Source organism: Triticum aestivum, chromosome 5A (assembly GCF_018294505.1).
Source record: "Triticum aestivum cultivar Chinese Spring chromosome 5A, IWGSC CS RefSeq v2.1, whole genome shotgun sequence".
Lineage (NCBI taxonomy): Eukaryota > Viridiplantae > Streptophyta > Magnoliopsida > Poales > Poaceae > Triticum > Triticum aestivum.
Genome location: NC_057806.1, coordinates 457,595,793 through 457,666,925, shown reverse-complemented (window position 1 = coordinate 457,666,925; position 71,133 = coordinate 457,595,793). Strand labels below are relative to the sequence as shown.

The window sequence follows — 71,133 nt, the reverse complement described above, 5'->3', positions numbered from 1 at the left end:
GTGGGCCCCCTGACGCTCCACCGACCTCAACTCCAACTCCATATATTCGTGTTCGGGGAGAAAAAATCAGAGAGAAGGAATCATCGCGTTTTACGATACGAAGTCGCCGCCAAGCCCTAAACTCTCTGGGGAGGGTTGATCTAGAGTCTGTTCGGGGCTCCAGAGAGGGGAATCCGTCGCTATCGTCATCATCAACCTTCCTCCATCACCAATTTCATGATGCTCACCACCGTGCATGAGTAATTCCATCATAGGCTTGCTGGACGGTGATGGGTTGGATGAGATTTATCATGTAATCGAGTTAGTTTTGTTAGGGTTTGATCACTAGTATCCATTATGTTCGGAGATTGATGTGACTTTGCTATGCTTAATGCTTGTCACTAGGGCCCGAGTGCCATGATTTCAGATCTGAACCTATTATGTTTTTCATGAATATATGTGAGTTCTTGATCCTATCTTGCAAGTCTATAGTCACCTACTATGTGTTATGATCCGGCAACCCCGAAGTGACAATAATCGGGACCACTCCTGGTGATGACCGTAGTTTGAGGAGTTCATGTATTCACTATGTGTTAATGCTTTGGTCTGGTACTCTATGAAAAGGAGGCCTTAATATCCCTTAGTTTCCAATAGGACCCCGCTGCCACGGGAGGGTAGGACAAAAGATGTCATGCAAGTTCTTTTCCATAAGCACGTATGACTATATTCGGAATACATGCCTACATTACATTGATGAACTGGAGCTAGTTCTGTGTCACCCTATGTTATAACTGTTACATGATCGATCGCATCCGACATAATTCTCCATCATCGATCCATTGCCTACGAGCTTTCCATATATTGTTCTTCGCTTATTTACTTTTCCGTTGCTATTGTTACAATCACTATAAAAACCAAAAATATTACTTTTGCTACCGTTACCACTACTATCATATTACTTTGCTACTAAATACCTTGTTGTAGATATTAAGTTTCCAGGTGTGGTTGAATTGACAACTCAGCTGCTAATACTTGAGAATATTCTTTGGCTCCCCTTGTGTCGAATCAATAAATTTGGGTTGAATACTCTACCCTCGAAAACTGTTGCGATCCCCTATACTTGTGGGTTATCAAGACCATTTTCTAGCGCCGTTGCTAGGGAGCATAGCTATATTCTTTGAGTCACTTGGGATTTATATTTGCTTATCATTATGAAGAACTTGAAAGATCAAAGAAACAAGATTTTTTCCCTCAACTACGAGGGGAGGTAAGGAACTGCCATCTAGCTCTGCACTTGATTCACCTTCTGTTTTGAGTAAACTTGTGATACCTACACATGTTATTGATTCTGATAGGTTGCAGGTTATTGATGATGCCACTTCTGCTTTGTATGATACTTATGATGAAACTACTTCCATGCTTGATACTACTGTGCCACTTGGTGAATTTCTTGATGAACAACTTGCTAGGGCTAGAGAGAATGAAATTATTGAAACTGATAATATAGATGAAAGTGATGATGAAGATTCTCCCTCTAGATATGAATTGCCTGTTGTTCCTGAGGGTTATGTTATGGATGAAGAAACTGCTAGAGACTTTCTTTCTTGCAATGATAGATATGATCTTAAGAAACTATTAGCTAAGCTAAAAGAAAAATCTCTGAATGCTAGAATGAAATATGATCCTGCTTATGCTACTTCACCTCTCTTTATTACTAATAAGGATTGTGATTTCTCTGTCGATCCTGAGATAATTACTTTGGTTGAATCTGATCCTTTCTATGGCTATGAACCTGGAACTGTTGTGGCACATCTTACTAAATTAAATGATATAGCTACCATGTTCACTAATGATGAGAAAACTCGCTACTATTATATCCTTAAATTATTTCCATTCTCATTAAAGGGTGATGCTAAGATATGGTTTAACTCTCTTGATCCTGGTTGTGTGCGTAGTCCCCAAGATATGATTTACTACTTCTCTGCTAAATATTTCCCCGCTCATAAGAAACAAGCTGCTTTAAGGGAAATATATAATTTTGTGCAAATTGAAGAAGAGAGTCTCCCACAAGTTTGGGGAGGCTTCTTCGATTACTTAATGCTTTGTCTGATCATCCTCTCAAGAAAAATGAAATACTTGATGTCTTTTATAATGGACTAACCGATGCTTCCAGAGATTACCTGGATAGTTGTGCTGGTTGTGTTTTCAAGGAAAGAACTGTTGATCAAGCTAAAATTCTATTGAATAATATGTTGACCAATGAAAATAATTGGACACTTCCTTAACCAACTCCTAAGCCAACTTCTAAGAAAAGGGGTATTCTATTTCTCAGTCCCGAAGATATGCAAGAGGCAAAGAAGTCTATGAAAGAAAAAGGTATAAAAGCTGAAGATGTTAAGAATTTACCTCCTGTTGAAGAAATACATGGTCTTAATTCATCACCTATTGAAGAAACACATGGTCTCGATAACCCGACACAGGTAGTAAAGGTAAATTATCTCTATAGATTCGATAAATCTGAAATCCCATTTACTAAGTTTGCTAGCCCATGCTTAGATGAGTTTGATGACTTTATGGTTAAAAAAGAAAACTTCAATGCTTATGTTGGTAGACAATTGAAACACAATGCTGATATGCTTGAACACTTGGGTGATTATATGGCTAGTGTTAAAGGTGAACTTAAACTTATTAGTAAACATGCGTCTATGGTTACCACTCAAGTAGAACAAGTACTTAAAGCTCACAATGATTTGCTCAATGAATTAAATAATAAGAAAAATGATAATGTTGTTAGAGTTATGACTAGAGGCGGTAAAGTGACCCAGGAACCTTTGTATCCTGAGGTCCACCCTAAGAGAATTGAGCAAGATTCTCAGAGAACTAATATTGATGCACCTAGTCCTTCTAAAAGGAAGAAAAAGAAAAATGATAGGACTTTGCATGCTTCTAGTGAACCTGTTGTAGACACACCTGAGAATCCTTATGATATTTCTATCTCTGATGCTGAAACACAATCTGGTAATGAACATGAACCTAGTGATAATATTAATGATGATGTTCATGTTGATGCTCAACCTAGCAATAATAATGTTGTAGAAATTGAACCTACTGTTGATCTTGATAACCCACAATCAAAGAATCAGCGTTATGATAAGAGAGACTTTGTTGCTAGGAAGCACGGTAAAGAAAGAGAACCATGGGTTCAGAAACCCATGCCTTTTCCTCCTAAACCATCCAAGAAAAAGGATGATGAGGATTTTGAGCGCTTTGCTGAAATGATTAGACCTATCTTTTTGCGTATGCGTTTGACCAATATGCTTAAAATGAATCCTTATGCTAAGTATATGAAGGATATTGCTACAAATAAGAGAAAGATACCGGAAGCTGAAATTTCCACCATGCTTGCTAATTATACTTTTAAGGGTGGAATACCAAAGAAACTTGGAGATCCAGGAGTACCAACTATACCATGCTCCATTAAAAGAAACTATGTTAAAACTGCTTTATGTGATCTGGGAGCCGGTGTTAGTGTTATGCCTCTCTCTTTATATCGTAGACTTGATTTGAATAAGTTGACACCTACTAAAATATCTTTGCAAATGGCTGACAAATCAATTGCTATACCTGTCGGTATTTGTGAGGATGTGCCTGTTGTGGTTGCAAACGTTACTATTTTAACGGACTTTGTTATTCTTGATATTCCCGAGGACGATAGTATGTCTATTATTCTTGGAAGACCCTTTTTGAATACTGCAGGGGCTGTTATTGATTGCACCAAATGCAATGTCACTTTTCATGTTAATGGTAATGAGCATACGGTACACTTACCGAGGGAATAACCTCAAGTCCACTGTATCAATTCTATTGGAAAATTTTCAACAATCACTATTGGAGGTTTTGAATTTCCTCTTCCTACTGTCAATAAGAAATATGATATTCATATTGTTCGGGACATGCATATCCCCGTTGAGGTAACCTAGTGTTATTCGAAAATTCCCCGGTTTAATGTTATTCGAAATGAGTTTGTTAACAAGACCTGGTCAACCTTGTTAGTGGATTCCTTTTGATGAGCATGAGATGGATGAATTTAGAAAACACAACTCCATGTACCCTCTTTTTACTTTCTGTTATTTATATTAAATAAAGCAAAAATAGTAATTTCTGTCAGTTTTCTGTATTATCCGTGCAATAAAAAAATACCTCGAAAATAAAAGTTCTCCAAATGCCCTGAAAATTTAATATGATTTTTTCTGGAATATTTGAGAATATCTGGCATTGAGAACACATCAGGGGGAGCCAGCACCTGGCCACGAGGGGCCAGGGCGCGCCCTACCCCCTAGGTGCGCCCCCTGCCTCGTGGGCCCCTGGTGGCCCCCCTCCACTTATTCCAGCCACCACATACTCCTTCTTCCTCCCAAAAAAATCACTAGCCAGCTCAAACCCGAGTTCTTGCTCATCTTGATGCCATTTTCAATCTCCTTGCTCAAAGCTCCGTTCACAAAACTGCTTTGGGGGATTGTTCTTTGGTATGTGACTCCTCCAATGGTCCAATTAGTTTTTGTTCTAGTGCTTTATTCATTGCAAATTTTTGCTGCCTAGGTGACCCTGTTCTTGAGCTTGCATGTCAAATTTATATGGTCCCAAGTAGCTCTAATGCATGATATGGCCTCTAGGCACTTGTAGGAGTAGTTGCTATCAATTTTGTTGAGTTTGGTTCACTTTTATTTTGAAGTTACTAAAAATTTCAGAAATTTTCAGAAAAAGATGAAGAGATTTTTGAGGGGCTCATCGAGTCGAAGCTCGAAGGATAAACAAAGTGAAGAGAACAAGAAGCCCAAGTATAATCTCCCTCGTACTGCAGAGGTTCGGCCGTGTGAATGGCCTTGTGATGATTTCTTGAGAGAAGCCGAAATTCATGAAGATTTTTATTATTTGGCTGAGAATGTAGGCCTCACCGCCTTCCTCCACGACCAACGCGAACAATATCTCTTACTCACCAATATATTTGTGCAAAACTTTTCATTTCCATGCTAGGAGCTCGCCACCTTTGATGGAATTTTATTTGTATGATGAGCATAAGGAGATGTCACTTTGTGATTTTTGTCAGTTTTTTTGATACTTTTTGAGGGCAGCATAGAGGAACCACATCGTGATGATGTGGAGGGATTTATTGATAGGATTGTTGTAGGGGAAACGAGGAAAGTTTCTGATGCAAGAATCACAAGCATACATTTTCCTGTTCTACGTTACTTTTCAATATTTGCTAGTAGATGCTTAATTGGTCGCGGGAACTGTGGGAACCTTAGTGCTCATGATATTGTTATTTTGCGCCATGCCTTGTTTCAAGATACTACCTTCAGTTTAGGCGCTATTGTTGCTAAGCGGTTAAACCTGAACCGTACTAAGGGCCCTGTCTTAGGATGCATCTTTGCCTCGCGCCTTGCTGCACACTTTAACATACCTATTAGGCATTATGAGAAAGAGGAAAAGTTGTTGCCTAATATTTTTTCTAGATTATAAGATCATGATAGCGCATGATTTTATTGTTAAGAATAAGAAGAAGTTGCTTAACTATAGACTGATTTTTGGTAAGAATAACTTTGAGACTATTACCTTGCCTGCTCCCTCTTTGTTTAACATATTTTCAGGCAAGTACCTTGTATTGCCGGAGGACGTTTATGCATACTGGAGTGTGACACCAACTCCAGAGCCTGAGCCGGAACCACCCCTGGACCCTTATCGACAGTCAGTTTACCAGTGGGATCCGGAGGAGATCGCCCACCAATGGCACCCAGAGGACACTCCTCCTTACACTAGAGAGGGCCACTTTGATCCATGGGCATAGACCAACTTAGGCCAAAAGCCTAAGCTTGGGGGGTATGTATCTCTCACCGACATTACATTCATGTTCACACACTCATGCCAGTTGTCGGTGCTCATACTTTTTCACTGTATCATCTATGATAGTTTATTTCCTTTTTAGCTTTCTTCTTGTGTGCCTTAATAAACCTTAAGAAAAACCAAAAAAATAGTTGTAGATTTTATTTAGGTTACTTTCCATGCCTGTAGTAGTAGTAATTAAAAAGAAAACCCAAAAAGATTTCTCATTCTTCTTTTGCTTATTGGGAGCTTTCTCGTGTAAATAGTTTTGTTTCTTTTCTTTCCTTTGGGGGTCGAGAGGAGAAGACCATGATGAAAATGTTGAGTGGCTCTCATATGCATTATAGTTGATCTAACAAAGAGCCCATATTACCTTGTCTCCTCCCTTGAATTGATTGCTTGCAGATTCCAGCTTAGTCCAATGCACGTGCACTATTATTATTATCCACACTATTCGGTCGTGCAAGTGAAAGGCAGTAATGATGATTATATGATGAACTTATTGAGATGAGGAAAGCTGGTATGAACTTGACCTCTCTTGTTTTTGTAAATATGATTAGTTCATCGCTCTTGATTCAGCCTATTATGAAAGAAACATATTTGCAATGACAATTAGAGATTATAGTTGCTTATGCCATGCTTAATTAGCTAGGAGTTTATAATGGTTTACCTTGCGTGCCAACATGCTATTAAAATGGTTGTGATGTGGTATGATAGGGTGGTATCCTCCTTTGAACGATTCGAGTGGCTTGACTTGGCACATGTTCACGCATGTAGTTGAAACAAAATCAACATAGCCTCTATGATATTTATGTTCATGGTGCATTATATCCTACTCATGCTTGCATTCGGTGTTGATTAATTTTAATGCATGTTCATGACTGTTGTCGCTCTCTAGCTGGTCGCTTCCTAGTCTTTTTCTAGCCTTCACTTGTACTAAGCGGGAATACTGCTTGTGCATCCAATTCCATAAACCCCAAAGTTGTTCCATATGAGTCCACCATGCCTACCTATATACGGTATCTACCTGCCGTTCCAAGTAAATTTGTATGTACCAAACTCTAAAACTTCAAATAAACATTCTGTTTTGTATGCTCGAATAGCTCATGTATCAACTAGGGTTGTCTGTATCTTCCATGCTAGGCGGGTTATTCTCAAGAGGAGTGGACTCCGCTCCTCACTCACGAGAAAATGGCTGGTCACCGGGATGCCCAGTCCCATGCTTTATGCAAATCAAATCAAAATAACTGCAAACAAAACTCCCCCAGGATTGTTGTTAGTTGGAGGCACCTGTTGTTTCGGGCAAGCCATTGATTGATGCTTGTTGGTGGTGGGGGAGTATAAACTTTACCATTCTGCTTGGGAACCGCCTATAATGTGTGTAGCATGGAAGATATCGAGATCTCTCGGTTGTTATGTTGACAATGAAAGTATACCGCTCAAAATATTATTCATATCTATTTCAAAACCGAGCTTTGGCACCTCTACAAATCCCTGCTTCCCTCTGCGAAGGGCCTATCCATTTACTTTTATGTTGAGTCATCATCCTCTTATTAAAAAGCACCAGTTGGAGAGTACCGCTGTCATTTGCATCCATTACTGTTAGTTTACATTGAGTATGACTTGACTGGATCTCTTTTACCATGAATTACAATGTCTAGTAAGTCCTTGATCTTTAAAGGTGGTCTGCATTTATGTTTTGCGGTCTCAGAAAGGGCTAGCGAGATACCATCTTGTTATATCATATCATGATTGTTTTGAGGAAGTGTTGTCATCCGAGATTTGTTATTATTGCTCGCTAGTTGATTATGCGATTGATATGAGTAAACATGATACCTAAGTGTTATTGTGAATATGGTTAGTTCATAATCTTTGCTGAAAACTTGAATGCTAGCTTTACATATTTACAACAACAAGAGAAACAGAGTTTGTAAAAGTTTTTCTTTATCACTTTCAGTTTATCAACCGAATTGCTTGAGGACAAGCAAATGTTTAAGCTTGGGGGAGTTGATACGTCTCCAACGTATCTACTTTTCCAAACACTTTTGCCCTTGTTTTGGACTCTAACTTGCATGATTTGAATGGAACTAACCCGGACTGACGCTGTTTTCAGCAGAATTGTCATGGTGTTATTTTTGTGCAGAAATAAAAGTTCTCGAATGACCTAAAAATCAACGGATATTATTTTTGGAATATATAAAAAATACTGGAAGAATAATCCATGTCAGGGGGCCCACACCCTGTCCACGAGGGTGGGGGCGTGCCCCCCTGCCTCATGGGCCCCCTGACGCTCCACCGACCTCAACTCCAACTCCATATATTCGTGTTCGGGGAGAAAAAAATTAGAGAGAAGGATTCATCGCATTTTACGATATGGAGTCACCGCCAAGCCCTAAACTCTCTCAGGAGGGCTGATCTGGAGTCCGTTTGGGGCTCCGGAGAGGGGAATCCGTCGCCATCGTCATCATCAACCTTCCTCCATCACCAATTTCATGATGCTCACCGCCGTGTGTGAGTAATTCCATCGTAGGCTTGCTGTACGGTGATGTGTTGGAAGAGAGTTATCATGTAATCGAGTTAGTTTTGTTAGGGTTTGATCCCTAGTATCCATTATGTTCTGAGATTGATGTTGCTATGACTTTGCTATGCTTAATGCTTGTCAGTAGGGCCCAAGTGCCATGATTTCAGATCTGAACCTATTATGTTTTCATGAACATATGTGAGTTCTTTATTCTATGTTGCAAGTCTATAGTCACCTACTATGTTTTATGATCCGGCAACCCCGAAGTGACAATAATCAGGACCACTCCCGGTGATGACCGTAGTTTGAGGAGTTCATATATTCACTATGTGTTAATGCTTTGGTCCGGTACTCTATTAAAAGGAGGCCTTAATATCCCTTAGTTTCCAATAGGATCCCGCTGCCACGGGAGGGTAGGACAAAAGATGTCATGCAAGTTCTTTCCCATAAGCACGTATGACTATATTCGGAATACATGCCTACATTACATTTAGGAACTAGACCTAGTTCTGTGTCACCCTAGGTTATAACTGTTACATGATCGATTGCATGCGACATAATTCTCCATCACCGATCCATTGCCTACGAGCTTTCCATATATTGTTCTTCACTTATTTACTTTTCCGTTGCTATAGTTACAATCACTATAAAAACCAAAAATATTACTTTTCTACCGTTACCACTACTATCATATTACTTTGCTACAAAATACCTTGCTGTAGATATTAAGTTTCCAGGTGTGCTGGAATTGACAACTCAACTGCTAATACTTGAGAATATTCTTTGGCTCCCCTTGTGTCGAATCAATAAATTTGGTTTGAATACTCTACCCTCGAAAACTTTTGCGATCCCCTATACTTGTGGGTTATCAGTCTCGACGACAACGCTCTTTTAACTTGGTAAATTTGGGTGGCTCGGCAGCGCTTCTAGGGTTTGGATCAACTTGTGACATTGCCACACCCTCGACCCTCGACCGCTCGGCGATCCATGACCCTCTACGTACCCTATTTCCCGACCCTCGACCCCCTCATGTCACGTTTGTATAGCGTCAAAGGATTCAACAAAACCATGTCTTCATCATTAGGCAAAAGTAACAGGCGCATGATGGTATGAAGGTCTCTAAAGTTATTTTGGAACGGATTCCCAGATAGGATAATTCGCTTTTTGGTACAAAGTTCAGCAAGAGACTTCCGAATATTGCTATTTGGAAGGCCTTTGCTGAAATTCGTACAAAAAGACGAATTATTCTATTCGGGACTCCCTTCCAAAATAACTTAGGAAAACTTCGTACCATCATGCCCCGGTTACTTCCGGCTAATGATGAAGTGATACGTCTCCAACGTATCTATAATTTTTTATTGTTCCATGCTATTATATTATCAACCTTGGATGTTTTATATGCCTTTATATGCTATTTTATATGATTTTTGGGACTAACCTATTAACCTAGAGCCTGATACGTCTCCAACGTATCTATAGTTCTTGATTGCTCCATGCTATATTATCTACTGTTTTAGACATTATTGGGCTTTATTTCCCACTTTTGTATTATTTTTGGGACTAACCTATTAACCGGAGGCCCAACCCAGAATTCTTGTTTTTGCCTGTTTTAGGGTTTCGAAGAAAATGAATATCAAACGGAGTCCAAACGGAATGAAACCTTCGAAAACGTGATTTTCTCATCAGATAAGATCCAGGAGACTTGGACCCTTCGTCAAGAAAGCCATGAGGTGCTCACGAGGGTAGCCCCCCCCTAGGGCGCACCCCCTGCCTCGTGGGCCCCTTGAAGCTCCACCAACGTACTTCTTCCTCCTATATATATCCACGTACCCCCAAACGATCAGGGACGGAGCAAAAAACCTAATTCCACCGCCGCAACTTTCTGTATCCACGAGATCCCATCTTGGGGCCTGTTCCGGAGCTCCGCCGGAGGGGGCATCGATCACGGAGGGCTTCTACATCATCATCCAAGCCCCTCCGATGAAGTGTGAGTAGTTTACTTCAGACCTACGGGTCCATAGCTAGTAGCTAGATTGCTTCTTCTCTCTTTTTGGATCTCAATACAATGTTCTCCCCCTCTCTCGGGGAGATCTATTCGATGTAATCTTCTTTTTGCGGTGTGTTTGTTGAGACCGATGAATTGTGGGTTTATGATCAAGTCTATCTATGAATAATATTTGAATCTTCTCTGAATTCTTTTATGTATGATTGGTTATCTTTGCAAGTCTCTTCGAATTATCAGTTTGGTTTGGCCTACTAGATTGGTTGTTCTTGCCATGGGAGAAGTGCTTAGCTTTGGGTTCAATCTTGCGGCGTCCTTTCCTAGTGACAGAAGGGGCAGCAAGGCACGTATTGTATTGTTGCCATCGAGGATAAAAAGATGAGGTTTTTATCATATTGCATGAAATTATCCCTCTACATCATGTCATCTTGCTTAAGGCGTTACTTTGTTTTTAACTTAATACTCTAGATGCATGCTGGATAGCGGTCGATGAGTGGAGTAATAGTAGTAGATGCATCGTTTCGGTCTACTTGTCTCGGACGTGATGCCTATATACATGATCATACCTAGATATTCTCATAACTATGCTCAATTCTGTCAATTGCTCAATAGTAATTTGATCACCCACCGTAGAATACTTATGCTCTTGAGAGAAGCCACTAGTGAAACCTATGGCCCCCGGGTCTCTTTCTCATCATATCAATCTCTATCACTTTATTATTGCTTTGCTTTTACTTTGCTTTTACTTTATTTACTTTGCATCTTTATACCAAAAATACCAAAAATATTATTTATCATCTCTATTAGATCTCACTTTCGTAAGTGAAAGTGAAGGGATTGACAACCCCTAAGCGCGTTGGTTGCGTTGAGCTATTGTTTTTGTGTAGGTACGAGGGACTCGAGTGTAGCCTCCTACTGGATTGATACCTTGGTTCTCAAAAACTGAGGGAAATACTTACGCTACTTTGATGCATCATCCCTTCCTCTTCGGGGAAATCCAACGCAGTGCTCAAGAGGTAGCAAGAAGAATTTCTGGCGCCGTTGCCAGGGAGTCTGCGCAAAAGTCAACATACCAAGTACCCATCACAATCCCTATCTCCCGCATTACATTATTTGCCATTTGCCTCTCGTTTTCCTCTCCCCCCAATTCACCCTTGCCGTTTTATTCGCCCTCTCTCTCTCTCTATCCTCCCTCTCTTTCTCCGTTTGCCTTTTTGCCCTTTTGCTTTTTTGCTCGTGTGTTAGTTTGTTTGCTTGTCATTATGGCTAGTTCTTTACCTTCTGCCTCTATGTCTGAAATTGGGGATACTATTGTCGATAATAATTTTGATGCTCCTACTAAAGAACCCACTATCTCACATATAAAAAGATTTTGTGTTGGTAGCGGTAATATTATTGGAAAAGGAGTTATTCAAGATTTCTTTACTTGTGTCAGTGCTTTACCTTCTATGGGTAGTTCTATTCTTCATAGAACTAGTAGTCTTGCGGACGCTATTGCCATGCTTGTAGTTGAACTTGAGAGGTAATTCATGCACTTGCATCCTTCTATACAAAGGATTTTCCTAGAATTTTCTAATATTGAGCATTCTTCTGTTAAGCGTGCCGTTACTATCTTTTTGGCTCATGAGTTTTGATTCATAATTAACAAGACCAAAGAAATCTTTGTGCATTATAGGGTGGATGCTTGCCGTCCTCCCATAGAGACTATCCTCTTTGATCAAGAAGAAATAATGCGTTTTCAATCTCTAGACTATGTTGCTTTCAATGAAAATCTTAGAAAAAGGGTTCCTACCAATGTTTTAGTTGATAGAATTTCTGAACTTAATGATGATTTAGCTATTCTAGATAATGAATTGGGATATCCTCTTGAATATAGGCTCACAAAGTTCTGTCAAAAGAATGCTTATAATGATGAATTGGTTGTGCAATATGAAGGACCAAAGGAGGAACCTATACCTCCCAAGGTTGATCTTGGAGACTTTTGTCCCAACAAATTTAGCCCTTTTGATTACTTTTGCTTGCCTCAAAGAAAACTTGCTGCTGAACGTAGAGAATATGAAATGAGTTTTAACAATCTATCTTATTATTATGGCAATACCTAGATCTATTCTTGCTTGTTATGCCTAGCTAGGGGCGTTAAACAATAGCGCTTGTTGGGAGGCAACCCAATTTTATTTTTATTCCTTACTTTTTCCTCCTGTTTAGTAATAAATAAATTAACTAGCCTCTGTTTTGGTTGTGTTTTTTGTGTTTAATTAGTATTTGTGCCAAGTAGAACCGTTGGGAAGACTTGGGGAAAGTCTTGATTGAACTTGCTGTAAAAAACAGAAACTTTAGCGCTCACGAGAACTGCTGTCATTTTTATTTGGAAAGTTCTATTTATTTAATTATTTTTTCAGATTATTAATAGATAAATTCCTCACGTCCAGAAATTTATTTTAGAATTTTTGGGGTTCCAGATCTTGCGCTAGCTACAGATTACTACAGACTGTTCTGTTTTTGACAGATTCTGTTTTTCGTGTGTTGTTTGCTTATTTTGATGAATCTATGGCTAGTAAAATAGTTTATAATCCATAGAGAAGTTGGAATACATTAGGTATAACACCAATATAAATAAATAATGAGTTCATTACAGTACCTTGAAGTGGTCTTTTGTTTTCTTTCGCTAACGGAGCTCACGAGTTTTCTACTTTAAGTTTTGTGTTGTGAAGTTTTCAAGTTTTGGGTAAAGATTTGATGGATTATGGAACAAGGAGTGGCAAGAGCCTAAGCTTGGGGATGCCCATGGCACCCCCAAGATAATCTAAGGACACCTAAAAGCCAAAGCTTGGGGATGCCCCGGAAGGCATCCCCTTTTTCGTCTACTTCTATCGGTAACTTTACTTGGAGCTATATTTTTATTCACCACATGATATGTGTTTTGCTTGGAGCATCTTTTATGATTTGAGTATTTTCTTATTAGTTTACCACAATCATCCTTGCTCTACACACCTTTTGAGAGATCCATACATGATTTGTAATTTGATAGAATACTCTATATGCTTCACTTATATCTTTTGAGCATTATAATTTTGCTCTAGTGCTTCACTTATATCTTTTAGAGCACGGTGGTGGATTTGTTTTATAGAAACTATTGTTCTCTCATGCTTCACTTAGATTATTTTGAGAGTCTTAATAGCATGGTAATTTCCTTAAAATCCTAATATGCTTGGTATGCAAGATTAATAATAAAACTTTCTTATGAGTGTGTTGAATACTAAGAAAAGTGTGATGCTTGATGATTGTTTTGAGATATGGAGGTAATAATATCAAAGTCATGCTAGTTGAGTAGTTGTGAAATTGAGAAATACTTGTGTTGAGGTTTGCAAGTCCCGTAGCATGCACGTATGGTAAACGTTATGCAACAAATTTGAAACATGAGGTGTTATTTGATTGTCTTCCTTATGAGTGGCGGTCGGGGATGAGCGATGGTCTTTTCCTACCAATCTATCCCCCTAGGAGCATGCACGTAGTGCCGAGGTTTTTGATGACTTGTAGATTTTTGCAATAAGTATGTGAGTTCTTTATGACTAATGTTGAGTCCATGGATTATACGCACTCTCACCCTTCCATCCTTGCTAGCCTCTTCGGTACCGTGCATTGCCCTTTCTCACATTGAGAGTTGGCGCAAACTTCGCCGGTGCATCCAAACCCCGTGATATGATACGCTCTTTCACACATAAACCTCCTTATATCTTCCTCAAAACAGCCACCATACCTACCTATTATGGCATTTCCATAGCCATTCCGAGATATATTGCCATGCAACTTTCCATCATTCCGTTCATCATGACACATTCATCATTGTCATATTGCTTAGCATGATCATGTAGTTGACATAGTATTTGTGGCAAAGCCACCATTCATAATTCTTTCATACATGTCACTCTTGGTTCATTGCATATCCCGGTACACCGCCGGAGGCATTCACATAGAGTCATCTTTGTTCTAGTATCGAGTTGTAATCATTGAGTTGTAAATAAATAGAAGTGTGATGATCATCATTATTAGAGCATTGTCCCAAGTGAGGAATAAAAAAAGAAAGGCCATAAAAAAGAGAAGGCCCAAAAAAAAGAGAAAGGCCATAAAAAAGAGAAGGCCCAAAAAATGAGAGAAAAAGAGAGAAGGGACAATGTTACTATCCTTTTACCACACTTGTGCTTCAAAGTAGCACCATGATCTTCATAGTAGAGAGTCTCTCATGTTATCACTTTCATATACTAGTGGGAATTTTTCATTATAGAACTTGGCTTGTATATTCCAACAATGGGCCTCCTCAAGTGCCCTAGGTCTTCGTGAGCAAGCAAGTTGGATGCACACCCACTAGTTTCTTTTGTTGAGCTTTCATACATTTATAGCTCTAGTGCATCCGTTGCATGGCAATCCCTACTCCTTGCATTAACATCAATCGGTGGGCATCTCCATAGCCCATTGATTAGCCTCGTTGATGTGAGACTTTCTCCTTTTTTGTCTTCTCCACATAACCCCCCTTCATTATATTCTATTCCACCCATAGTGCTATGTCCATGGCTCGCGCTCATATATTGCGTGAAAGTTTATAGGTTTGAGATTACTAAAGTATGAAACAATTGCTTGGCTTGTCATCGGGGTTGTGCATGATGATAGCATTCTTGTGTGACGAAAATGAAACATGACTAAACTATATGATTTTGTAGGGATGAACTTTCTTTGGCCATGTTATTTTGAGAAGACATAATTGCTTAGTTAGTATGCTTGAAGTATTATCATTTTTATGTCAATATGAACTTTTGTCTTGAATCTTTCGGATCTGAATATTCATACCACAATTAAGAAGAATTACATTAAAATTATGCCAAGTAGCACTCCGCATCAAAAATTCTGTTTTTATCATTTACCTACTCGAGGACGAGCATGAATTAAGCTTGGGGATGCTTGATACGTCTCCAACGTATCTATAATTTTTTATTGCTCCATGCTATATTATCTACTGTTTTAGACATTATTGGGCTTTATTTTCCACTTTTATATTATTTCTGGGACTAACCTATTAACCGGAAGCCTAGCCCAGAATTGTTGTTTTTTGCCTGTTTTAGGGTTTCGAAGAAAAGGAATATCAAACGGAGTCCAAACGGAATGAAACCTTCGGAAACGTGATTTTCTCATCAGATAAGATCCAGGAGACTTGGACCCTCCGTCAAGAAAGCCACGAGGTGCTCATGAGGGTAGGGGGCGCCCCCCTGCCTTGTGGGCCCCTCGAAGCTCCACCGACGTACTTCTTCCTCCTATATATATCCACGTACCCCCAAACGATCGGGGACGGAGCAAAAAACCTAATTCCACCGCCGCAACTTTCTGTATCCACGAGATCCCATCTTGGGGCCTGTTTCGGAGCTCCGCCGGAGGGGGCATCGATCACGGAGGGCTTCTACATCATCATCCAAGCCCCTCCGATGAAGTGTGAGTAGTTTACTTCAGACCTATGGGTCCATAGCTAGTAGCTAGATGACTTCTTCTCTCTTTTTGGATCTCAATACAATGTTCTCCCCCTCTCTCGTGGAGATCTATTCGATGTAATCTTGTTTTTGCGGTGTGTTTGTTGAGACCGATGAATTGTGGGTTTATGATCAAGTCTATCTATGAATAATATTTGAATCTTCTCTGAATTCTTTTATGTATGATTGGTTATCTTTGCAAGTCTCTTCGAATTATCAGTTTGGTTTGGCCTACTAGATTGGTTGTTCTTGCCATGGGAGAAGTGCTTAGCTTTGGGTTCAATCTTGCGGTGTCCTTTCCCAGTGACAGAAGGGGCAGCAAGGCACGTATTGTATTGTTGCCATCGAGGATAACAAGATGGGGTTTTTATCATATTGCATGAAATTATCCCTCTACATCATGTCATCTTGCTTAAGGCGTTACTCTGTTTTTAACTTAATACTCTAGATGCATGCTGGATAGCGGTCGATGAGTGGAGTAATAGTAGTAGATGCAGAATCGTTTCGGTCTACTTGTCTCGGACGTGATGCCTATATACATGATCATACCTAGATATTCTCATAACTATGCTCAATTCTGTCAATTGCTCAACAGTAATTTGTTCACCCATCGTAGAATACTTATGCTCTTGAGAGAAGCCACTAGTGAAACCTATGCCCCCCGGGTCTCTTTCTCATCATATCAATCTCTATCACTTTATTATTGCTTTGCTTTTACTTTATTTACTTTGCATCTTTATACCAAAAATACCAAAAATATTATTTATCATCTCTATCAGATCTCACTTTCGTAAGTGACCATGAAGGGATTGACAACCCCTAAGCGCGTTGGTTGCGTTGAGCTATTGTTTTTGTGTAGGTACGAGGGACTCGAGCATAGCCTCCTACTGGATTGATACCTTGGTTCTCAAAAACTGAGGGAAATACTTACGCTACTTTGCTGCATCATCCCTTTCTCTTCGGGGAAATCCAATGCAGTGCTCAAGAGGTAGCATAGCCCAGTGCCAGTTTCTGTTTTTTTTTCTTGTTTTAGAGTATCGCAGAAAAGGAAAATCAAACGAAGTCCAATTGACCAGAAACTTCACGGAACTTATTTTTGGAAGGAAAGCAACCCGGGAGACTTGGAGTCCACGTAAGGGAAGCAACGAGGAAGCCACGAGGCAGGGGGGCGCCGCCCCTCGAGCGCGCCCTCCACCCTCATGGCTCCCCTGACGTACTTCTTCCACCTATATATCTCCATATACCCTAAAACGATCGGGGAGCACAATAGATCGGGAGTTCCGCTGGCAGAAGCCTCAGTAGCCACTGAAAGCCAATCTAGACCCGTTCCGGCACCCTGCCGGAGGGGACAATCTCTCTCCGATGGCCATCTTCATCATCCCCGTGCTCTCCATGACGAGGAGGGAGTAGTTCTCCCTTGGGGCCGAGGGTATGTACTAGTAGCTATGTGTTTGATCTCTCTCTCTCTCATGTTCTTGAGGTGATACGATCTTGATGTATCGCGAGCTTTGCTATTATAGTTGGATCCTATGATGTTTCTCCCCCTCTACTCTCTTGTAATGGATTGAGTTTTCCCTTTGAAGTTATCTTATAGGATTAAGTCTTTAATGATTTGAGAACACTTGATGTATGTCTTGCCGTGCGTATCTATGGTGACAATGGGATATCACGTGATTCACTTGATGTATGTTTTGGTGATCAACTTGCGGGTTCTGCCCATGAACCTATGCATAGGGGTTGGCACACGTTTTTTTCGTGATTCTCCGGTAGAAACTTTGGGGCACTCTTTGAGGTTCTATGTGTTGGTTGAATAGATGAATCTGAGATTGTGTGATGCATATCATATAATCATACCCACGGATACTTGAGGTGACATTGGAGTATCTAGGTGACATTAGGGTTTTGGTTGATTTGTGTCTTAAGGTGTTATTCTAGTACGAACTCTAGGGCTGTTTGTGACACTTATAGGAATAGCCCAACGGATTGATTGGAAATAATAACTTTGAGGTGGTTTCGTACCCCGCCATAATCTCTTTGTTTGTTCTCCGCTATTAGTGACTTTGGGGTGACTATTTGTTGCATGTTGAGGGATAGTTATATGATCCAATTACGTTATTATTGTTGAGGGAACTTGCACTAGCGAAAGTATGAACCCTATGCCTTGTTTCAACGCATTGCAATACCGTTTACACTCACTTTTATCATTAGTTACCTTGCTGTTTTTATATTTTCATATTACAAAAACCTTTATCTACCATCCATACACCACTTGTATCACCATCTCTTCGTCGAACTAGTACACCTATACAATTTACCATTGTATTGGGTGTGTTGGGGACACAAGAGACTCTTTGTTATTTGGTTGCAGGGTTGCTTGAGAGAGACCATCTTCATCCTACGCCTCCTACGGATTGATAAACCTTAGGTCATCCACTTGAGGGAAATTTTCTACTGTCCTACAAACCTCTGCACTTGGAGGCCCAACAACGTCTACAAGAATAAGGTTGTGTAGTAGACATCATGAAGCCATGGATTTCTTCAATACTTTGACACTAGCTAGGCAACCTCTCGCCCCCTCCTCGATCCTCAACCCTCAACCCCTTGGTGATCCTCGACCCTCAACCCTCGAACCCTCGGCGGCCCTCGACCCCTCGGTGTTCCTCGACCCTTGAACCCTAGGACCCTCGACAACCCTAAAACCCTCGACCCCTCGGCGTTCCTCGACCCTCAAACCCTAGGCCCCTCGACGACTCTCGAACCCTCGACCGCTCAGTGATCCACGACCCTCTACCCTAGTTCCCGACCCTCGACCCCCTCATGTCACGTTTGTCTAGTGTCAAAGGATTCAACAAAACCATGTCTTCATCATTAGGCGAAAGTAATAGGCGCATGATGGTACGAAGCTCTTCAAAGTTGTTCTGGAACAGAGTCCCAGATAGGATAATTTGCTTTTTGGTACAAAGTTCAGCAAGAGCCTTCCAAATATCGCTATTTGGAAGGCCTTTGCTAAAATTCGTACAAAAAGATGAATTATTCTGTCGGGACTCCGTTCCAAAACAACTTTGCAGAACTTCGTACCAACATGCCCCGGTTACTTCTGACAAATGATGAAGGCATGGATTTCTTCAATACTTTGACACTAGGAAACCTCTCGACCCCTCGGCATCCTCGACCCTTGACCCTCGAACCCTCTTACCCTCGACGATCCTCGACCCTCGAAACCTCGTCCCCTCAACCCCTCGGCGATCCTCGACCCTGGACCCCTCAGTGACCCTCGACACCCTCGTTCCCGATAAGAAGAAGAAGAAGAAGAAGAAGAAGAAGAAGAAGAAGAAGAAGAAGAAGAAGAAGAAGAAGAAGAAGAAGAAGAAGAAGAAGAAGAAGAAGAAGAAGAAAGAGGAGAAGAAGAAAAAAGAGGAGAAGAAGAAAAAAGAGGAGAAGAAGAAGGAATAGAGGAGATATTTTTTCTTCTTCTCCTCTATTCCTTCTTCTTCTCCTTTTTTTCTTCTACTTCCTCTTCTTATTTTTTTTCTCCTCTTCTTCTCCTTCTTCTCCTTCTTCCTCTTTTCTTATTTTTCCTTATTTTCCTTCTTCCTCGACGACCCTAACCCTAAACAATACAACTTCCTCGACGTCCCCGCCTCTCTCATGAACAAAAAAAATCTATGAATAAAAAAACATCATATTCTATGAACAAAAAAACATCATATTTCATCCACATCCATGCATACATCATATATATGATCATCTATGAACAAAAAAACATCATATTCTATAAAAAAATCATCATATATATGAATAAAAACAATTATGATAACAAGCATATATATCATCATATATATGAAAAAACAAGCATATATATGAAAAAAAATTAAGGACAGTGAGGGCGCCGGCCGGACCAAGGTGAGGAGGGGCGCGGGGTCGGCGGCGAGGACGGCGACGGCGATGATGTCGACGACGCAGGGGGCGATGGCGACGAAGGGGGAGTGGCATGGCGACGGCGAGGACGGGGGCGGGCCGGGGCGGCGCGCGTCGGAGCAGGGCCGGGGCGGCGAGCGGCGAGCGGCGATGGCGTCGGGCGAGGGGTGCGGGCGACGGTGGGCGACGGCGACGACGGGCGCGGGCGACGATGACGGCGACGGCGGGGGCGGCGGGCGGCGTCGGGGACAGGGGCGGTGCGACGACGGGCATGGACGACGGCGACAAGGAGCAGGGCGGCGGGGCAGAGGGTGGCGTCGGGGAGAAACTAATTTGCAAGTGTTGCTTATATAGCCAGCCCTTTGGTCCCGGTTCGTAGCACCAACCGGGACCAAAGCACCCCTTTACTCTTGGTTGGTGCCACCAACCGGGACCAAATGTCTCTTTTTCAGCAGCCCAAAGGGCGGGAAGAAGAGACCTTTGGTCCCGGTTGGTGGCACCAACCGGGACTAAAGGTGGACATTAGTCCCGGTTGGTGCCACCAATCGGGACCTAAGGTGGGTATTGGTCCCGGTTGGTGCCACCAACCGGGACGAAAGGGGGTGCTATCGCCGCGGCCAAAATTTTAGTCCCACCTCTCTAGCTGGGAGGCTTCCGCACTGGTTTATAAGCGCGGCTCTGCCTCCCCTTTTGAACTCCCCTGAACTGCAGGCTTACGGGCCTAAACACACTGTATCTGCCTGTGGGCCTACTGGGCCTTCTGCGGGCCTGAATCCTGGCCCATGGGTGAATTTCTAGTCGTATTCACACCGTGGTGACCCAGTAGGTGGCATTTTTTCTAGGTTTTTTTCTTTGTTGCTTTATTTTTTTAATTTTGTTTCTACTTACAGCAAAATACTTGCTGTTGCTATTTCTATTTATTTTATTAAAGTTTATTTTGTTTTATTTTGTTTCTACTTATTAACTTTATTTTGTTTCTACTTATTTATTAAAGTTTATTTTATTTTATTTTGTTTTGTTTCTACTTATTTATTAAAATTTATTTTGTTTCTACTTATTTATTTTATTTTATTTTATTTATTTTATGAAAATTCTATTTGCTTTTAATGTTTTGAACAGAAAATACTTTGATAATTTTAGTTGCATAAAGTTTTCTAGTTCATTCTTTTAGTTTATTATTTTTGCTATTAGAGTTTCATAAAAAAATTCCAGATCATTCTTTTTTATATTAGTTCATTCTTTGAGCTAAATGACCTTGAAATTGGAAAGCACTTCAGATGAACTCTGAAGAGGTTGAAAATTGGCATGGTATCATCATTTCACCCACATACCATGTGCTAAAAAGTTGAGAGGGTTACGGGAAAAACTGGATGCACTTCGTGTACAAAACGGACAATCTCTTTCGATGTATCAGGGTTTCGGACGAAAGCTCATCTGTTACAACGGGATTTCATTTTTTGAACTTATTTGAACTCCAGACTTTTTGTGTGTTCAACCATTCAAAGCCACACCATCAATTTTCAACCCTTTCTGACTTCATTTGTTATTTTTTCATGCATTTACTAATTTTTTAGCTATACGACCCTGAAAATGAAAAGCACTACAAATGAACTCTGACAAGGTTGAAAGTTGGCATGATATCATCATTTCACCCACATAGCATGTGCTAAAAAGTTGAGAGGGTTACGACAAAAACTGGATGCACTTCGTGTACAAAACAGACAATCTCTTTCGAAGTATCATGGTTTCATATGGAAACTCGTCTGTTACATGGATATTCTAGATCAAAGGTATCATCATAATAGTTGTGGAGAGAAAGTCTTCACTTTTTCTTCACTTGTTTCCTTTTCTTATTGCGCCGTAACCATGGATAATCTTCATCGTTTAACAGGGTGCTTGGGTCATCCTTGACTTTGAAGGGAGGAATTTCATAAAACTTTTCATAATCTTCAGACATGTATGTCTTGCCATCCACTCCCACGATGTCTCTTTTTCCTGAAAGAACTATGTGGCGCTTTGGCTCATCGTATGATGTATTCGCTTCCTTATCTTTTCTTTTTCTCGGTTTGGTAGACATGTCCTTCACATAGAAAACCTACGCCACATCATTGGCTAGGACAAACGGTTCGTCAGTATACCCAAGATTGTTCAGATCCACTGTTGTCATTCCATACTGTGGGTCTACCTGTACCCCGCCTCCTGACAGATTGACCCATTTGCACTTAAACAAAGGGACCTTAAAATCATGTCCGTAGTCAAGTTCCCATATGTCCACTATGTAACCATAATATGTGTCCTTTCCCCTCTTGGTTGCTGCATCAAAGTGGACACCGCTGTTTTGGTTGGTGCTCTTTTGATATTGGGCAATCGTGTAAAATGTATTCCCATTTATCTCGTATCCTTTGTAAGTCAATACAGTCGAAGATGGTCCCCTGGACAACGAGTATAGCTCATCACATACAGTGTTGTCACCTCTGAGACGTGTTTCCAACCAACTGCTGGAAGTCCTGATGTGTTCACATGTAATCCAGCTGTCACACTGCTCCGGGTGTTTCGAGCGCAGACTATTCTTGTGTTCATCGACATACGAGGTCAGCAAGGTAGAGTTCTGTAGAACTGTGTAGTGTGCTTGAGACCAAGAATGCCCGTCCCTGCATATTATTGAGTCCCCTCCAAGCCAGTCTCCCCTCATACCGTGATTTAGGGAGACCTATCTTCTTAAGGCCAGGAATGAAGTCAACACAAAACCCAATGACGTCCTCTGTTTGATGGTCCATGGAGATGCTTCCTTCTGGCCTAGCACGGTTACGGACATATTTCTTTAGGACTCCCATGAACCTCTCATAGGGGAACATATTGTGTAGAAAGATGGGGCCCAGAATGACAATCTCGTCGACTAGATGAACTAGGACGTGCGTCATGATATTGAAGAAGGATGGTGGGAACACCGGCTCGAAACTGACAAGACATTGCGCCACATCACTCCTTAGCCTTGGTATGATTTCTGGATCGATCACCTTCTGAGAGATTGCATTGAGAATTGCACATAACTTCACAATGGCTAATCAGACGTTTTTCGGTAGAATCCCCCTCAATGCAACCGGAAGCAGTTGCATCATAATCACGTGACAGTCATGAGACTTTAGGTTATGGAACTTTTTCTCTGGCATATTCATTATTCCCTTTATATTCGACGAGAAGCCAGACGGGACCTTCATACTGAGCAGGCATTCAAAGAAGATTTCCTTCTCTTCTTTGGTAAGAGCGTAGCTGACAGGACCTTCATACTACTTTGGAGACATGTCGCCTTTTTCGTGCAAACGTTGCAGGTCCTCCCATGCCTCCGGTGTATCTTTTGTCTTCCCATACACGCCCAAGAAGCATAGCAGGTTCATGCAAAGGTTCTGCGTCATGTGCATCACGTCGATTGAAGAGCGGGCCTCTAGCTCTTTCCAGTAGGGTAGGTCCCAAAATATAGATTTCTTCTTTCACATGGGTGCGCGTCCCTCAGCGTCATTCAGAACAGATAGTCCGCAGAGACCCTTTCCAAAGATTACGTGTAAATCATTGACCATAGCAAGTACGTGATCACCGGTACGCATGGCGGGCTTCCTCCGGTGATCTGCCTCGCCTTTGAAATGTTTGCCTTTCTTTCGACATTGATGGTTGGTTGAAAGAAATTGACGATGGCCCAGGTACACATTCTTCCTGCATTTTTCCAGGTATATACTTTCGGTGTTAGCTAAACAGTGCGTGCATGCGTGGTATCCCTTGTTTGTTTGTCCTGAAAGGTTACTGAGAGCGGGCCAATCGTTGATGGTTACAAACAGCAACGTGTGCAGGTTAAATTCCTCCTGTTTGTGCTCATCCCACACACGTACACCATTTCCATTCCACAATTGTAAAAGTTCTTCGACTAATGTCCTTAGGTACACATCAATGTCGTTGCCGGGTTGCTTAGGGCCTTGGATGAGAACTGACATCATAATGAACTTCTGCTTCATGCACATCCAAGGAGGAAGGTTATACATACATAGAGTCACAGGCCAGGTGTTGTGATTGTTGCTCTGCTCCCCGAAAGGATTAATGCCATCCATGCTTAAACCAAACCATACTTTCCTTGGGTCACCTCCAAACTCAGCCCAGTACTTTCTCTCAATTTTTCTCCATTGCGACCCGTCAGTGGGTGCTCTCAACTTCCCGTCTTTCTTACGGTCCTCTCTATGCCATCGCATCAACTTGGCATGCTCTTCATTTCTGAACAGACGTTTCAACCGTGGTATTATAGGAGCATACCACATCACCTTCGCAGGAACCCTCTTCCCGGGGGGCTCACCGTCAACATCACCAAGGTCATCTCGTATGATCTTATACCGCAATGGACCACATACCGGGCATGCGTTCAAATCCTCGTACGCATCACGGTAGAGGATGCAGTCATTAGGGCATGCATGTATCTTCTGCACCTCCAATCCTAGAGGGCATACAACCTTCTTTGCTGCGTACGTACTGTCAGGAAATTCCTTATCATTTAAGCTTCTTCTTCAATATTTTCAGTAGCTTCTCAAATCCTTTGTCAGACACAGCATTCTCTGCCTTCCACTGCAGCAATTCCAGTACGGTACCGAGCTTTGTGTTGCCATCTTCGCAATTGGGGTACAACCCTTTTTTGTGATCCTCTAACATGCGATCGAACTTCAGCTTCTCCTTTTGACTTTCGCATTGTGTCCTTGCATCAACAATGACCCGGCGAAGATCATCATCATCGGACACATCATCTGGTTTCTCTTGATCTTCAGCAGCTTCCCCCGTTGCAGCATCACCGTATTCAGGGGGCACATAGTTGTCATCGTCCTCTTCTTCTTCGCTGTCTTCCAACATAACACCTATTTCTCTGTGCTTTATCCAAACATTATAGTGTGGCATGAAACCCTTATAAAGCAGGTGGGTGTGAAAGATTTTTCCGGTCAGAGTAAGACTTCGTATTCCCACAATTAGGGCATAGACAACACATAAAATCATTCTGCTTGTTTGCCCAAGCCACTTCGAGAAAATTATGCAGGCCCTTAATTTACTCGGAGGTGTGTCCGTCACTGTACATCCATTGCCGGTTCATCTGCGTGCATTATATATAATTATGTGTGTCAAAAACCATCACAGATTCACATGGATAGATAAGTGACCAATTAATAGAAGTTCATCATCACATTAAAACCAAAGTACATACATAGTTCTCATTGAACAACATATAGCTCTCCAAAGCATCTAGTTAAACCATACATTGAAACTATGTAAAACCTTTCAATGTAACAACAAATGCGATCATAATCACAGCCAAGGTAAAAATTGATCCAACGACATAATGATACCAGGCCTCGGTATGAATGGCATATTTTCTAATCTTTCTAATCTTCAACCGCATTGCATCCATCTTGATATTGTGATCATCGACGACATCCGCAACATGCAACTCCAATATCATCTTCTCCTCCTCAATTTTTTTATTTTGTCCTTCAAATAATTGTTTTCTTCTCAACTAAATTTAACCTTTCGACAATAGGGTCGGTTGGAATTTCCGGTTCAACTACCTCCTAGATAAATAAAATCTATGTCAACTTGATGGGCATAATTGTCATAAACAATAAATGAACCAAATAGTTATACATATAATATATACCACATCTGAATCATAGCCAGGACGAGGGCCGACGGGGGCGGATACCAAAACCATCGCACTATATAATAACAAGCAATAATAAAAGTAAAAAAATTAGGCAAGTATCTATCTAAAGTAAGAATTTTTTTTTCTTTCAGAAGAAGATAAGAACAAGAGGCTCACCACGGTGGTGCAGGCGAAGAGATCGGCGCGGGCGATCGACGGCGGCGAAGACGGAGACGGGACGTGACGGACCGCTAAACCTAGACAAATCTCGGGGAAAATGGAGCTTGGAGGCCGAGCTTCGAGAGGAGAAAGCTTAACTAGTGTGGCTCGTGCATTTCATCGAACACCTCGTGTGCATAGGAGGTGAGTTAGAGCACCACAAAGCTCTCCCCTCGCCGGCCAGAAAAAACAGAGCAGTGTGGAGTGCTCTGCTCGCGGATGAGGGGTATATATAGCCATCTCATTGGTCCTGGTTCGTGATTGGAACCGGGACTAAAGGCCCCCCTTCTGTCCCGGTTCTAGGCACGAACCGAGACCAATGGTTGTGGGCCAGGAGCGAGGCCCATTGGTCCCGGTTCATGCCTAGAACCGGGACAAATGGGTCCACATAAACCGGGACAAATGCCTCCCGAGGCCTGGCCGGGCCCCTGGGCGCACGAACCAGGACGTATGCCCCCCATGGGTCCCGGTTCTTGACTGAACCGGGACTAATGGGCTTGGCAGACTCTAACCAAAGTCCTGTTTTCTACTAGCTAGTGTATGTTTAGGAGAGTAAAATTTTCCCTTGGTTGGTCATTGTGATACAAGCCAAGGAGTATTCTCCATATATCTTCATCTTAATATTTTGCATTGGCTGATCATTGTGATACGAGCCAAAGAGCACTTATATTTAAGAGAGGAAAATTTGTCCCTGGTTGATCATTGTGATACAAACCAAGGAGCATTCTTCATATAGCTGCATCTTGACATTTTGCTTTGGCTGATCATCATGATACAAGCCAAAGTGCGAATATGTTTAAGGGCAACAAAAATACTCCTTGGCGGATCATCATGATACAAATCAAGGAGCATACGACATATAATTCCATCTTGTCATCTTTGCCTTGGTTGATCATCGTGATACGAGCCAAAGTGCGATTATGTCAAAGAGGATAAATTTCACTCCTTGGTTGATCATGGCGACCCAAACTAAGGAGGATATATTTTCCTTTCCATCGTAGATGAGAGCGACGCAAAGATAAAGCTTGGGGAAAAACAAATATGAAACATACACGAACCCTAGATGACTATCTACATAAAATCATAAAATGTATATGTGCCTACAAAAAAAATGCACTCGTCATTTGCTGCATGTTTGAGTTGCATAAAACAAGACCATGTAAATTGTGCATGTACCTCCTGATCTAGTGCACAAAAAAATGTATAAATTAGGTGTTTGCCAAATTATATTTGAAGCCTCTAGTTGGTTACATTGTGGACATGCATGCTATGTCACGTCAATAGTAATACAAACAGGGGGTACAAATGTTATATACATCTCTCATATAGATGATTAAATAAATATACTCTAATGCATATAGAACGTGCTGAGTGAAATCCAACGTGTAGACATGAGATAATGAAAATACTAGTTGTCTCGATTCGCACTTAAATAAAATATGCCCATAAAAGAAAATTAATGTGTGTAGGTTAAGTAAAATATAATTCTACATATCTAGAGTGTAGAGGCTCTATGCAACACACATGTACTGTCCACTGATGGTTAGAATATATGCATGTGACCCATACTAAAATAAAAGATATTGCACCTCATCAAACATATCAAACAAGATAACATAGGGGATGGTTCTGATATTAGGGGTATGTTTGGATTGTGCCCCATCTAGCCCTACCAAATTATTGGCATCGCTAACTTGAAGGCAAGACCAAAAAATTGGCAGGTTATGGCTGTTTGGTTTGTAGCCTATAGCACTTGCCAACTTTTTGGCAAAACCATTGGCCAGCGTTTGGTTTGAAGCCAAATATTTGGCAACCTTGATTGGACTGTGTTTGGTTTGGTTCCAAAATGCATGCCAGCCAAAAAGTGATCAGCATCAGACACTACCTCACATATATCACATGACATTAATACAAATTTTCAATTTAGAAACACACAGAGAGACAAACTGTAAGCATGCATTTTCATAAATTGACAATGACATGGTTCAACTAATACATTAGATAACTCATATTGTTCGATACATCAGATTAATCATCAAGGAGGCTAAATAAAATTCACATAGTAACCAAGTCTTTACCAGACCAAGTAAGTCATACTAGTCAGACTAGCACCAAGTCTGCTCCATATAAACAAAATATGATGCACCCAGCCTGCTCTATATAGACAAAATATGCATGATGTATGTTACCCATGCTCCTAGCGGTAAACAAAAGGAAGCCGCAATCTCTATCTAGTCATGTGGCCATTCAGTGAGCAGTTGCAGATCCACCATTGCCACCATCTTCTTGAAACCGAGGCTCGAAGAAGCTAAGGATCCACTGTCCAAGAATTGTTTCATCAGCATAGTTGAGGTAACTACGAAAGATATCTTGATCTGGCTTGGATAGATATGCTACAATCTCAAGTTTATCCTTAGCTGGTATGGTAAGGGCATTTATCCGCTTCCAAAGGTTTGCATATGGATCTGTAGGTGGCATTGGTTGCACAGAAACAATAGGAGATGCAAGAGAGTCAGCTAGCTTCTTGATACTGGCTGCCATATCATCATTAGATATCTTGCCCTTCTTGTTTGCTTTCCCCTTAGTTGGCTTCTTGGAAGGTGAAGATGACACGTGCTTGCGCTTCTTGTTTAAAGAATTGCCTTCCAAGTCAACTTTAGGACTATGACGATTAATAGTGTCAGAGTCAGCTTCATCACTGTCAACTGGAATTAGATTGGCCTCAAGTTCCCTCACTTCCTCGCTGTCATCACTATCATCATCCACATTGACAGTGGTTTGGTCAGTTGCAAGCGAGCCATCAGCATGGGACTGGTCAGAGAATAACTCTTGCAATTGATTAAAAAACCTGATGGGTCTAGTAAGATAATTGACTGCAGTTTTCTGCACATAAGGTAAAGAAAAAGATGGTAAAATACTAAGCAATCACAATAAAGGACAATGAATAGGAAGCACATATATGGACAATAGCAGCCTATCCACCTATTTTCATATTAGACTATGATAGAAGCAAGAGAACACAGTAATACAAACTTACACTTAGGTTTTGTTTTTCTGACTCAGAAAGTGTGAATGTGAAATTAATCCTGTCAAAGCCGTTGCCACTATTGGCCATGGCGCGACGCACCCAGCCCCACTTCTCCTTGCATGACCGGTAGTGTCGGTCCACTTGGGTTTGAGTGACACCAAGAGAAAACTTGCCATTCAAAGCATCAGCACAGTGCAAGTGGTGCTGTTTCTTGAACTTGAAAGTTGCAGGTTTGTCCTTACGAAGCTCAATGTACCAATCAAGCATAAACCTTGTCGCCTCGTCAGTCCAGGTTATGTACTTCTCACGAGGATTTGACTCCTCCTCGGTCTTTATAGTGAGCTTTTGCTTCCCCATGACCTGCAGATAGGTCACCAACACAAACCATTTAAAGTGATTAAACAAATGCACTAGAAGCATAGTCCCGACCAGCATACAAACACCCATCTTCAGCAACACTTGAAGCTTACATACTAAAATAAGTCAGACAATCTTACAATGATAAAATAAGTTGCATAAATTCATCAAAATCAAAACACTACATCCTTCAATTGTTCCCTCACATGAAAATACATCAAAGATACACTACAAGCTTCGACATCTGTAGCTTCAAAATCAAAACACTACATCCTTCAATTGTCACTTGCACTCTCTCTATCTGCCCACATCTGTTGAGCTAATAAATCACGCTTGGCAGCCCACTCACGTATGTCAGCCTCTTCATCACGAACCCATCCACTACTCCTTGGGAGGTTGGCATACCATGTCGCCTCATCCACAACATATTCATCTGGACCATTTTCTAATATCCAATTGTGCAAAGCACAACAAGCAACTACCACCTTAATCTGAGATTTTAAAGGTATGAAGGGCCTCTGAGTAAGAATCTTGAAGCGACTCTTAAGAGCCCCAAATGCTCGTTCAACTGTGGTCCTAAGTGATGAATGACGGTGGTTGAATAATTCTTTTTCAGTAGTTGGTTCATGGGGTCCAGCAAATTCATTTAGGTGGTAACGCACACCACGATAAGGAGGCAATATCCCCGGCCTTGCAGCATACCCGGCATCAGCCAAGAAAAATTTCCCTACAACCATGTTGCACTAATGGTGAGCTGAGGTCAAGTTGGAACGCCACAATGACAAACATGTATGTTAAGTTGTATATGTACCTTCGGGTATTTTCAGACCTGTTGGACGTGAGAGGGCATCTTTTAGCACAAGAGAATCATGGGCAGAGCCCTCCCAACCAGCTAGAACATATGTGAACCGAAGGTCGAAGTCAACAACTGCTAGCACATTTTGGGAGGGATATGACTTGCGGCCCCTAAATTTGTCCACCATGTGAGCAGGAACACAAGCCTTAACATGAGTGCCATCTAGTGCCCCTATGCATCCCTACGAATATGAAAAAGGGAAGTTCATGTCAAGCTTGGGCTAGGCCGATCTTGTATAATCAGTAAAAAAATCTATGGTCTAAGGATTACCTCAAAGTACGGGTAGAATCTGTTCGGGCTGCTAGTGATTTTTGTGTGTGTGTCCGTCAATCTAATATAAATTAGATCACGTGCTAACTCCCCCATCGCACGCAGGACAATATTGAAATATCTGCTCACTGTTTCACTAGATCGCCAGAACCAAAATCCAACAGATGAATTTGTGTGATGCTGACCGACCATGTATAGGAACATTGCAACTTGTTCCTCTACCGAAACATGAAATGTGTCACTTAACAACTCCTTCTGCCTAAGCCTGTTACATAGCTTGTAAAATACAGCTCGAGTCATCCTTAATTGCTTGATGCATGTTGCATCCGATGTGTCAAAGAGCCTAATTAGTACATTAGTTTTGTAGATGTCTCTCTGAACTAATGGACCATACTTCCTGCCTTTACCTCTAAATTTTCTACCATCTCTGCTTCTATACCAGAGGGCCAAGAGTAGAACAATAACACAGAGAGTTCTCCGCTTCAACATGTTGTAATAATAATATCTTTGTTGATCCATGTCCATCTGGGTCAATATGAAATGTACAAAAATATGAATGAGCTAACTTGGTACATTATTACAAATGATTACTTGCTAAAAGATACATGTTAGAAAGCAAACCTGCTTCTAACCAGTACCAAGGATGCACAACTTGTAAAAAAAATACACCTTGATGGACAAAAAATCGAAGCATGTCTCAGTAGTTAACTATGTATATCCAACTTCAAAAAATCCACCTTAATGTTCTAAAAATAGAGACCATACATATGGCACAAAAAGGGAAGAACAGACCATACTACTTTCAGAACCATACCAGGTTAATTAACTAATTAACATCATTATTCTCATGTGATTTGACTTGCGTCAAATAAAGAACATGGATCACCCACAAAAAAAACAAAGAATATGGATGAGAGTCTCATATGTTTTTACTTGCAGCAAACCAACAACATGCACGGGAGTCCCATTCCAATTTTACTTCCAGCAAACAGGGAAGAGGATTCAGCAAGCAATTCTCAGATCTAGCAAGTAGTACCTCCGTACAATACATACATCCATAAGGGGATGATGGGGATTTGAGCTCACAAATCAGACCATAGAAAAGGGGATCAGAGTAGTGTTGGATGGGGATTTCAGTGGCTGACCTTGGAGCGTAGCTTGACTGGGAGAGGAGGGCGAGAGGTGGAGCAGCGTCGCCGGTCGCCGGCCGCCGGAGAAGCTGGCACCGACGCAGAACGCGGCCGCCCGGTGATTGGATCGAGAGCGCTTCTGTGCGTGGAGATAAGAAGAGAGATGGGGAAAGTGGCGAACAGGTGGGGAAAAATCAATCGTGCCTTTTATATCACGGTGGCTGGCTCGCGCCAGATTTGGCAGCCAATATTTTGGCGGCTGATTTCCGTGCCGCTGTTTCGCCCGCGAGTTGGCGAAAACGGTACGCGGGCGCGCTCAAGTCGACGATGGCGAGCCAAAAATGATACCAGACCAAACGCTAGCCAAATATCATGGGCGTGACCAATTTTTTGGTAAGGCTAGTGTTGGTCACCATCCAAACAGCCCCTAGAACCCCCTTTTGCTAAATTTCCATGCATGCGCAGAGGCCAACATGGATTAAATCATGTGCCTCATCATCTTATGCATGTTCATATGTGCATTAATAAAAGATGTAACATGCATGTATTAAGTGGATACTCTTCTAGTCGACTTACACTCGTTAAAATGAAATGACCAAAAAACTGATTAAGATAGCCGCATGGTCATACTAGCATATGTTGGTTAAGTCGACTACACAAATTAGGTGTCCCATGCAAAAAAACATTGTTGAGGAAATCGTTAACTGGTAACTACTCGATTGGCTGGCGAGTAGGGGATTAATAGGCTAATCAACAAGTTAATTAGCCATTTAATCAATTAATCGGATGATTTATCAATTTATCGGCTACTCGGTGACCCTACGAGTAGGGATTAATCGACAAGTTAACTGGTTAATCGGATGAATTCTTGAACAGGACAAAAAGCATGCATTGCACTCATACTCTACGTACTGCTCATAAGAGTGCAAGAGTAAAAATATAAATGAACAAGACACATGATAACTTGAAGAAGATCGAGAATGCTCCCTCGAGCACACCGGCGTCAACGACAGCGAGGCGGAGTGATTTTTCTTTATCATTTTATAGTAGTCATGTGTTGCAATTCTATATAATAAGATAGTTGGAATTCTTAATCAGAGGTTTTCTCTTCAGAGATATAATTAATAGAATTTTTGTATAAATATAAGAGTTCTGAAAATAATGTACCTGCAATGTTTGATCTTTATTTTTATTTTATGCATTTAAGTTTCACTATGTATCAATGACGTGGACGCGTGTCTCACGCCCGCCACTTTCCCGTCATCACCAGTATCCACAAGGCGCGTGGGGTAGCCAGCAGAGTGTCACGTCGCCGGCCAACTTCTCGCCGCTAGTGTGGGGGTACACGCCGACCTTTTGATCACCGGACTTTGGCTATGTTCGATCGCCGACCTGTGGCATGATGATCGCCGACCTGTGACATGATGATCGCCGAACCTGTGTCGTTTTTTGGTAGCGGGAAAGAGAACTTTGAAATTTTATGCGTTTGGGGGTCAAAACCTGAGGGCACGGGCTAGAAACTTGTTTTTCATCAGACCGAAAAAATAAAACCGTTCGACGCAAACGCGCAAAGGCCTTCATCGGATGCGCTGGGGGCAAACAGCTGGAAATGCTCTGAGTTCGCTGGAGGAGGCGCACCATGCGGACGTTTTCCTTTAGCTGACGTGTCACTCAGGCCTGCTTTGAGATGCGGGTAAATGATCCAACGGCCTCCAGGCAGTTCGCGCGAGAGTTCAACTCGAAGGAATAACGACGGGAGCCACGAACGCGGGATTGACCGCCGCTCGCCGTAGCCGCTTCCGCGGGGACGCGCAGAAGCTTCGCCGCCCCATAGTTTACCACTTTCGTCAATGGATCAAGTTCTGCCCACCCCCACTCCCACTTTCCAACCTCGCAGCCCTCCGGCGGTCCTCCCCAACTTCCTGCCTGCGGGCCTGCGGCCGTCCTGCTCGCCGGCGGTGCGAGGGGAGGGGGGCGCACCCACCAGCAGCGACCTACCTAGCAGTTTCTCCGTCTCTACAGTAGCTACTGTCGACCGTTGACGGCGACTCCCTGCGCCGTATGTGTCATGCCACCGCAGGTACAGAGGTACCCAGATCTGCTCTTCGGTTCTTCCTCCCCCTTTCTCTGTTTTTTTTATGTCTCATCATACGATTTACTTCACACACGTCGCCGGCGACATCCATGTACTCCTAGTAGTTTTTCCTTCTGGGGTATTTTCTGCTAAGTTGAGAGACATTATTGTAATCAACTCTGATTGGGCCCAAAGTTTAGGCTCTATAAGCCTTCAGTAAAACATATGCTTGAATGTGTGGCTGCACCAAAATGTCCATTCTTTGTTTAAAATTGTGCATGTACGTTCCTAAAATAATACATATGTCGATGGTATTATTAGGTCGATGGTATGTCGAAGTTGTCCTACTAGGAAATAAGAGTATACCATGGAGAACGAGTCGCAGCACACAAGTGCGATGCCAAGGGATTTTACATTCCAATTGTTAAAGCAAATTACAAATGATTTTTCTGAGGACAACAGAATTGGTGTTGGCGGGTACGGAGTAGTCTACAAGGTATGATCGTTATATACCATTTTTCTTTTCAAATGATACTATCACAAACTACGAGAACCCATATTAACACGATAATTTAACAGGGAACGCTTGACAGTGGTGAAGTGATTGCTGTGAAGAAACTTTATTACAAGCATCCAGGACTTGACAGCGACAAGCAATTTCAGAATGAGTGTACTAACCTTATGAGGGTTCGTCATCAAAATATAGTAAGGTTAGTTGGCTACTGCCATGAAATACGTCATAAATGCGTAGAGCACAATGGGAAATATGTTTTTGCTATGGTGGAAGATAGAGCTCTCTGCTTCGAATACTTGGAGGGTGGAAGCCTTGACAAACATCTCTCGGGTATGATATTGCTCTACTTGGACAGTATTCCTTTTTTTGCATGAACGCAAAAACAATCCCCCAATGAAGGCTTGGTAGCATATTTTTGTTTACCTCTGCAGACGAATCCTGCGGATTTGGTTGGCACACGCGTTACAAAATCATTAAAGGAATTTGTGAGGGATTAAATTACCTTCATAATGGATCAAAAGAGTCGATTTTCCATCTGGACTTGAAACCAGCCAATATATTGCTGGATAGGAATATGATGCCAAAGATAGGAGATTTTGGTTTGTCCAGACTCTTTGATTCAACAGAAACCTGTTCCACAAAAGGAATTATAGGAACACCGTAAGCTCATAACTGATGAAAAGTAATTGACTTCGTTGGTTATAACTTGTTATTGAAGTAAGTGTACTTGATACATGCAGTGGATACATGCCACCAGAATACATCAATAGGTTCCACATCACACCAAAGTTTGACGTATTCAGTTTGGGCGTTACAATTATAAAAATAATGGCAGGACACCAGGGCTACTCCAAATTGGCGGATATGTCTTCCCAAGAATTTATTCAACTTGTAAGAAAATATATGTTTTCCAAATATTATGTTCTATCGACTTACCAGTGTGCATGCATGTCACCTTCCACTTCCAGTATATTATGTCTCAATTCTGTAGGTACATGAAAAGTGGGAAAAGGCATTGCAGACAACTGTGTTGTCGCATACATCACATGGAGTTAAGAAATGCATTGAAATAGCATTAAGATGTGTGGAGGCTGACCGAGTGAAAAGACCTACTATAGCTGAGGTTGTGGATGAATTGAGTAAGATTGATACTGCCATTATCGATGAATTAAATGAGATTGATACAGCCAGAAGTTCACCAATAGAGCAGGTATATTCTCACACTGCTGGAACAGTGATATCTCCATCTTTGACATGGCTTTTCTTTGGATCTGTTCACAGGTTGTGCCTTTACCGAAAAAGGCTTTCGCCCCGCTTTATAGATAAAGCAAACCGCACGAGCCAAGCATCCAACAAGGTTCACACACACACACAAGGTCCACAAACACACATAGTATCAAATGGGGTTAATGCTGAGGGCACAGCTCAACAAGCCCTGAAACCTCAAAACACACACACGCACAGCACCAAATGGGGTTAATGCTGAGGTTGTGCCTTTCTCTTGCTATGTGGACATATATGGAAGAGTTAAATTAAACTCATTGCCATATTCTCTAAATAATGAATACCACTAATATACCCCTGCCCTTTAATTATAATCTTCCCTTCATTACACCTATACTATTTATTAACTTAACCTTTTGTATTCTATAACAGTATAGCTTGCTAGAACTAAAAAATAAGTTCTGTTGTATGTGCTTATTGGATTTGATACTTAATAGATAGATGGGTATTATTATTTGCAGCCTGATTCAGTTAGGTTCCTGGATTAACTAGAATTGTCCACCACATTTTCTAAGATGAATAACTAACCATGTATTGAGATAATGGAACTTTTCGTTGCTCTAGTATGTAGACGATTCGCAGCTAAGCATCTGCATCCAGGATGCACACATCCATAAAAGTTTACAACGCTGAAACAAAGTTTCTGGTAATGGTAACACACACACCCCGGTGAAAGAAATAATTACACAGTCCAGTAAACAATATGTTGGATTAAAAGGTTCAGCAAAAGAGCAAATGTGGTGATACTACGAAGTCATCACCACTGTGGTCCTCATCCTCCGATGAGGTGTAAAACCTAGACAGCCAACCAGCTCGTGAAAAGTCCAATCTTGTACACGCTGAGAGCGCCATTCCCCTTCCTCTTGCCACAGTAGTAGCACCCAGGTTCGCTGCCAGGCAGTGGCGGAGCTTGGAAGAAAAAGTTGGGCGGGCCATCTCAAAGGAGAGCACAAATATCGAGTCTGCAACTGGGTGGGCACGATCTGAACCCAGGGGCATCTGCATCCACTTTTCAAAAAATGCATTTTAAGTATGTTTTAAAATCTAAAAAAACAAAAGAAATTCCATGCATACATGTTCACAAATGTATGTGCGCGGCGCAAGGTTTTGTGAAAAAATATCCTTTTGTTTCATCTTCGTAAAAAGACAAATTTCAGTGCTTTTAAATAGCGTTTCACGACATTATTTTTTGTCTTTTTTGCACAGGCCACAAAAGAAGTTATTTTTTCGTGAAACTTTATGCACGCACATAGAACATGAATACGTACTGTGCCACCTTCTTTGGATTTTTTTAGCATTTTAAAATGTGTTTTCCAAAGTGGATTCATATATACCCGGGTTCATCCATGCACTTCTCGTCTGCAACTACCTTAGTTTCTTAGAGCATCTACAACCACTATTAGCTAAACTGGCTTCCTATTTGCGTGCGGATGCACCCGGGAGTGAACGGGCGTGTCCATTTCAAACCTCTAATTGTCTCTGCATCCAATCACACCCTTTAAATTTTCTTTCCTACTTTAAACATTTCATCGAACAGATTGCGTGCAACACCGCTAGAGCATGCGCAGAGCACACCCGGATGTCGCACGACCACACGGACAACATGCGCGCCGGAGAAGTCCTGCGGCCGGAGTGCGCGAGTTCGGGTGGCCTTGCCGGCCTTCTAATGGTGTAGTGTAGTGGTGGTGGAGCTACGCGACTATGGGAGGACGAGAGGTTCAGAGGAGAGGAGCACCATGTACTGTGCCTCCTTGTACGCTGCTGGGTGGCTTTGGATCGATCGGGAAGGGGTGACTGGCTACAAAGCATATGTATATCAGTATATGTATTAAAGAAGTAGGCCAAAATCCTGGGCGGGCCATGGCCCAGGTCTGCCCCAACGAAGCTCCGCCCCTGCTGCCAGGGCTGCCCAAACATGTGGCCGCTCCAACTAATAAGTTTTCCCAAAATCTTTTAGGTCCCCGTAAGAGCTAATTGTCAAACATATCAGTAGTGCTCTGTGGTGAAGGAATGCCGGATCTGACCATACACCACAGAAAATGCGTGAACTCATTAAGAACAAGTGCTGGACAGATTCCTCATGTTTGCAAAAAGCACACTTACTACATCCTGCCAATTCCATTTTTATAAGTTACCTTTATTTAAAATTACGCTTGAGAACCAAAAAGGATATTTATCTATAGAAGAACCTTCATCTTGCACATTCACCTATTTTATATCAGGGTGTTCTCTAAATAGATATTGCGATGTTCTGATGCATAAAATAACTAGTTATACTGTACATTATCCATAAAATATATTGACTTCATAACATGTACAATAAGCTCAAAATTATTTGGTTGTGTCTTCCCACCCGACAAACTGAAGTAGATTGCCAGCTCTTTGATGTTTCAACCAACCACTGTAATCTGTTTTAAGTGAGTCTACAGAATACGACTAATAGTTTTTAAATACTGCTATATTTTTTTGAGGGAAAATACTACTAGTATATGTTCAGAGTCTAAGAGAGACTCATGTAGACAAGAACTGAAGCTCTAAAGTTCGTTGTTGTAGGTAACCAACTTACGAAGCAATCAGGCCTTCAACCCATGTGTGAACTCAGGTAGGCAGATAGTACTTAAGACCTGACCTTTCCAACTGTTGCTATGCTTCTCTCCGCTCATACCATTTTCAGATGATGGCCAAGGCCAATTGACCATAGCTTGCATCAGCCAGTTCCAAATTTCTGTGCAAAGTTTTCCTAAAAAACAGAATCAAACATCTGAAACTTGCAAAACATGATAAGTTAACTATGGACCTGAGGTAAATCAATGCAAAAGTATCCACCAGAGAACATTTTCTCTTAAAATATTAAGCTAATTTGGTATTTTTGTGTATGTTTTGTTCCTTAAAGAGTACTGAAGACATAATATGCAGGAACGTTCTCAAAAGGTGGTGGTAAAGATGGGAAAATGATTAGTTCCTGCAGCAGTCAAGCCATTCGAGCCTCTTCGGATTCAGTGCTTCTAAGTGCGGATATTAAATGCCAGATCTTGCCATCAGCCAGTGTTAAAATCTTCAGTTATGATAATCTCAGGTTAGCCACAAGGAAGTTCCGCGCTAACACTCTGCTCGGTGAAGGAGGATTTGGACGTGTATATAAAGGATGGATTGATGAGAACACATTGTCACCTTGCAAACCTGGCACTGGTATAATTGTTGCAGTGAAAAGATTAAGCCAGGAGAGTTTGCAAGGGCACCAAGAGTGGTTGGTGAGCATAACTGTTATTCTATTTTGTGTTGTTGTCCTCGAAGCTATGATTCATGTTTGGTATTAGCGCAGTTTCGAAATTTTATCTGGAAGGGATGACTTCAAATTTATCAGTTACAGCTTCAGAGGTGCTGATGGAATATTGGAGGATTTTTAACTCTGTTAACTTTTCATTTATAGGCGGCAGAAGTTAATTACCTAGGTCACCTTTCCCACCCCAACCTTGTGAAGTTATTTGGGTACTGCTTAGAGGATGAGCACCGGCTACTAGTATATGAGTTCATACCACGTGGGAGCTTGGACAATCATCTTTATAGGAGTAAGTTGAAGCAGGATTTCGTGCTCCGCTGTTGTCCACTGTTATGTATGTCATATTTATGAATTGCTATATAAATCACTGATGTAGGAGGCCCATGTCAACCTCTTTCATGGAACCTGAGAATGAAAGTTGCACTTGGAGCTGCAAAAGCACTAGCTTACCTTCACTGTGCAGAGACAAATATCATTTTTAGAGATTTTGGGAGTTCCCATATTCTACTTGACAGAGTAAGTGAATCGTCAGTACATCATACTTCACCTATATGAGCATGTGATGTCTACTGAAAGGAATGCATCATACTACTGTGCAGGACTATACTGCGAAGCTCGCTGGTTTTGGACTGGCAGTTAATGGTCCTGTTGGTGAGGAGAGTCATTTAACCACAAGGGTTGTGGGGACACATGGTTATGCAGCTCCAGAATACATTGCAACAGGTAATCTTCAGAATACAACTTCTGACATTATGCAAATGTGTTTATGGAAAACCTTTAAAAAATACGCATGACGGTCAATTCGCACATTGCTTTCTACCACATTGTTTCAAACGAAGTTTTACCATTACAAACATTCCGTCCGATGGGTCAACAGTGATCTTCACTATATCAATAGTGTTTGCACATGCAGAAATTTAATAATGAGGTCATCTGGTCCGTCATACAAGAGGGGTATATATAAGGTTGTCTACAAGTGAATTGAGTTGGAAGTAGAAAGCTAATCCGCTAATAGGAACAAATGAGTAATTCATACCGCGGGTGCTTTGCTCTCTGCACACCCGGTCTACCGACCTTCGCTACGGCAGACGCTGACCTCTGATAGAGTTCCGATCATATATCTACAATCTTCATTTGAAGACTAATTTCCGTCCTTATAATAACATGTAAGGAATCGACAAATACGAGTTCTTCAACAACTAAATATCCAACACGTACGGCATGTGTCACAACTATCATGTCTTAGACGACTTCACGGCATCAAAAGTTCTGTCCAGAAGTCAAAATCCTGAAAGTTACAGTACAGACATGTACTCCCTCCGTTGACAAATATAAGATGTTTTGGATATTTCAATATGGACTACATACAGACTGAAATGAATGATCAAACACACTAAAACGTGTCTATATACATTCGATTCACAAAAAAGTTAGAACATCTTGTATTTGTGAATGGAAGGAGTATTCTGAAACTTGATAAGTTACAAAAGAGGAAAGTGCTAAAAACCGAAAGGTTACTAGAAATGAAAAGGTACTGGTCAAGAGCTGACCGCATTGGGGCTGGCTAACAGCTGCCTGCCAGATAGCATCGCCACTTGCCTTCCATTGCTTTAAAAGTACTCTCTCCGTTTCACAATAAGTGGCGTGGTTTTAGTTCAAATTTGAACAGTCTCACGCAAGATTGGTCATTCACACTTATTTCTGGAACGGAGGGAGTATTATTTACTGTGGGCTCGAAAAGTTCTACATGGTCTTTTAAGAGAGGTGTAAATGGCCTTGTTTATTATTTTGAACCATTTTATTTTTGTTAATCCATTACTTCGGTGTGAAGATGTTGCCATGGTGTCTTTCTGGTATTTATCACCTTTATCCAAAGCTTAACAATTCTACACTTGCAGGCCATCTTACACAGAAGTGTGACATCTATTGCTTTGGAGTATTACTTCTGGAGATGTTGTCAGGTCTCCGCGTCCTTGACCCGAACCGGCCAGCAGGGGAGCAGCATCTTGTGGACTGGGCCAGACCATATCTCGAACATAAGCACAAGATACGCTGTGTCATAGATGCCAATCTAGGTGGTATTTACTCGTTCAGTGCCGCACAGAAAATCGCTGCCCTTGCCCTCGAGTGCGTTTGCTTGGACCCCAAAAAGAGGCCGACCATGGATGCGGCGGTCTCTGTCCTTGAAGGTGTTCAGGAAGACGAGGAACCAGAAGCAGCGGAGCACCAGGAATCAGGCAAAAAGGTCACTGCGAGTGCAAGCAGGAAGAACGGCAAATCTCGCTGGAATATCTTCGGAGGGGGGCGGTCGTGATCCAAAGCCATCTGTTCGCTTGGCATAGCAGGCCAGGGTTTGATCAGAGTTGTTACTGAGCTTGGTGGTTGCAAACGAATCATCACGCAGACGCATGAGCTAAATTTATGAAGTCGTCCACAGATGCGAAAAGTCCATTCTGCACCCGAGCTCATATGCTCCCGCATGAACAGTAAAATCGAAAAAAAATCGAAAAATTCCAAAAAAAATTTGAGACAAACATTGACAAAAGTTCTAAGTGCCTGCAAAAATTCGTCATGAAATCACATTCCTAGAAGGCGTGGCAAAAAAAACAAATTCAGTGCTTCAAAATGCGTTTGAAAGTAGCTTTTTCAGAGTATTTTTTTTGTTTTTTTTGCCACGCCTTCTAGGAATGTGATTTCATGACGAATTTTTGCAGGCACTTAGAACTTTTGTCAATGTTTCACTCAAAAAAAATTGGAATTTTTTGAATTTTTTTATATTTTTTTTCGATTTTACTGTTCATGCGGGAGCATATGAGTTCGGGTGCAGATTAGCTGCGTCCCCATAGATGCTGCTATTATCAACACTGGACAGAGTCAAGATGTAGTATATTTGATGATGACGGCCGAAACACCTTACACCTCAGAATCAAGCACGATTTTGCCCGCCGAGAAACAAGATGACTCACAGCTCACTGATAAGATGAAGACGACACCAATCTTGATTACACATTGACGTGGTATCGGCAGTGCTGTAAAGGTAAAACATGTCTTGGCTGTAATTTATGTTCATAATAGGCAATAATAGCAAACCGAATTGAAAAACCTGTTAGCAATCTGTACCAAGTCTGCAACTCAAGAGGATTGACAATGGAGAGAATTCTTTTTTATTGTTGCATTAAACCCAAGAGGATTATGCAATCTCCCCGTTGCCGTGGCTGTCGGACATGGAGTTCCCTGGCCCTAGGTTGCACCATTTTCCCATATGGTTAAAATCATGGTTGGGAATGGTCAGCGTGTGCTTTTTTGGCGTGATAGGTCCCCATGGTTTTTCTGCTGGACATGAGGCTCAGAACCAGATGTCGGCGTGCTATGTATGTGTGCCTCCAGGAAGAAGATACGGGCAATACAACGTGCAGCTCATGCCTCGGCTATGAACGCGACGACGCGGTCCATGAGCCGCTTGGCGTTGTCGCAATGGAGCTTCCCAAGGAAGAACACGTGGCCCTCCCCCTCCAGCTCCAGCCAAGCCGCCCTCCCGCGCCACCCGCTCGCGGCCACGGCCTCGTAGTACGCGCGGTTGCGCGCGGCCAGCCCGTCCTCGAGCCCCGTGGTCACCAGCATCCTCGCGCACGCGAGCCTCTCCAGCGCCGGCGACGCCAGCGGGTTCATCCTCGGGTCGTCCGCGCCGCCCACCGCCGACCCGCGGCACGCGTAGGACCAGAGGAGCCCGGTCACCCTGGCCGCGGCCGGGGGCTCCCCCTCGATCGCCGTGTTCCCGCTGAACCACGGGTGCAGCAGTACCGCGCCCTCGATCCTCGGTCCGCCGTCCCTCACGAGCATCTCGTGCGCGATGTTGGCGCCGGCGCTGTCCCCCGCGACGAACAGCTTAGAGGCGTCGCCGTGGTCGGCGATCCAGCCGTCCTGCGCCGAGGCAGCCCACCGGAGCGCGGCCCAGGAGTCGTCGTAGGCGGCGGGGAGCGGGTGCTCCGGGGCGAGGCGGTAGTCGACGGACACCGCGAGGACGCCGGCCGCGGCGGCGAGCGCGTTGAGGTAGTTGTGGTACGTGGGGTCGCGGGCCGACCCGATGAGGAAGGCGCCGCCGTGGAAGTAGACGACGACCGGGAGCTTCGTGGAGGCGTCCTGGAGCTTGTTGGGGAGGTAGAGGCGCACGGAGAGGCCCGTGCCCGCGTCGAGGACGACGTCCTTGGAGGTGACGCCGGTGGCCTCGTCGACGCCGGCGGGCAGGATGGTGGGGTCGTTGAGGCGGTCTATCTTCCCGCTCCTGTAGACGCGGAAGCTCCCCGGCGCCTCTAGCAGCACCTCGTCGCCGGCGGCGGCGGCATCAGATGTCCCCGGGGCAGTCACCGGAGGAGCCCCACTCGTGTCTGAGGCGGAACGGACTGTCGATCGCCACACGCCCTGGCATCTTATTTGAGGCAAGAATGTGGTCGACAAGGAAGGCCGTTGGAGTTGGGGTAACCTTCTTGTTCGATCAAGTGGTAGCCGCCGGCGAGGTCGGGTGGCCGCGCAAGCAGCGCAGATGGCGACGACTCCGCTCCTGATGGTGGTGGCCATGGAGGCCGAGTGTTCTTTTTGTCCGAGTGTTGCTCAGACGGCCTTGGTGTAGTAACAGGCTAGCAGATAAGAGACAGGTGTTGCTTAATGCTTAGGCCGCCTTGGATGCAGTAACAGTGCTAACAGATACTCCCTCCATTCCACAATGTAGTACTTCCTCTATCCTCGTGCTTCAACTTTGACCGTAAATTTAACTACCAAGACCGATTGCGGCGGGAGCAAAAATTATATCAGTGAATTCGTATTTGAAAGAAGTTTTCAATTATATAATCTTTTTCTCCCGCTGCAGTTGGTCTCGTTGGTTAAATTTATGGTTAAAATTGGACCTCGAGAAGCGCGGGCGCACTAGAAACGGAGGGAGTAAGGTTTTGCGTGGTGGCAAAGGTCCGGCCGGTCCAGGATCATCATCATGCAGCCAGCCAGTAATCCTAAACACGCATGCATGGACCTTACCGACCGCTTGTGCTTTAGGACAGATCACGTTGTAGAAAGGACACGTGAGAACGTTACCTCAAAAGATCGGGCACGTTCTAAAAGGGACACGTCGAGAGACCAAGCGCACGCCGACATGGGGGCAAGATCTTCCGTCTGTCCATACAGCCCACGCGATTTCCCCTGGTCCCCGGCTGAACAGCGCAATCACCAGCGATGGCACGTTCTGCGCGGCGTGGGTTCAGATACGCCACACTAAAGAACAAAAGAAAAAAGAAAAATAAACGAGGGGTTTTGCGGTTATCCACTTCTGAGCCGAGGCTCAGCTGCACCCGCATTGATGAAAAATTTAAAATAAATACAAAAAAGTTTAAAAATTGTTTACTGTTCACACATCATTATGATCCGATTTGTTTTTTTTGCTGAGAGCTTCTCAGATGTCCAAATGATTTGAAAATTAGAACGAACCTCACGCATCAAATTATCTATCATGCAAAAATATTAGAATTCTTTGAAATTTTCTAGTATTATTTTGATTTTCTGACCGGGTGCAAATGAGTCTAGGCACCGAAACGCCGCACTCGGGGTTTTGGGGCATGTTTTAAAGTCTATTTTCAGTTATACTCTACTACCTCCATCCTGATTTATTGGTCCCTTTTGATCATAAATTTAACTAGCAAAATGTTACTGCATATCAAACAATATGTTGTTGGATTCGTATTTGAAAGTACTTTCTAATGGTATTATTTTTGTTATGTGTAACTTATATTTTGTTAGTTAAAATTATAGTCAAAATATGACACAAAATATGATGAGGACTGGTAAACCAAGACGGAGGTAGTATACGATGATTAATCAACTATAGTCCATCCACATACATATACCAAACTGGCATGTCACAACATGGTTCACAGACAATGTCTTGATTGCTTATGAGAATATCCATTACTTGAAAAAGAAGAAAGGTAAAGGAAATGCATGTGCAGTCAAACTTGACATGGCGAAAGCCTATGACCGCGTCGAGTGGTCTTATTTGCGACAGGTAATGAGGAAAATGGGGTTCTCAGAACAGTGGATAGGGAGAGTGATGGCGTGTGTGGAGACTGTCTCTTTTTCAGTCCGGGTGAATGGGTGCTTTTCTGAATTTTTCAAGCCATCCAGAGGAATTCGACAAGGGGATCCCTTGTCACCTTATCTATTCTTGTTGTGCGCCGAAGGTCTGAGTAGCATGTTGAAGTACAAGGGGGCTGCTCATTTGGCTAAAGGTATGAGAGTGGGAACCCATGCACCTTGGATCTCGCACCTCTTATTTGCAGATGACTGCATGATTTTCTCCCAGGCTACGATTCAGGGTGTAGAAAGGCTCCGTGATATTTTGGAGTTGTATAGAGAAGGTTCCGGCCAGCTGGTAAACAAGGAGAAATCGGCTATTTTCTTTAGTGCCAACAGCTCGGATGAAGAGAAGGCAATTTTTCATGAGAGAATGGATGTTCACACAGAAGCTTTAGCTGAGAAGTACTTGGGATTACCCACGGCACTTGGGAGATCTTCTAAGGATCATTTCGACCATATTGTTACAAGTATAAGGAAGTTGGTTACTGGCTGGGCTCCAAGGGCCTGTTTGGATGGGAGCCAAGAGTTGCCCTGCCAATTTTTTGGTCATTGACCGATGTGTTGAAAGGTGTTTGGATCACAGCCAATTTTTAGAAGTCTTACCAACTTTTTGGTCGCCCTGCTGAGATGTGTAGCCATTCTGCGCCTGCGTGCTGGCGAAAGGCTGGCGGCAAATTTCCTCGCCAAAAAATTGGCACGCCCTGGTTTTGGTAGGGCTCGTGTGGGCACTATCCAAACAGGCTGCAAAACGTATGAACAGTGCAGCCAAGGAGGGTTTGATCAAGTCAATTTGCCAGGCAATACCTACTTACTCGATGAGTTGCTTCAAATTGTCAAAGAAAACATGCAAAAAAATTATTAGTGTGGTGGCGCAATATTGGTGGGGAGGAGACGGAGTAAAAAGAAAGATGCATTGGAAAAAGTGGCAGGATATAGCAGTAGCCAAATGTGTTGGTGGAATGGGTTTTAGGGACCTCCAGTTATTTAATAAAGCCATGTTAGCTAAACAAGGATGGAGGCTATTGACTAATCCCGAATCGCTATGTGCAAGACTTCTGAGAGGGAAGTATTATAACGGCAAAGACTTCATGACCGCTACAAGAAGAAGGGGATCCTCACACACATGGCGCGCCATATTGTTTGGTAGAGAAGCTCTTGAGCTGGGCCTAATCAAGAGGGTCGGTGATGGCGAATCAATTAAAATATGGGATGATCCGTGGATCCCAGCCAACTATAATTACAAGACCTTAGTAAAGCTTCCTCTTGCTGCAGTTAATAGAGTTAATGAGCTACTGGATGTAGATAGCAGAACATGGGATGAGGAATGTGTGAGAACTAATTTTACTGTGGTTGATGCTGAAGCTATCCTGCGAATTCCAGTCAATGCGGGAGAGGATTTCTGGGCATGGCAACCTGATGAGATGGGCATTTTCTCTGTGAGGTCGGCTTATAAGTTGTTGACTGAGGAACAGGATAGGATGACCCAGGCGTCAGGCTCGGACAATGGGTACTATAAGGCGTTTAAGATACTTTGGCGAATGGAGGTTCCTCCCAAAGTAAGATGTTTCTGGTGGAGAGTTATTCACAACTTTATTCCGTGTCGGGTTGTGCTGCAACATCGTCATATCGAGAAAATACCTTACTGTGAGGACTGTGGTGTTGAAGAAACTACATACCATGCTCTATTCACTTGCAATTGGGCTCGCAGGTTCTGGGAGCAGATGAAGGTACGCACTGGGATTAAAATTCCAAATCTTCATCCTGATTCATGGCCCCTTGATATGATACAGGGAGGTAAGGTGGGTCACTTTTGAGCATGTACGATCTTATGCGGGGCATGGTCAGTTTAGTCTGAGCGCAATGCCAAAAGACAGGGGGAGCAGCGACGATCAATTGCAAAATCTATCCAGTGGGCAATAGATATTGCAGTAGATTTATCACAACTTGGGAAGGAACAACAAAAGTCTAGTCCGCGGGTGCAGGCTTGCTGGAAGCCACCGGATGAAAATGTTCTAAAACTGAATGTGGATGCTCAGTATGGGGAGGCTGCAGGTCATGGGGGTACCGGATGTGTTGTTCGTGGTACAAATGGGAACCTTATTCGGGCACAATCTAGATGGTACGAATTTGCCGCTTCTGCTAGAATGATGGAAGCATATGCAATTCGTGATGCGGTCCGGTTAGCGAGCGACATGGAATGGCAGCGGATCAAAATCGAGACTGATGCTTTGCAAGTTGTCAATTCGTGGAAGACCCAAGCATTTGAAAGGGCTAATATTGCATGTCCTATGCAGGAGGTTATTGCATGTCCTATGCAGGAGGTCAAGGAGCTATGCGGGAACTTTGCTAGTTTTAGTATATCTTTTGTTCGCAGGGAAGCCAATATGGCGGCCCATCTCTGTGCTCATCAAGCTAGTGAGGTTCGTCGGAGATGTCTTTGAATCAACTTTGTTCCAAATTTTCTCCATGTACCCGCAAATGTTTTACGATTGAGTAATCTGTAGAGCTCCTGAATTGCAAAAAAAAAAAAGAGATAGCATGCACCTTTTTACACTTCTGTAACCGAAGCACAAAGCCGGTCGACACAATACAAAGTAACAAGAACGATAAACACCAACGAAGAATGCCTCTTTACTGTACACCACAAGAGATGATTGCTTTGCTTTGCTGGCACAAAATTGCTCTCCTCAGGAGTCATATATGTATCCCCTATTGGACCGCTAACCGCTGGAGATGGTCCATGAACACCTCGAAGCTCACGTCGTCCGTGAATATCACGTCTCCTCCGGGAGCAGGGTTGTCAGAGTTATATGCCACGGATGGATTTAGCTTTGCCAGTAAAAATCGAGCCTGCAGGTTCAGACGAAAATGATATTTATCTATTCCTTCAATACTAATAAAATCATAAGTGCAGAAGAATTACCTGAGATCCATATTGATCACAAACAACCAAACGGGGCACAGGAAACCGCTCTTTGATTATGGCATCAGATTCGTCATGTGGAGCTTTTAACAACTGGGCAAACGCCTGAAAATCATGCAAGACGCAAGACTAAGCACTGGAAGGCACACTGGATGAAGTCTTTCATGATCGATGAACTAGACTCGTGTGCATCTCAGTAAACCAACATTATTCTGCAGTATAGCTGACAAACAATTACCTCGTGGCCTTCTTGATCTTGGTAACCAGCCTTTCGCCATTGTGCAATGGTTATCCCATGGAAGATGACGACAGAAAAATAAGAATCCAACAAAAGGATCTTGTCAGGACCAATTGCAGTTGCATCCAAGAGAACAGGCATTGGCCCTGATTGGAAGGAGTAGGATATAAGTGAAGGTTGAATCATTGCAACTGCATTGCCCACATTTTCCCTCTCCAACGTCATCCTAAAATATGCGGTTTCATCGGGGCTATTATTGAAAACCTGCATTAAGGTAAGCAATTCAGTATGTCAAAATGTAAATTTCCATCTTTGTAGCATTGTTTAATGAAGAAAGGCCAGAACCCTCAACCTGGACAAACTGAGAACGCCTCAAGTTAAACATAAACTGGGGGAATATTGATAGACGTGGAGACAAACTGAAAGATGAGGGTGTTTCCTTCTGATAGTCTCCAAATTTGGTACATAAACGTATCAAAGCACGGTCAAGCCATCTTATTGGATCAAAATCAGCCTGAAAACATCCAGATAAGGTAGTGTTACATAAATATGGAAGTATAACTTGAATTTATAATCGTTTAAGGCCTGAATTATTTCAGATAATCTATGTGACATCAACAGCCAAGTCACTGCCTACAGCTCAAGTGCTGAACAATACTGCTAAAAAAATTATCCATATCGGCAGAAGTAAGAAATGCATTCAATTTGTAAATTCTAAAAATGGAGTAATATTGCGAACTATTTAATTTAATTTTGAAACACATGGATGTACCTCAGTTTCCATCTTAAATGAGACCAAGCGTGCCACAACTGCGGCTGCGGCTTCTTGATCAAAGCCATCTATCAGCTCCTGAAACAGGAAAAAAGTTTATTAATAAACAAATAAGTATTTTGTTCAAAAGAATAACAAGCAAACACCAGAAAACCCGTCGGATTCGAAAGGAACTGGCATGAGCAACAATATGGCTGTTTTCTGAACATAGATCTTGCCTCCTCTTCTTTCTTTCTTTTAGCCTTTGCAATTTTATTGTAGGTAGCTAAGTTAAGCTTTCCATTCAGTTTTCTTGTTGTGTTTTTGTACTTTTTATGGTTTTATTTGGTCTAGTCGTTGGCCACCATTTGTGGATTGTACTTCTGCGCCTTGTACAGAGTCTTCTAATAAGGAACAGCAAATATTTCAATGCCAAAAAAGAATTATGCTCACTAGAAGAAGTGTCATCAATAATTCATGATTAGCAAAGTGATCAAAGATAAGAGAAACTAGCCTGCACAGTAGCAGCACCAGAAGCCCATTGTCTGGAGATCGTAGTAGTTCGCAATCTCATCTGGCCCTCATGATGCTGATAACTGAATGTGACACCCTCAAGTCAGCCAGGTAAGTACATCTAAAGCAGAATCAGATTGTTTGGAAAATTGAGAAGGAAAAAAAATGTTCCTTACTAGGTTACAAATTGAAGGTAGAGCTGTTCGCCTGTCTGCTGAGCGACTGTATCTGGGCCAACTTTTCTTGAGATGTCATATACAAAGCAAAGCGATGTTTTCTTGTCAAGACCACACATCTTCCAGGCGCTGGTGTTTCCCTGACCAATAACAGTATCTGCAGACAGAGGACTTTTCTGCATACGATAACTGCAACATTAGAACGGCACACAAATGCAGTCTTGTCATTGTATACGCTTTACAGCTAAAAAGTTAACAACATGGTTGTACCTTCTCCAGGGAAGAACAAGGCCCAATAATGCCTTGAATCTTTACATCTTTTGAGCAGTTAATCTCGAGAATACCACTGTTGAGGCAATTCAAAAATATTAATGTAAAATTCAAATAAAGATGTCACCTTCACACAAACATTGGGTGTATTATATTGATTGATTGATAAATTTTAGATTCATTTATGGTATCTTCGGTACAAGGGTCGATCCGGGTGGCCTTGATATGCAGCAGAGCAGCTGAGCTACCTTGAAAGCTTCACTGGCACATGTACGACTTTATAGGATAGTATGGAAATTTTAAACGAGGAACCTTCACACTATGGTGAAAAAGAGGTAGGCAGCAGTTTGCCAACAAAATAAAAATAAGAGCAAGAGAAAATAATTGTTTACTTGAATGATAATCCAAGGCCGTTGTCTGCTGACTGAAAGATGCGAAGAAGCGAGTCTTTGAAAACAGAGTGACCAAAACTTTCAGCAAGCACAACAATTCCCCCAGTCTTCTCAATTGCAACCTTCATTTCAGCAACACCAACCTGAAAATCAAGCATAACGAAAATATTACTTCAGACAAAATAACCATGCATCTAAGCCACGCATCAAATAGTGGACACAAAGGTGAGTTTCCATGGCTTCATTAGGCAGTGTAGTAGCTTTTCAAAAGCACGTGTTTTCAATCAGTTTTTGATACAACAGTTAGTTGAGAGCATTTTTTATCCACAACAGCAACATCTTACTAGAGAATAAGCAACTACTACTATAAATAACTAAATGCCATGTGCAGTACCACCATAGTTAAAAAAGGTGCGCCTAAGCGAGCGCTTAAGCGCACCTAGGCTCTAGGCATTGGCAAAACGCATTGCGCATAACTACGCTTAGTCTGTGCATAACTGCGCATAAGCATGCGTTTTGGTCAGTAAAACGCAAGGCGGTGGCAAAACGCACAATTAACGCCTAGCGCTTTTTTGAACTATGAGTACCACACAATGACCGTGGACATGCCCTTCATAACTGACTGTCTATCAACTCTGTGGTCCTATTACACAGCCACTAGAAGCAACTAAGTGTTTCTTACATTTTATTACTTGCAAACATTGGATATAGTACCTGTGTTGAGGTCCCTCACTAGCATACAACTCACACAAATACACAGTAATAGCTCAGCTATTGCTTTACATAAAATGGACCCATTTGGCTAAAAAAAAGGTTGCTAATTTGCATTATGGTGATACTGCTGTTGGTCAGGAATCTAGTTCATGTCTTAGAATTGTGCATATGGCTGATATCTGACGCACTAACATAGATATGTGATATTGATATGGACTTTCAGCACAAGCAACAGCTAAATAACTACAAATTCTAGACACGTAAGCAATAATCAACGGTTCTAGCTACACACCTCTCATAGTAATAGCTGCAAAATCAAGGAGAAAAGGGTGAAAGCGTTAGAGAACGCATTTGACAAGCTGATTTCTATCCATACAAGGGTATGTGTGGCCTCATACTTAGTACCCTCTCCATTCTCTTTTGCTTGTCATTATAGACATCTGTTGAAATATATGTGGATTGTGCAAACTTTCTTCATTAGTTCAGACTTTTGGTTCTACTGGTTGGTGCATGAAACTTACTAATATAGACGTTGTCTCCAGTACACAACTTTGATCATACCTTTTTCTAATTATAAATGCAATGATACAGAAGTACTTATGATGCCAATTCTACTCAATATAATTTTGACAAATCTAAGTAGCTGTATATGCTAGGAAACAGTTTACAGATTTAACTGCACTAATACAACATCTATACAAGAAATAAGGAGTATAAATAAAATAAGCAACAGACCTGGTCGACTGCACAAGCAAACAAATCCAGCACATGTCCTTGGTGCACAAGCTGCTTAGCAATCTGATCATAGAACTTAACAGCTTTATCAAAAAGTGGAGCCGAGTCTTTATCAAGGTCTTTGTGTGAGCGAATTGGTTCTGTTAAGGATTTGGATACAATCTGAAAATTTTGCAGAACGCTCATCACATTACACAAGAATCATATAAAAGAATATGTATACATTATACAATTTATTGTGATATATGTAAATCATAGATAAGATAAGTTCCAAGCATAATCAACATATGTACTCAGAGCAATTTGGCAGAAAACAGTGCATATTGCTGTCCTTCAATAGGGGAGCTTTTGGTGCAGAGATTTGCTCTAAAACCAATGAAAACAGTGAGATAAACATGAGTTTACCTTTTCAAGAAAAGAAACAATAGTATTTTGTCACAAAGCAAAGGTGGAATGCTAGAGCATGCAAAAATGACTTAATGTTCAAATATAAAATAGTAGTGTTTCTTAGAACATGAGGAAAGGATGGTGCTCCAAGAGTAAGAACCTTTCCAGTTTCACATCTAAACAATGTGAACCCATAATTGTGATAGTATGATAGACAACCAAATAGCTCAAAAGATGGCAATTATTCAATATTAATTGGACTTACAGAACCAGGTCCCTCTGTAGATGGACCCCCAACAAATGCCATGATCCTAGCACCTGATCCAGGGACACAAACCCCCAAGAGACTGGCGGCCACACTTAATGCAGCTCCAGTGCATCTTGATGCACGTTGATCAGCTGGAATATGCCAAGGGTCCTTTTGCAGCTCTTCAATAACCTATACATACAGTGAAATCATCGTATCATGGACTTGCCACATTAAAAATTTGGGATAAGAACAGTTATATAGACAATATGATTTTCTATTGAATGATATCGATTCTTAACTGAGTTCAGTACAAACTCGCACTCTGAAGCAGGCACAAGGAACCTAGAGATGCTCTCTGATGAAAGACCATCCCTAGTTCCAGCTATAACCCATGTGGTGGGCTTTTGTTTGCCTGCAAAGAAGCACATTTGCTCCAATATTTGTTCCTTGCTGACCTCCTTTGTTCCCTTGAACACATATGACTTCGGCAACAAACCAAAACCCAATTCATGCACCTACATGCACCAATATTGAAAATATATTGCTAAATAAAGCATTGAATACAGAACAAAACATTTAAGGACAGAGCATTATGAGTAAACACAGAACTATACCTGTACATATGTCCCAAAAGTAATGAATCCAACAAGGGAATTATCTGGCAATAGCTCAGTAGCCTGTGCCAGAGCAGACTTCAAATAACCAATTTCTTCCTCGATAATGCAAGTATCCACAACAAAGATGAAAACAGGAGGCATTACAGGACCTGTTTCTGCAGTGGACATGTACTCAATAGTGGTATACTGAGGGAAGAGTTCTGGAGGAAGATTGTTTTCTGAGATTGAGGAATAGTGTTGAGGGAACTGATTGCGCTGAAAGCAGAATGTACAGAGCCAGATCTTAGCATTATAGTCGACTCTGGAGAAGGGATTGAGGATGGAACGACACATGCGGCAGCGAAGGGGAGCATATGGCACTACTGGCATATCAGGAATTGACTTGAGAGGAGTATAGATGGCAGAAACAGGGACGACACAGCTCACAGCATCCTCCTTTGTGCCTGGAATAACGTTCCATGGCATCCTTATCCCATCCAGAGCCTCAAGCTCAAGAAATTCAGACATTTTGTATGCAGCAGTCTTAAGATAACTGTGTCAGGTGGCCTCCGCAAGTGAAATGGTACCCAACCTGCAAATTTCAGATCAATAGCAAGTGAAAAGTCAGTTGAGCATAAGCAAGCGAAAACCACCACAGAAAGACAATTCAATCCAATCTGCTCAAATACTATCTGATACAATAGTTCTTCTACATCAAAATTCTAATGTTGCACATTCCTAGAATCCTATTTCACCAAAACGAAGTTGCTGGCAGTACACAGTAGTGTAACCGATGGTTCAACCTGATTGTACAACTTCGAATATCAATACGCCAACCCTTCAAGCAGCATCGATCACTACTGATAACTCTCCGGTTTATACATAACTTATAAAACTTGACTCCAAATAGCCGCACGAAACGATCACACGAACCTTTTTGCATTCGTATCAAACAAATAACCGAATGTGGTGACCCGCAGCACAAAATTGCACCCAGGAAGCCCAAAATTATCACAAACTAGCGAAGTGGCCAGGGTTGATTTCGACTTGTTCTACTTCTATGACAAAACCACCGCAAAATATTCGAGATCGCAATTGCTTCCCGGCCCCGCCCACCAGACACTACCGAAAATCCTCGCAGCTAAAGACGGAGAACCCTAGTTCCGAGATCTCTCCAAGGACGGCCTCGCCTTCAGGAAAAGGAAAGGCAGGAGCGGCAAGCAGAGGCGGCGCTTACCGGCGGATCACTCGCGAACACTGCCGCGCCGCGAGAAACTGGAGGGCAGGTCGCCTCCTGGTGCCGGCCAGCCGCACCGGCGTCGGCGTCGGCGTCGCCGGCGTCGGAGGAGGAGGCGATCGAGGCGGCACGGTGGAGCGCGCGATGCGATCCGGATTCAGGAGGGGACTCTGCACCCAGGCGACAGGAGGAGACGGGTGAGGTGGCGCCGGACTGAGGTCTTTGTGGGGCCGGTGTTCGGGGATGAAGGGCTCGGATGGGCGCGTCGGAGGCGAGGCCGGATCGGACGGCTCGTACGAGGCCTGCCTGCGTGGCCTGTCCTGTGTAGACACCGGGTGTCTCGGCGCTGGCAAATTTATGCCGCCCCGACTTTTCCGACAACCGCGAGGCTCGATTTCGCTCTCCACGTCCGAACCGGACTGGCGGTCCGTCCGGGAACCAAAACCGGTCTTCTCCGGTTTTTTAAGGTGCAAAGGCCTTTTAGCATAGCAACCACACGCCAAAGCCCAATACCGACGGGGGTCCTTTTTTTTTGGATTTATGGATGGATTACATGAGAGCAACTAATTGAGGAGCACTCCTTCGGGAGTGGCGCGCTCTCAGCGGCTGCCACGTGTCGCACTCTTGTCGCTCTTATGGGATTTATTTATTATTATTTTTTCGCACGTATTTTTGGCTTTTTAGATGTTTTTTCAGTTTTTCACCGGTTTTCTTACCTTTTCGACAAAAAATTTCAAAAAATTATTTTTACGCGAAAAAACATGTTTTCTTTATTTATTTTCTTCATGAGAGGTACGGTTTAGCTTCCGCGAGAGGCCCGTGCCTCTTGGAAACAAAAAAATGTGTGTTTTTTTTCTTTTTGTTCCTTTCGTGAGAGGTATGGTTTTGCTTCCGCAAGAGGCATGGCTGTGCCTCTCGGGAACGAAAAAAATGCATTATCTCTCTTTTTTCCTTTCGTGAGAGGCATTGCTTAGCTTTCCCGAGAGACACGGCCCTGCTTCTCGGGAACGAAAAAACACATATTTTTCCTTACATGAGAGGTACGGTTTTGCTTCTGTGAGAGGCATGGACGTGCCTCTCGAAAACGGAAAAAAAATACATGTTTTTTTGTGCTTCTTCGAGAGACACGGATTTGCTACCGTGAGAAGCATGGTTGTGCCTCTCGGGAACGGCTTTCAGAAAGGGAAAAAAATAACATGCTCTCGGTTCGGTTTTTTTATGAGAAAAAGTTCGTCAAAACTTATCAATGTGGGATCTAGTTTTGAAGATCTTGACGCGAGGAATCCAACAATGAAAATGGTTCGAGATTTGGACGCATGGTTTAAGAGATAAAATATTTTGAATAAACGGATCTAGAAAAAAAGAAAAATTCCCAGGTTGCGACAAGCGACGCACATGCAGTGCGCCACATGTCGCAATCTGGGGATAGAAATCTTTGAAAGGAGTACTTCTCAATTAGTGATTTCGGGATTACATTCAATACTATGTGTATCGGCACTTGCGTGTGGAAAAGCACCAACACTATCGGACGGCTCTATATCCAATGTTTCTCTCCTACTTTCTCTTCCCTCCAGCTTGATTTTTGCTGACGTGGAACGCCTTGCAGCCGGCTGACTATGCACTATTGCACTTGCTCTAAACAAATTGAATGATTCATATGACCACCTGATCATTGTTTTCTCTCTTAACCACCTAATCTATCAAATACCGTTTAGCTGGGTTTGCTCACATGATTTGCTGACCTGGACAAGATCAAAGCAGTATTTGACCAATTGGGCTCTCTTGTCAGGTGACCCATCACCTTACACGTGCGCCGCTCCCATCAGCACTCATCCTTGCTGGCGCTCCCCTACCCAAGCTCGCCCTCGGGGCCACTCAACCTTGCGAGTGCGGTGTCGCCGCTGGAGCCGGCATGAATCTCCCTGCGTGCCATTGATCTCCTTTTTCGGTGAGTCCCCTGCCCCTTCTCGGCTTTCTCCTCTCCTTAGTGCTCCTAAAGTCGTGAACCCTTCCACGATCATCCATACGCCCTCACCGCGAGTAGTCGCTCTACCACCAATCATCAACGGTGAAGTCCTTGTCGCCGAGTAGCACCCCGGTCAAAGCCACCCTGCCATTTGGCTCCACCTTACTGAGATGAACTCCTGTCCTGGGGAGCCCTCTGCAGCACAACACCGAGCAAGCCAAGCCCGACGCACTTGTTCGGCATGAACTGAGCACTGACTACGCTCTGGCATACATGAGGGCAGAGGGGTTGTGGCTCATGGTAGGGCGCCATTGGTCAAATGCTGCTTTGACCTCACCCAAGTTAGCAAACCCACCATAGATGGTTTATGAGCGGCATTTGATAGATTAAGGGGTTGGGTAGTAAATTGACTTTTTTCTAATATCAAGAGGGGCTCATTTGTACGCTTGATACGTCTCCAATGTATCTGCAATTTTTGATTTTTCCATGCTCTTATAGTATCAATCTTGAATGTTTTATATACATTTACAGGCAATTATATCATTTTTTAGGACTAACCTATTAACTTAGTGCCAGTGTCAGTTGTAGTTTTTTGCTTGTTTTTAGTTTTCCATAATATTAGTACCAAACGAAGTTCAAATAACACGAAACTTTTTAATGATTTTTTTCTGGACAAAAGAGACACTAGAAGCTTCGGGAGGAAGTCAGGAGATGAGGGAGGTGGCCACGAGCCATCAGGGCGTGCCCAGGGGGTAGGTGCGGCCTAGTGCCTCATGGGCCCGCCTTTGCTCCGTTTGACCTAATTCGGCTTTTATAAATTCTCTAAAATCAGGAAACTAACAGAGAGCCACCAGAAACCCTTTTTTCGCTGCCGCAAGCTTCTGTTCTCGAGAGATCTCATCTGGGGGCCTTCTCCGGCACTTTGTCGAAGGGGGAATCAATCACGGAGGGGCTCTACATCAACCTTGTTGCCCTTTCGATGATGTGTGAGTAGTTTACTACAGACCTACGGGTCCATAGTTAGTACATAGATGGCTTCTTCTCTCTATTTAATCTTCAATACAATGTTCTCTCGATATTCTCGGAGTTTTATTCGATGTAATCACTTTTTGCGATGTGTTTGTTGGGTCCAATGAATTGTGAGTTTATGATCAGGTGATCCATGAATATTTTTTTGAGTCTTTTCTGAACTCTTTTATGCATGATTATTATAGCTTCGCATTTCTCTATGATCTATTAATTTGGTTTAATTTGGGCAACTAGATTGATTTATCTTGCAATGGGAGACGTGTTTTGTGATGGGTTCGATCTTGCGGTGCTCAATCCCAGTGACAGAAAGGGACATGATATGTATTTGTATCATTCCCATTAAGAATAAAAATATGGAGTTTATTCATGCGTGAGTTTACTTTATCTACATCATGTCATCTTGCTTAAGGTGTTACCCCGTTCTTTGTGAACTTAATACTCTAGATGCATCCTGGATAGCGGTCGATGTGTGGAGTAATAGTAGTAGATGCAGAATCGTTTCGGTCTACTTGTCTCGGATGTGATGCATATATACATGATCGTTGCCTTGGATATCGTCATAATTATTTGCTTTTCTATCAATTGCCTAACAGTAATTTGTTTAGCCACTGTATGCTATTTTCAAGAGAGAAGCCTTTAGTGAAAACTATGGCCCCCGGGTAATACTTTTATCATATATTAAAATTCAAAAATACCTTGCTACAATTTTATTTACTTTTATTTATTTTGTGTTCAATCTATCTATCTACCACTACAAAATTTGATCTTGCAAATAACCGTTGAGCGATTGACAACTGATGCGGCTTGAGCTACGTCTGTATTTCCTCAAAGAGGAAAGGATGATGCAGCACAGCTATGGTAGGTATTTCCCTCGGTGATAAGACCAAGGTTATCGAACTAATAGGAGAACCATGCAACACTATGTAAATGGCACCTGCACACAAAAAATAAATACTTGCAACCCAACGTAAAAGAGGGGTTGTCAATCCCTCCCGGGTAAAAGATAGATAAAAATTGTAATAGAATGGATAAATAGATCTCGCGAGAACGCAAGATAAAATAAATAAATAAAATTACAGCACCGTATTTTTGGGTTTTTGACTTAATAGATCTGAAAATAAAAGCAAATAAAAATATATCTCAAAGGCAAATATAATAAAGAAGAGACCCGGGGCCGTAGATTTCACTAGTGCCTTCTCTCGAAAAAAATAGCATATGGGTAAACAAATTACTGTTAGGCAATTGATAGAACTTCAAATAATCATGACGATATCCAGGCAATGATCATTATATAGGCATCACGTCCAAGATTAGTAGACCGACTCCTGCCTGCATCTACTACTATTACTTCACACATCGACCGCTATCCAGCATGCATCTAGTGTATTAAGTTCAGGGAGAAACGAAGTAATGCAATAAGAATGATGACATGGTGTAGGCAAGATCTATTCATGTATGAATAGACCCCATCTTGTTATCCGTAATAGCAACGATACATACATGTCGTTTTCCCTTCTGTCACTAGGATCGAGCATCGTAAGATTGAACCCATTAGAAAGCACCTCTTCCCATGACGAGAAAAATCGATCTAGTCGGCCTAACTAAACCAAAGATTCAAAGAAGAAATACGAGGCTATAAGCAATCATGCATATAAGAGATCAAAAGGCTCAAATAACTTTCATGGGTAAAAACATAGATCTGATCATAAACTCAAAATTCATCGCATCCCAACAAACACACCGCAAAAAATAGTTACATCAAATAGATCTCCAAGAGACCATTGTATTGAGAATCAAGAGAGAGAGGGAGAGAGAGAGAGAGAGGAAGTCATCTAGCTACTAACTACGGACCTGTAGGTCTACAATAAACTACCCATGCATCATCAGAGAGGCACCAATGAGGAAGATGAACCCCTCCGTGATGGTGTCTAGATTGGATATGTGGTTTCTGGAACTTGCGGCGGCTGAAACTGATTTTCGTCGACTCCCCTAGGGTTTCTGGAATATTGGGGTACGCGTCCTAGTGGGTTGTGCCCCCCTCGGGACACCCCTCTGGTACTTCTTTGGCCCATCATGTGTCTTCTGGCCCAGAAAAATTCTCCAAAAAGTTTCGTTGCGTTTGGACTCTGTTTGGTATTGATTTTCTGCAAAGTAAAAACAAGCAAAAAAAACAGCAACTGGCACTGGGCACTATGTCAATAGCTTAGTCCCAAAAAATGATATAAAGTTGCTATAAAATGATTGTAAAACATCCAAAAATGATAATATGATAGCATGGAACAATAAAAAATTATATATACGTTGGAGACGTATCGACAACCCCTTGTTTGCATTGGGTACAAGTATTTGTTATTTTGTGTGCAGGTACTGCTAACGAGTTGTTTCATGATGTCTACTACGCAACTTTATTCTTGTAGACACATGTTGGGTCTCCAAGCGCAGAGTTTTGTAGGACAGTAGCAATTTTATCTCAAGTGGATGACCTAACGTTTATCAATCTGTGGGAGGTGTAGGATGAAGATGGTCTCTCTCAGACAACCCTGCAACTAAATAATAAAAAGTCTCTTGTGTCCCCACACACCAAATATAATGGTAATTTGTATAGGTGCACTAGTTCGGCGAAGAAATGGTGATAAAAGTGTAATATTGATGGTAAAAATATATTTTGATAATCTAAATAAATAAAAATAGCAAGGTAGCAAATAGTAAACGAGCACAAAAACGGTATTGCAATGCTTGAAAATGAGGCCTAGGGTCCGTACTTTCGCTAGTGCAATCTCTCAACGACGCTAATATAATTGGATCATATAACCATCCCTCAAAGTGCGATGAAGAATTACTCCAAAGTTCCTATCTAGCGGAGAACATAAGATGAAATCGTTTGTAGGGTACGAAACCACCTCGAAGCTATTCTTTCTGATCGATCTATCCAAGAGTTCGTACTAAAATAACACCAAATAATTTCAGATTCATAATACTCAATCCATATTTCAAAGAGTGCCCCAAGATTTCTACCGGAGAAACAAAGACAAGAACGTGCATCAACCCCTATGCGTAGATTACCCCAATGTCACCTCGGGAATCCGCGAGTTGAGTGCCAAAACATATATCAAGTGAATCAAAATAATACACCAATGTCACCACGAGTATTCATTTGCAAGACATATATCAAGTGCTCTCAAATCCATAACAGTATTCAATCCGTTAAAACGAAATCTCAAAGGGAAAACTCAATTCATCACAACAAGATAGAGAGGGGAAAACACCATATGATCCGACTATATTAACAAAGCCCGTGATACATCAAGATTGTGACATCTCAAGAACACGAGAGAGAGAGAGATAGAGAGAGAGAGAGATTAAACACATAGCTACTGGTATAAACCCTCAGCCCCGAGGGTGGACTACTCCCTCCTCATCGTGGTGGCCGCCGGGATGATGAAGATGGCCACTAGAGATGATTCCCCTTCGGTCAGGGTGCCGGAACGGGGTCTAGGGTTTTCGGTGGCTACAGAGCCTTGCGACGGCGGAACTTCTAATCTAGGTTAACCCCGAGGGTTTTTGGAATATTTGGGAATTTATATGGTAAAGAGAGGTGCGGAAGTCCACCGAGGTGGGCACAACCCACCTGGGTGCGCCTGGGCCCCCAGGCGCCCCCTGGTGAGTTGTGCCCCCCTCGGGGCACCCGCCAGGTGCTGCTCTGGCCCATTGGTGGTCTTCTGGTTCATAAAAAATCCACAAAAAGTTTCGCGATGTTTGGACTCCGTTTGATATTGATTTCCTGTGATGTAAAAAACAAGCAAAAAACAGCAACTGGCACTGGACACTGGGTCAATAGGTTAGTCCCAAAAAATGATATAAAATTTCTATAAAATGATTGTTAAACATTCAAGAATGATAATATAACGGCATGAATACTTAATAAATTATAGATACGTTGGAGATGTATCACTGCATGATTTTCCCACTGGATTGATAACCTTGGTTCTTAACTAAGGGAAATACGTATCTCTATTGTACTACATCATCCCCTCCTCTTCGGGAAAATCCCAACGCAGCTCACAAGTATCAACACTTTGGTGCTATCATCCGAGATATCAAGGAATGTTCTTCGATAATCCCATAGATGAAACTTCCAATGAACATTGCATTCAGAAAAAAATAGAAAACAATTTCTAAAAATTCCACAATATTTCATGGTGAAATCACATTCAAGGAGATCTAGAAAAAAATGGATCTCCATACTCCTTTTTTGAAGTTTCTTTACGAGCCTTTTTTTTGCTGTAGAGGCACTCACCCGAGACCTAGGGTAGGTGTCAACCACAACACTAATAGTGTAGCCATTAGATAACCGAATGAAAAGGAAAACTATTGAAAGCAATCACTTGAAGATTAAACTGTTGAGCGACCAAGACGAATGATATGATAGTGAGAGCAAGGGCACACCTACAGAGACAAGCTCTGACACACGTCGCCTCTGCCATACCGGGAAAGGGAACTCTATGCCCTTCATCCTAGGATCGATGGCGTCGACCCACTGTAACTACGTCGCACACACTACAAGAAGTGATCATCAAACCAGGCTCGACTGACCACATATTGTCTCGCTTAGCCGTCATACGACCATCAATCACGTCATCTCTTGCCCGTGATCCCAACGGTCCCTAGGCGGCACCCCAAGGCAGGTACGACGCACACGATGACGCCACCGCCGCCCAATCTAAGGCAAAATTCGGCAGAGAGCAGGTGAGGGAGTCCTGGATTAGGGGGTGTCTAGATAGCCGGACTATACCTTCGGCCGGACTCCTGGACTATGAAGATACAAATTGAAGACTTCATCCCGTGTCCGGAAGGGACTTTCCTTGGCGTGGAAGGCAAGCTTGGCGATACGGATATGTAGATCTCCTACCATTGTAACCGACTCTGTGTAACCCTAGCCCTCTCCGGTGTCTATATAAACCGGAGGGTTTTAGTCCGTAGGGACAACAATCATACCATAGGCTAGCTTCTAGGGTTTAGCCTCCTTGATCTCGTGGTAGATCTACTCTTGTACTACCCATATCATCAATATTAATCAAGCAGGACGTAGGGTTTTACCTCCATCAAGAGGGCCCAAACCTGGGTAAAACATCGTGTCCCCTGCCTCCTGTTACCATCCGCCTTAGACGCACAGTTCGGGATCCCCTACCCGAGATCCGCCGGTTTCGACACCGACATTGGTGCTTTCATTGAGAGTTCCTCTGTGCTATCGCCATCAGGAAGGATGCCTCATCCCGTCTTTAAAGACGGCACCGTTGCTAAGGGAGCTTTGGCTGTCGGCCAAACTCTCAGGCTAGGTGGTTTCCTTATGACCGCCCGTTCGGCTGCTGCGCCGACGATGATCTCTCGGGTCATCAAAAGCAATCTTCACGTCAGCTCGGAATTCGCCGAGCAGCTAGATCCAATGGAGCTCTCTTCCCTAAACGAGCTCTTGGATCGCTTCGCCGCCCTGGGAGTTGCTACGGATTACGACCAGATTGGGCCTAAACCCGATCTGAGAGAGATTAACTCTCCCCAGGTCACCCATCACGTTGTCATGGTAGAGGGACAGTGCGGCGACCCTTCATGTATCTTAAGGACTAGCTATGTCTGGATTCCCGATCCCTCCAAGCCGGATACCCGCGGAGGGGAGGACTTCACTCAAGACCTGAACTTAAAGTCAGGCGACGGGCTAGATTCATTGGACATCATCCAATAATCCAAACTTTCGAGTTCGGAAACTCCGTGGCCCCTGGGTCTTAGATTGGGTGAGGTTTCGGATTTGATTCCACCCACCCACCCATACATAAGCGATCTATCCCAAATTAGGCAAGAGCCCGAAGAAACAGTACATCATTACTGGGCCAGATTCCTCCTGGTTATGAACAGGATAAAGGACTGCCGCGAGGAAGACGCAATTTCATTCTTCTGCAATAATTGCACGGACAAGGGAATCCTCAACGCCATAAGTCGCCATGATATTACACGCTTCGCTGACTTGGCATCCATAGTACGAAAGTACTGTGCGATGGAAAGCGCCTGGAAAACCGAAATAAAATTTTGGGACAATCCGGCCCTGAATACAAACCCAGTCCGAAATAAAAGGGTGCATCATCACCAGACACCCGGGTTCAATACCAAAAAGCAAAAGCCCTCTACAGGGCACGGAACCGTACTGGAAGGATGGCTTAATGGACCCTATAAAATTCACAGTGCAGAGGGCGCCACACCAACTCACAGCCTTAGAGCATGTTGGATACTCCGGCAGGTGGCAAAAATTGGCGAAGATCTTCTAATTCCAGAAGCCACAGAAAGCCACCCCAGAGACACCAGTACGGTATTAACAGTCTTCGAGACTTTTGCATCAAATAATATGTGAAAAAGAACACTCCGCAGCCTTGCCGAAGTCTACCAAGTAGCAACAATAAACCCATGGAGTGACGCGGCTATTACTTTTAATGTCAGTGATGAACCTAAATTCCGAACAGCCCGAGCACCAGCCGCATTGGTCCTCAGTCCAATAGTGCACGGCTTTCGTCTTACCAAGGTACTCATGGATGGCGGCAGCGGATTGAACCTCATTTATGAGGAAACCCTTCAAAAAATGGAAACAGACTGGAACTGCATTGAGCGAAGCAGCACAACCTTTAGAGGAATAATCCCCAGTCGGGAAGCGCGTTGTACAAGAAAAATTACACTAGATGTGGTGTTCGGCACGCGGATAATTATAGGTCCGAAGAGGTCACGTTCCAAGTGGCCCCGTTCAGTAGTGGATATCACGCTCTGCTAGGGCGGGAAGCGTTTACAATCTTCCAAGCAATACCCCATTACGGGTACATGAAGCTCAAGATGCCCGGGCCTAACGGAATCATCACTCTCGCTAGTGATCTGGACATAGCACTCCATGCCGAAAACAAGACAGCCGCATTGGCCCTCGAGGCGCTATCCGAAGCCCTAGCGGCTGAGGAACTGACTGCGCTGCGCTCCATGGTGAATAGGGACGATGTGATACTCGACAAAAGATCCAAATCCACCTCCTTTAAACCGGCGGACGAAATAGTTAAATTCCAGGTCCATCCAACGGACCCCAATAAAACAACTTCCATCGGGGCACAGTTAAACCTTGATGTAGACGCCGCACTGCGAGAGTTCCTACGAGAGAACTGGGACATTTTCGCCTGGCACCCTTCAGACATGCCAGGAATCCCACGCAGGCTGGCCGAACACAGCTTAAATATCCTAAAAGGATTCAAGCCAGTCAAACAGGCTCTTCGGCGTTTTTCTGAACCTAAGAGACATGCCATGGGAGAGGAACTAGCCAAGCTATTGGAGGCTGGATTCATCAAAGATATAAAACACCCGGACTGGCTAGCAAACCTGGTGATGGTACCAAAGAAGGACAAATCCTGACGCCTGTGCATTGATTTTAAAGACCTTAATAAGGCTTGCCCAAAGGATCCCTTCCCTCTCCCCGCATCGATCAAATTATCGACGCTACCGCAGGACACGATTCGTTGTGTTTCCTCGAGGCATACTCCGGCTACCATCAAATAAAGATGGTAGAGTCAGACCAAGCCGCAACGGCATTCATTACACCATACGACCCATTTTGCTTCAACACAATGCCCTTCGGGCTCAAAAACGCTGGCGCAACATATCAGCGCATGATTCAGACATGTCTGGCAAACCAGATCGGCAAAACAGTGGAGGCATACGTAGATGATGTGGTCGTTAAAACAAGACATGTCGAATCTCTAGTAGACGACTTGAGGCTAACATTCGATAACCTTCGAACATACGACGTCAAGCTCAACCCGGAAAAATGCGTTTTCGGCGTTCTAGCCGGACAGCTCTTGGGCTTCATTGTATCCGGTAGAGGAATTGAAGCAAATCCAGCCAAGATCCGAGCTCTATCACAATTGGATATCCCGAAGGACCTCAAGCAAATACAAAAATTAACCGGATGCGTGGCGGCTCTAAGCCGCTTTATCTCCCGCTTGGGAGAAAAGGCCCTACCCCTTTACCGCCTCCTTCGGCGCACCGAACACTTCGAGTGGACGGATGCAGCCACGGCTTGACTCGACGAAATAAAAGCCATCTTGGCAACAAACTCAGTCCTCGCCGCGCCAAACATTGGCGAACCAATGCTATTATACATTGCAGCAACCCATCAGGTCGTAAGCACAGTGCTCGTCGTAGAATGAGAAACGGACGGACACAAATTCCCCCTTCAAAAGCCGGTCTACTATGTGTCCACTGTCCTTACTCCGTGCAAGTCACGGTACCCGCATTATCAAAAGATTGCGTACGCGGTATTTATGGCATCCCGAAAGCTGCGACACTAATTTCAAGAGTGTTCAATAACAGTAGCCTCAGAAGTGCCACTTAACGATATTATAAACAACCGCGACGCGACGGGCCGGATTGAAAAATGGGCCATTGAGCTCCTCCCGTTCGACATAACTTACAAGCCACGGCGAGCTATCAAGTCGCAAGTTTTGGCCGACTTCGTCACAGAATGGACGGAGGCCGAACTCCCTAAAGAGTATGGCACATATTCAAACTGGGTCATGCACTTCGACGGCTCCAAAATGTTGGCCGGTCTAGGGGCTGGCGTCGTTTTGACGTCCCCCACAGGAGACACAGTTCAATACGTACTCCAGATAATGTACACAGACTCCAACAATGCAGCCGAATATAAGGCCCTTTTACATGGTCTCCGGATGGCAGTATCCATGGGCATTCAACGCCTAGAGGTCCACGGGGACTCAAACCTTGCAATATCCCAAATAAATGGAGACTTTGATGCCAAGGATCCAAAAATGGCAGCTTATCACAATGTTGTCCTAAAATGTCAGCTCGGTTCGAAGGGCTCGAATTTCACCATATAGTCCGGGAAAATAATCAGGCGGCAGATGTCCTGGAACGCATCGGTGCAAAACGCGATGTAGTCCCCCCAACATCTTCTTGGAAAGGCTGTTCAAGCCATCCGTAGTATGGGAAGGGGAACCCGGCAATAACAGCCCGGACCCAACCGCACTGCCCGGCTTTTATTGGCCGACGGCCCGGGCAGACGCCCAAGACTTAGTCCAACGATGCGTCGGTTGCCAGCTTTTTGCAAACCAAAGCCATATGCCACCCACCGCCCTCCAAACTATCCCCATCACTTGGCCCTTCGCGGTCTGGGGGCTTGACATGGTTGGACCCCTTAAAGGCGGAACCCACAAGAAAAATACTTACTGGTCATGGTGGATAAGTTCACGAAATGGATAGAAGCCAAGCCTGTTAAGACGGCCGAATCCGGACCGGTGATAGACTTTATATCTGGGGTTGTACACCGTTACGGCGTCCCCCACAGCATCATCACTGATAACGGCACGAACTTTACGGCCGACGAGGTAAAACTCTGGTGCAAAAACATGGGCATCAAGCTCGATTATGCTTCCGTCTATCACCCACAAACTAACGGCCAGGTCGAACGTGCAAATGGTCTTATCATGAGCGACATCAAACCCAGATTAGTGCGGTCCCTTAAGGAATCTAATACGCACTGGGTAGAGGAGCTCGGCTCCGTACTCTGGGGGCTGCGGACCATGCCGAATCGCACCACCGGATACACACCATTCTTCATGGTGTACGGTGCAGAGGCAGTTTTGCCCTGCGACATAATTCATGACTCACCTCGAGTGTGCATGTACGAAGAAAGAGAAGCCGAGCTCGATCGGCAGGACAGTTTGGATGCCTTGGAGGAAGAGCGTGATGTGGCAAAAGCCCGTTCCGCATTCTATCAACAGCAGGCTCGAAGATACCAAAGCAGAGAAGTACGGGCCAAAAATTACAACGTTGGCGAATTAGTTCTACGCCTGCCGAACAAGAAAAAGGACAAACTCAAGCCCAAGTGGGAAGGTCCCTTCATAATTTACCAAGTCCCGACCGGTGGAGCGTACCACCTGCGAGATGCATCGGATAACTGACTCGAGCCGAACCCATGGAACACATCTCGTCTCCGAAGATTCTATGCCTAGCGCCGGACTCTCTGTTCGTCTCCTTCCTATGTCCATTTTTTATACTTTCTGTCTTACATTTCTCTCCTTCTCCTCTCTCTCTCTCTCTCTCTCTCTCTCTCTCTTATAGCCTTTAAAGGCTCATAAAGTGACGCGCTATCCGCGCTCATTAAACCTGGGGGCTTCTTTAAACAGAAGCTTATTTATACGGGCTTCATGCCCAACACATGTGTCACACTTCCGCATGTACCTTTTATTCACCATTATATGCATCGATATGACTTAAGTTTTGGCCAAGCTGGGTTGCCTGGCTCCTGTGCTTACCCCTATGTTCCCGATTGTTCGGCTAGGTGGTAAAGGGAGCACCTCTGCGATTGTTACTGTCGGGTCAGCCGGATGTGTACCTCAGACTGGGTGAAGCTGAAAGCTAGCATTCTTAAGGGAATATTCGGTCGGTGCACTAAAGATGATCTTTTTTTCACTTATTTATCTATACGCCCCCAGATGTTTTTCCTACATCTCTTTTCGTAAAATGGACATGCACTTTAGGGCATGCCTCCCAGGGAAAGGAACCCCTAACGGAACTATTCTCCCTGGAAGATGTTTCTTACTAACCATGTAATATAACATAACTAGTTGGGCACTTGTCTGTTCAAGCACTAATGACCCCTACGCCTGGTCTCCATGCATACCCTGGTTCTTATATAACCGCGAGGGTATTCAGACACACTCCGGACCATCAGGTCCCGAGGTTGAAGCGAAAAGGTCGGCCATGACAAAGATCTACAATCCGGCTAGAAGGCATTACACATGTCAATTAAAATTACATAGTCAATCTGACTGATTATATTCCTCTTCAATACCATCTAACAGGTTGTCTAGCTTAAGTCCTATTGGGAATACTTTGCGGCCAATTCTACTTGGTCGTATACTAAGCTCATGGGGATCTCCTTCCCATCGGGCCCCACGGGTCCGACCTCGGCCATGCGGTTTGGGTCAGCCTTCGTGTACCGCGTCTTCACCATGGCCCAGACCTCCCTGGCGCCTTGACGGCAGGCCGACATCTTCCACAATCGGAAGCGCCGCCGCGCTCCCTTCAGCTTCTCTACAAGCTCTCCAAGGCCTTCGGGCATGGAGACGGATGGCCACAAGGCCTGGGCGACGCCTTGCATCACCTGCCGAACTCGCTCGTGCAGTTGTGAGAGCTCGGGAAGAAGGTCACCCGTAGAACCGGGCATTTCCTCTGCAGGACGACCTGTTAGCATACCTACAGACATTACTCTGTTAGTCGACTTCCTCGCCGAACTCTTTTTTCAAAGTTCGTTTAAGCACTTACTAAATATGCCGCGTCGAAGCCGTTGATTCTCCTTAACGGAGTCCAACAGCTGGGCACGAACATCCTTCAGTTCAACGCCCAGCTTGGTGTTGGCGTCTTGGAGATTGTTCTTCTCCCGCCTCACCTTTCTCAGCACACTCTCACCAGCCTTCAGCTGGCGTAGGAGTTGTTGCTTTTCCGGATTTAATCCGGCGCAATCTGCAATTTCATTTGTCTGATTTGCACCCACGCCGCACTTCACAAAATACTTATCTTTCGAAGCGTATATTACCAGAGGAGGTCTCCTTGGGCTCCCCTATCACGGCTAGTGCGGCCTCAAGTTGTGCTTTGCACTCTTCCAGCTCCTGGGACAGTAGGGTATTCTTTTCTGTAAGAACCTGCATAACAAATGATCCTTAAATCAGTTATTCTAACTGTTTCAAGTCTCAGGGGCTACTGGTATATATATAATTACCAAAATTTTCTTACCCGTATGTCTTTTACATACTGCTCCGTGGCTCTGGCTAGACCATTTTGAGCGGCACGGAGGTATGCATCTCCTGAATTGAAGGCATCCAATGCCTCTTGGGAGAAACAAGCGTCGCGAAGAACTGTCCGGTGACGCCTGTGGTTCATGCCACTCTCCACCTCAGAATTGGTGGCAGACGGCTTGTCCGCATCCTCTGTCGGAGGAGCGTCCGGTGCGCGCCTTGTGTTCGCCTCCGCTTCCGGACCAGGCTTTGGAGCCTGGCTGGTGGAGCTGTGATTGGCAACCCCTCCGGATATAGTCCGGCGAGGTCTCTTCGTCCTGAAGAGAGCACGAGCATTAATATGCCTTGAAGGAATAACACTTGGGAATAAGATGGCGCGCTATACCTTTCCACCGGCGTCTCAATCCGGACCGCACTTCTTTTCAGCCCGCGGGGCCTTGCCGCCCCTCGTTGGCTAGTCGCCACAGGCTCGGCCTCCCATCTCAAGGACCTCCCCTGCAAAACACGGTTGTCATACGGCAATCGAAAACACGCGAGGATAGATCCCTTTTCAAAGTGCTGGGACTCCGGTCTCAATTACCTGTGAGGCTGGGAGTAGCCCTGGGTAATCGGCCGTAATGGCCACCAAGGCGTTGTCCTTGCTCAATTGATGAAACAACCCATCAATCAGCTCCACAGATAAGTCCGGATCCTCTTGAGAGGCCGGGTCGAGAGACCATCCCGGATCCTCGGGTTGTGGAGGAGGGTTGTTTATTTCTTTAACAGCCTGGCACAGTTCCTGCGTTGAAGTCGTTAGACTGAATATTTAACAATGGGAATGTAAAACGGATGGGAAAGTAAAAGTGTCCACTTACCCAACTTGGGGGATTGTACATAGAAAATCCACCCTGTGGGTTGACGCGGAGAAATTCCTCCTCTTCTTCCTTGTACAAAGCGGACAAGATCTTTATTAGAGTGGCAGCCGAATCCGGCCCCTTACGGCCGTGGCGGGTGGCGTCCTCCTCCCCGTTGAAGTCCCACATGGGGTGGCCTCTATATTGGAGCGGTTTCACCCCTCGCATGATGCATGCAGCCATGACCCCGATCATGGTCTGTCCGGAATGAGCTAACAATCTTATTCGGCCCATCAGGTAAAGAACGTCCTTGTCGCTTTCCCTCTGAGGGATCCGTGGACGCCAGCTTAGGCGCTTCTTTAGGGGAGCACTGTCGAACTCAGGGAGGCCGATCCGGACAGGATCCGGCAGCGGGACATCCTCTATATAAAACCATTCCGAAGGCCAGTCCTCGGACGCCTTCTTTGGGGTTCCGGATAGATATCCAGTCCCGGCGATGCGCCACACTTCGGCTCCGCCCACTTGATATATTGACCCCTTCTGAGAACGGGGCACAAGGCAGAATAGCCTTTTCCACAGCGCGAAATGAGCCTCGCAGCCCAGAAACAACTCGCAAAGGGCTACGAAGCCCGCGATATGCAATATGGAGGCAGGCGTGAGGTTGTGCAACTGGAGGCCATAGAACTCCAGGAGCCCTCGGAGAAATGGATGAATTGGAAATCCGAGCCATCTTATTAAGTAAGGGACAAGGCATACCCGCTCTCCTTTGGAGGGATTGGGGGCGCTCTCCGCTTGCTCTCCGCCATTATAGGTGGCAAGTCCGGCTCGAACCGGGACCATATAGGCCGGGGGGAGAAATCCCTTGGTTTGGAGCGTCACTAGCTCGCTGTGCGGGATGGAGCATCTCTCCCAATCTCCAGGCTGAGGGCTAGAAGGGTGAGAGGAGGAGCTGCGGCGGCCGGCCATGATAGAATGGACCTCTGTCGGATACACTCTGATGAATACTCGCGGAGGGGAGAAGGTGTGGTTTGGATCTAAATCCTTGTCCCCTTAAATAGGCGGCTCATTCACGTGGCTAGGGGTGTAAATATAAAAACACCCTGACTTTTCGTATTTGTTTGACACATGGAAGACGACCATTATTGGGCATAGAAGCCAAGGAGCGCTACATTTACAAGAAACCAGACATTATTCGACAGGTACACGGAATTTGGAGGAGAACCCGCCTTGCAATGCCGAAGACAATTTGCGCGCCGGACTCGTCGTCATTGAAGCCTGGTTCGGGGGCTACTGAGGGAGTCCTGGATTAGGGGGTGTCCGGATAGCCGGACTATACCTTCGGCCGGACTCCTGGACTATGAAGATACAAATTGAAGACTTCGTCCCGTGTCCGGAAGGGACTTTCCTTGGCGTGGAAGGCAAGCTTGGCGATACGGATATGTAGATCTCCTACCATTGTAACCGACTCTGTGTAACCCTAGCCCTCTCCGGTGTCTATATAAACCGGAGGGTTTTAGTCCGTAGGGACAACAATCATACCATAGGCTAGCTTCTAGGGTTTAGCCTCCTTGATCTCGTGGTAGATCTACTCTTGTACTACCCATATCATCAATATTAATCAAGCAGGGCGTAGGGTTTTACCTCCATCAAGAGGGCCCGAACCTGGGTAAAACATCGTGTCCCCTGCC

General features: G+C 43.6%; 5 protein-coding genes across 9 annotated transcripts; 1 reads left to right on the top strand and 4 right to left on the bottom strand.

Moving 5' to 3' along the window:
- Positions 1-27,675: 27,675 nt before the first annotated feature.
- On the bottom strand, positions 27,676-31,594 carry LOC123103994 (uncharacterized). The gene is made up of 3 exons (XM_044525703.1): positions 31,351-31,594; positions 28,732-29,082; positions 27,676-28,577 (listed from the first exon to the last, which is right to left on the bottom strand). The coding sequence occupies exons 2-3, from the start codon at positions 29,077-29,079 to the stop codon at positions 27,942-27,944; spliced, it is 984 nt and encodes a 327-aa protein (XP_044381638.1). The 5' UTR covers positions 29,080-29,082; positions 31,351-31,594; the 3' UTR covers positions 27,676-27,941.
- On the bottom strand, positions 29,098-31,335 carry LOC123103993 (protein ALP1-like). The gene is made up of 3 exons (XM_044525702.1): positions 30,206-31,335; positions 29,891-30,116; positions 29,098-29,806 (listed from the first exon to the last, which is right to left on the bottom strand). Exons 1-3 carry the CDS (start codon positions 30,728-30,730, stop codon positions 29,355-29,357), a joined length of 1,203 nt encoding a protein of 400 aa, XP_044381637.1. The 5' UTR covers positions 30,731-31,335; the 3' UTR covers positions 29,098-29,354.
- Positions 31,595-33,091: 1,497 nt separating the features above from the next.
- On the top strand, positions 33,092-40,938 carry LOC123103990 (receptor-like cytoplasmic kinase 176). Of its 5 annotated transcripts, none has more exons than XM_044525698.1 (12): positions 33,092-33,415; positions 33,749-33,905; positions 33,989-34,253; positions 34,355-34,583; positions 34,664-34,814; positions 34,915-35,133; positions 37,761-37,809; positions 38,124-38,458; positions 38,638-38,776; positions 38,864-39,003; positions 39,087-39,210; positions 40,386-40,938. In XM_044525698.1, exons 2-12 carry the CDS (start codon positions 33,777-33,779, stop codon positions 40,799-40,801), a joined length of 2,196 nt encoding a protein of 731 aa, XP_044381633.1. In that variant the 5' UTR covers positions 33,092-33,415; positions 33,749-33,776; the 3' UTR covers positions 40,802-40,938. The 5 variants fall into 5 exon arrangements, with proteins under 5 accessions (XP_044381633.1, XP_044381632.1, XP_044381631.1 ...); XM_044525697.1 differs by having other exon boundaries at positions 33,731-33,905; XM_044525696.1 differs by having other exon boundaries at positions 33,092-33,423; positions 33,731-33,905.
- Positions 40,939-41,536: 598 nt separating this feature from the next.
- LOC123103991 (probable carboxylesterase 2) lies at positions 41,537-43,396 on the bottom strand. The gene has a single exon (XM_044525701.1). It carries the CDS (start codon positions 43,060-43,062, stop codon positions 41,905-41,907), a length of 1,158 nt encoding a protein of 385 aa, XP_044381636.1. The 5' UTR covers positions 43,063-43,396; the 3' UTR covers positions 41,537-41,904.
- Positions 43,397-47,096: 3,700 nt separating this feature from the next.
- On the bottom strand, positions 47,097-54,085 carry LOC123103989 (protein transport protein SEC23). The gene is made up of 14 exons (XM_044525695.1): positions 53,790-54,085; positions 52,571-53,144; positions 52,256-52,471; positions 51,972-52,145; positions 51,320-51,481; positions 49,871-50,013; positions 49,479-49,554; positions 49,209-49,384; positions 49,034-49,115; positions 48,541-48,618; positions 48,121-48,282; positions 47,769-48,032; positions 47,531-47,635; positions 47,097-47,457 (listed from the first exon to the last, which is right to left on the bottom strand). The coding sequence occupies exons 2-14, from the start codon at positions 53,078-53,080 to the stop codon at positions 47,317-47,319; spliced, it is 2,289 nt and encodes a 762-aa protein (XP_044381630.1). The 5' UTR covers positions 53,081-53,144; positions 53,790-54,085; the 3' UTR covers positions 47,097-47,316.
- Positions 54,086-71,133: the final 17,048 nt, after the last annotated feature.

Excerpts from the sequence above, each read along its gene's own strand:
- LOC123103994 (XM_044525703.1), bottom strand. The coding sequence starts at position 29,079 with ATGGGGAAGCAAAAGCTCACTATAAAGACCGAGGAGGAGTCAAATCCT. Across the intron at positions 28,578-28,731 it reads CAGAAAAACAAAACCTAAGT|AAAACTGCAGTCAATTATCT; the intron begins GTAAGTTTGTAT and ends CCTTATGTGCAG.
- LOC123103993 (XM_044525702.1), bottom strand. The coding sequence starts at position 30,730 with ATGGACATGGATCAACAAAGATATTATTATTACAACATGTTGAAGCGG. Across the intron at positions 30,117-30,205 it reads GATTCTACCCGTACTTTGAG|GGATGCATAGGGGCACTAGA; the intron begins GTAATCCTTAGA and ends TCATATTCGTAG. Across the intron at positions 29,807-29,890 it reads AGGTCTGAAAATACCCGAAG|GGAAATTTTTCTTGGCTGAT; the intron begins GTACATATACAA and ends ACATGGTTGTAG.
- LOC123103990 (XM_044525698.1), top strand. The coding sequence starts at position 33,777 with ATGGAGAACGAGTCGCAGCACACAAGTGCGATGCCAAGGGATTTTACA. Across the intron at positions 34,815-34,914 it reads CCCAAGAATTTATTCAACTT|GTACATGAAAAGTGGGAAAA; the intron begins GTAAGAAAATAT and ends TCAATTCTGTAG. Across the intron at positions 37,810-38,123 it reads CAACCCATGTGTGAACTCAG|GAACGTTCTCAAAAGGTGGT; the intron begins GTAGGCAGATAG and ends CATAATATGCAG.
- LOC123103991 (XM_044525701.1), bottom strand. The coding sequence starts at position 43,062 with ATGGCCACCACCATCAGGAGCGGAGTCGTCGCCATCTGCGCTGCTTGC.
- LOC123103989 (XM_044525695.1), bottom strand. The coding sequence starts at position 53,080 with ATGTCTGAATTTCTTGAGCTTGAGGCTCTGGATGGGATAAGGATGCCA. Across the intron at positions 49,555-49,870 it reads GGCCTTGGATTATCATTCAA|TGGTATTCTCGAGATTAACT; the intron begins GTAAACAATTAT and ends TTGCCTCAACAG. Across the intron at positions 49,116-49,208 it reads TACCTTCAATTTGTAACCTA|TTATCAGCATCATGAGGGCC; the intron begins GTAAGGAACATT and ends TGTCACATTCAG.